General features: G+C 32.5%; 3 protein-coding genes and 2 pseudogenes across 3 annotated transcripts; 1 reads left to right on the top strand and 4 right to left on the bottom strand.

Annotated features, from left to right (window-relative positions):
- The first annotated feature begins 28,139 nt into the window (after positions 1-28,139).
- LOC107906745 (linoleate 13S-lipoxygenase 2-1, chloroplastic) lies at positions 28,140-38,633 on the top strand. Its single transcript, XM_016833843.2, has 9 exons — positions 28,140-28,624; positions 29,970-30,235; positions 32,315-32,555; positions 35,869-36,186; positions 36,295-36,380; positions 36,817-36,927; positions 37,007-37,308; positions 37,403-37,669; positions 37,748-38,633. The coding sequence occupies exons 1-9, from the start codon at positions 28,261-28,263 to the stop codon at positions 38,505-38,507; spliced, it is 2,715 nt and encodes a 904-aa protein (XP_016689332.1). The 5' UTR covers positions 28,140-28,260; the 3' UTR covers positions 38,508-38,633.
- Positions 38,631-40,528, bottom strand: LOC107906747 (pentatricopeptide repeat-containing protein At5g59600). The gene has a single exon (XM_016833844.2). It carries the CDS (start codon positions 40,526-40,528, stop codon positions 38,909-38,911), a length of 1,620 nt encoding a protein of 539 aa, XP_016689333.1. The 3' UTR covers positions 38,631-38,908.
- Positions 38,631-43,934, bottom strand: LOC107906746 (G-type lectin S-receptor-like serine/threonine-protein kinase LECRK3; annotated as a pseudogene).
- Positions 43,935-54,115: 10,181 nt separating this feature from the next.
- On the bottom strand, positions 54,116-57,632 carry LOC107902794 (G-type lectin S-receptor-like serine/threonine-protein kinase RLK1; annotated as a pseudogene).
- Positions 57,633-59,162: 1,530 nt separating this feature from the next.
- LOC121217616 (uncharacterized) lies at positions 59,163-62,177 on the bottom strand. The gene is made up of 4 exons (XM_041093310.1): positions 61,672-62,177; positions 61,370-61,434; positions 61,146-61,216; positions 59,163-59,783 (listed from the first exon to the last, which is right to left on the bottom strand). Exons 1-4 carry the CDS (start codon positions 62,017-62,019, stop codon positions 59,518-59,520), a joined length of 750 nt encoding a protein of 249 aa, XP_040949244.1. The 5' UTR covers positions 62,020-62,177; the 3' UTR covers positions 59,163-59,517.
- Between the last annotated feature and the right edge of the window lie 1,550 nt (positions 62,178-63,727).

The following is a 63,727-nucleotide window of genomic DNA, read 5'->3' as shown; positions in this document are numbered from 1 at the left end:
AAGATCGAGGTCAAGAGAATTCCACCCGTGCAAGAAACAAAAAGCCTGTGAATGAGGAAGAAGCTCAAGAATTCTTGAAATTTATAAGCACAGTGAATATAGGTGGTGGAACAATGAGCAAGCAGCCAGCACGATCTCAGTTCTATCTCTACTGTTAAATTCAGAGCCACACCGGGAACGCTTTATTGAAGGTGTTAAATCAAGCTTACGTGGCCAACAACATATCTGTCGAAAAGCTTGATAGGTGGGTAAACAATCTGAATGCGGACAACTTCATCTCTTTTAGTGATGATGAGATACCGCTAAATGGTAGAGGTTCGGTGAAAGCGCTGCATATCACGACCCGCTGCAAGGGCTACATAATACCGAACGTACTCATCGATAATGGGTCAGCATTAAATGTTATGCCATTGGCTACACTTTCCAGAATACCGATAGATTTGTCCTACTTAAAGCCCTGTCATTCCATGGTAAGGGCCTTCGACGGGACGAGGCGTGAAGTCATGGGAAAGATCGAAATCCCTTTGGAAGTGGCCCCTACATATATGAGGTCGAATTCCAAGTCATGGACATTACACCCTCTTATAACTGCCTTTTGGGAAGACCTTGGATCATTCTGCTGGAGCAGTCCCGTCATCCCTCCATCAAAAAGTGAAATTCATCATGGATGGTTGTTTGGTCACAGTCGAGGGCGAAGAAGACATCATCGCATCTATCTCTGCTGATGCGCCATATCTGGAAGTAAGCAAGGATGCAGTGGAATGTTCTTTCGATCCCTTGAATTCATCAATGCCACTTTCGTCGCTGAGGGAAATAGAATTCCAATGCCAAAACTGTCGAGAAATACCAGAATGGGTGTCAAGTTGACCGTAGGAAGGGGAGCTCGTGCGAAAAGAGGTTTAGGGAGATATATGCAAGGAATAGTGAGGGCTTTAAAGCCAGTGCACCACAAGGCCCGATACGGTTTGGGGTTCCAGCCTGACATGCGCCAAAGAAGAAGACAGTGGAAGAAGGATCAAGAAAGAAGAATTGCAAGAACTTTGGGCCGAGAACCAGAATGGGAACCAATAGAGTACCCTCATTTGTCAAAAACATTTACATCTGCGGGAATGATGTACCTTGGACAAGAGGATCCACGAAACATGTTGGGATTAATTGAAAAGGATTTTCAGAATGTTAGTATAAATGTCATTGACAAAGAAGCTGGTGCAAGTAAAGATGTCTCGAGGATACGCCCTTGCCCTCCTGATTTCATGTTGAACAATTGGATTGCTGAGGAGCTTCTTGTAGTTTATAAGCCTTCAGAGTAATGCTAAACATCAACCTTCTATTGTGTCCTTAGATATAATAGATTTCTTTTGTAAGAGTTTGCATTCGCTCTTTATCATTTAAATGAATATCAACGAAGATGCATTTTGTCACGATTTTTTCGCATTATCACTAATTTCATAATCATTTTCTCATTTCATAGCCTATCCTTACATTTGCCTCATTGCCATGACATAACATTTTGTTCGTTGTTTCCAATACTTGGATGTCCCCCGATAGCTTCTTTTTCCATTCAACTTTCAGGTGCTCAGATATTGAAGACATGAATAAGCCCGTTACGAATCTTGAAATTGATTTTGAGAAGGCTGTTTGCTTAGGAGAATTTGAAGCCGAAGAAAATGCTGAAGATTATGTCTCGTCTCCTGAATTGTTAAGAATGGTGGAACAAGAGGATAAACAGGTTCTGCCTCATGAAGAATCTATAGAAACAATAAATTTAGGCACTGAAGAGAGGAAACAGGAAGTGAAGATTGGGACTTCTATTTCAGAAAGTACCAGGCGTAGTTTGATCACTTTACTCCGCGAATACAAAGATGTTTTCGCGTGGTCATACCAGGACATGCCAGGCTAGATGAAGATTTAGTGGTCCATAAGCTCCCATTAAAGCCAGAATACAAGCCCATCCAGCAAAAATTAAGACGGATGAGGCCCGAAATGCTGTTGAAAATAAAAGAGGAAGTCAAGAAGCAATTTGACGCTGGCTTCCTACAAGCCTCCAAATATCCAGAATGGGTGGCTAACATAGTCCCGGTACCAAGAAAGATGGAAAAGTACGAATGTGCGTGGATTACCGTGACTTAAATCGAGCAAGCCCAAAAGATAATTTTCCCTTGCCACATATTGACACGTTGGTGGACAACACAGCAAAACATTCATTGTTTTCTTTCATGGATGGATTCTCGGGGTATAATCAGATCAAGATGGCTTCTGAGGATATGGAGAAAACTACCTTCATAACAATATGGGGAACGTTCTGCTACAAGGTGATGCCATTCGGGTTGAAGAATGCTGGGGCAACATATCAGAGGGCTATGGTGACGTTATTCCATGACATGATGCATAAAGAAATAGAGGTCTACGTCGACGATATGATTGCTAAATCTCGAGGAGAAGAAGAGCATGTAATGAACCTCAAGAAGTTGTTCGAAAGGCTGAGAAAGTTTCAGCTAAAGCTTAATCCAGCCAAATGTACATTCGGGCTACCTCGGGAAAGTTGCTAGGCTTCATTGTCAGTGAAAGAGGTATCGAAGTTGATCCAGATAAAATAAAAGCCATCCAAGAATTACCACCTCCGCGCACGCAAAAGGAAGTTAGAGGATTTTTAGGGAGATTAAATTACATCGCCCGATTTATCGCTCAACTTACCAACCAATGCGACCCAATCTTTCGGCTTCTTCGAAAACATAACCCGGGAGAATGGAACGAGGAATGCCAAGTGACCTTTGATAAGATAAAACAATATTTGTCCAGTCCTCCAGTGCTAGTACCGCCAACTCCGGGAAGACCATTAATTTTGTATCTGACAGTGTTCGAAAGTTCAATGGGTTGCGTACTGGGACAACATGACGAGTCAGGAAAGAAAGAAAAGGCGATCTACTACCTCAGCAAAAAGTTCACTGAATATGAGGTAAAATATTCGTCCGTTGAGAAATATTGTTGCGCTCTGGTTTGGGTAGCTCGGAGACTCAGACAATATATGTTGTATCACACGACATGGCTAATTTCAAAGCTGGACCCAATAAAATACATGATGGAATCGTCGGCACTATCAGGAAGAATGGCACGATGGCAGCTCCTCCTTTCGGAATATGACATTGCCTATGTAAGTCAGAAGTCAATAAAAGGGAGCGCAATAGCTGACTTCTTAGCAACTCGAACGAAAGAGGAATATGAGCCTTTAAGATTCGATTTCCCAGACGAAGACTTAATGTGCATCACAGAAATAGAATCCGAGTCATCAAAAGAGAAGTCATGGAAGATGTGCTTTGATGGTGCGTCAAATGCTTTAGGGCATGGAATTGGAGCAATCCTGGTATCACCAGACGGGAATCATTATCCGTTCACTGCAAGACTGAACTTCTTCTGTACCAATAATATCGCAGAATATGAGGCCTGTATCATGGGGCTTCGTGCAGCTATCGAACGAAACATCGAGATCTTGGAGGTGTACGGGGACTCAGCCCTAGTGATTTACCAAATCCGTGGAGAATGGGAAGTGAGGGACTCAAAATTGATTAAGTACAGTGATTTAGTGGCTGGATTGACCAAGGAATTCAAAGAAATAACTTTTCATTACTTCCCACGAGAAGAGAACCAACTGGCTGATGCCCTAGCCACTTTGGCTTCAATGTTCAAAGCAAGTAGAGAAGCAGAAATAATGCCCCTCAAAATGAGCATATACGAGGTCCCTGCACACTGTTGTAGCATTGAGAAAGAAGTAGACGGACGGCCTTGGTTCCGTGATATCTTAGAATATATCAAGAATCAAAGGTATCCCGAACAAGCGAATGAGAACGATAAAAGAACAATTAGAAGAATGGCAGCGGGATTTGTTCTTGATGGGGATATCCTGTATAAAAGAGGAAAGGATCAGATGCTTTTGAGATGTGTGGATGATGTTGAAACCAGAAAAATACTTGAAGAGGTCCATGAGGGAATTTGCGGAACGCATGCCAATGGTTTCAATATGGCCAGAAAGATCATGAGACTCGGTTATTATTGGCTGACAATGGAAAGTGACTGCATCAATGTTGCCAGAAAATGCCACAAATGTCAAATCTACGGCGATAAAATTCATGTAGCCCCTTCACCCCTTCATGTCATGACTTCTCCGTGGCCTTTTTCTATGTGGGGCATGGATGTCATAGGGCCAATTTCTCCAAAAGCTTCAAATGGACATCGATTCATTTTTGTGGTTATCGATTACTTCACAAAATGGATTGAAGCCGCTTCGTTTGCCAATGTGACGAAGACTGCAGTGTGCAAGTTTTTGAAAAAGGAAATCATTTGCCGTTATGGTTTGCCTGAAAGAATCATCTCAGATAATGCCACGAATCTGAACAATAAGATGATGAAAGAAGTGTGCGAGCAGTTCCAAATAAAGCATCATAATTCCTCGCCCTATTGCCCAAAGATGAACGGGGCTGTTGAAGCAGCTAACAAGAACATTAAGAGGATCATTGGGAAAATGACTGAGACATATAAAGATTGGCACGAGAAACTTCTATTTGCTTTGTTTGCATATCGCACATCTGTGCGAACATCTACGGGAGCAACTCCTTTCTCTCTAGTCTATGGAATGGAAGCTGTGCTACCTATCGAGGTTGAGATCCCCTCTCTGCGAGTATTGATGGAATCAAAGTTAGAAGAAGCAGAATGGGTTCGAGCTCGATATGATCAGTTGAACCTCATTGAAGAGAAACGTCTAAGGGCAATTTGTCATGGGCAAATGTACCAAAAGAGAATGATCGCAGCCCATGACAAGAAGGTACGACCAAGAGAGTTCCATGAAGGAGAACTCGTTCTAAGAAAGATTCTCCCAATACAAAAAGACCTACGAGGAAAATGGGCACCAAATTGGGAAGGACCATACGTTGTAAAAAAGGCATTCTCAGGAGGAGCTTTAATCCTTACCGAGATGGATGGGAAGGAGTTACCGAATCCGGTGAATTCAGATGTGGTGAAGAAATATTATGCTTAAGATGAAAACCCGAAAAGGGCATCTTAAAAAAAAAAAAGAGGATCAGGGCGAAAACCCGAAAAGGGCGTCTTGATTAATACAAAAAGATTAGGATGAAAACCCGAGAGGGTGTCCTAATGAAACAAACCTGGCGGTCGAACGGTAGGTCAAGTAGTGAGACTACAGTATTTGAAGCACTTCTGAAAGCTCAAAATTTTCTACGCAAGAAGCCATGCTCGAAAAGATTATTGATTGAGGAACGTGGAAGAGTTCATGTGTTGAATATCTAGAGCATTTGTATCCGTTGTATACGACCTTTTCTTTCTTTTTGACATTTTTACTCTCATTGGTTAACTTTCTTTGTTTGCCACATTTGAAATAAAGGAATATGAGATATCCTTTTTGTTCCTACCTGACCATTCTCATGTATCTCATTATGTGTTTATTTAATGATAAATAGTGAAATGACATGCTCTAAACAAAAGAAATGTCAAGCATTACCCGGATAAGAATTTGATAAGTGCAAGATCTTCAAAGCAAGAACAAAGTTTAACCAAGGGCAAAAGGGTGATATCTGAGAAACGTCGATTACTCGTAAAGCTCGAAGACAGGTATGAGGCCTGAAGAGAAGGTCGAGAATCAAAGCAATGAACGCAGATCCTCAACAATCGTGGCTAAATGGACATACGACAAACATGCTTAAGGAGCACCGCATAATCATGTAGGCATAAAAGCATTTAAGACAAACATGTGCATATAATGATACATGGCATATACAGGTACTCCAACAGAGCAAGAAATCTTGAATGAGAGTCGCACTGAATCAAAGGAAAAGATACCTGAGTTCTACCAAAAGACTGGTTTTGGGTATTTTAATGTTTAATGTTCATGCTTTCCAAAGAAAATCAACTCATATCACGAGAGGTGAGTTGAGCCTTTTAATTTCTGTTTTTCAAAAATCAACTCATATTGCGAGAAGTGAGTTGAGCCTAGGGGCACGCCAAGGTATTTTTAGTTTATGTTTTAAATTGACTCATATTGCGAGAGGTGAGTTAAGCCTTTTAATTTATGTTTTTCAAAATCAATTCATATTGCTAGAGGTGAGTTGAGCCTCAGGACACGCTGAGGTAATTTTAATTTCTGTTGTTAAAAAAATCAACTCATATTGCGAGAAATGAGTTGAGCCTCAGGACACGCTGAGGTAATTTCAATTTCTGTTTTCAAAATTCAACTTATATTGCGATAAATGAGTTGAGCCTCAAGACACGTTGAGGTAATTTCAATTTCTGTTTTCAAAATTCAACTCATATTGCGAGAAATGAGTTGAGCCTCAAGACACGTTGAGGTATTTTCAATTTCTGCTTCTCAAAATTCAACTCATATTGCGAGAAATGAGTTGAGCCTCAAGACACGTTGAGGTAATTTCAATTTCTGTTTTCAAAATTCAACTCATATTGCGAGAAATGAGTTGAGCCTCAAGACACGTTGAGGTAATTTCAATTTCTGTTTTCAAAATTCAACTCATATTGCGAGAAATGAGTTGAGCCTCAAGACACGTTGAGGTATTTTCAATTTCTGCTTCTCAAAATTCAACTCATATTGCGAGAAATGAGTTGAGCCTCAAGACACGTTGAGGTAATTTCAATTTCTGTTTTCAAAATTCAACTCATATTGCGAGAAATGAGTTGAGCCTCAAGACACGTTGAGGTATTTTCAATTTCTGCTTTTCAAATTCAACTCATATTGCGAGAAATGAGTTGAGCCTCAAGACACGTTGAGGTAATTTCAATTTCTGTTTTCAAAATTCAACTCATATTGCGAGAAATGAGTTGAGCCTCAAGACACGTTGAGGTAATTTCAATTTCTGTTTTCAAAATTCAACTCATATTGCGAGAAATGAGTTGAGCCTCAAGACACGTTGAGGTATTTTCAATTTCTGCTTCTCAAAATTCAACTCATATTGCGAGAAATGAGTTGAGCCTCAAGACACGTTGAGGTAATTTCAATTTCTGTTTTCAAAATTCAACTCATATTGCGAGAAATGAGTTGAGCCTCAAGACACGTTGAGGTAATTTCAATTTCTGTTTTCAAAATTCAACTCATATTGCGAGAAATGAGTTGAGCCTCAAGACACGTTGAGGTATTTTCAATTTCTGCTTCTCAAAATTCAACTCATATTGCGAGAAATGAGTTGAGCCTCAAGACACGTTGAGGTAATTTCAATTTCTGTTTTCAAAATTCAACTCATATTGCGAGAAATGAGTTGAGCCTCAAGACACGTTGAGGTAATTTCAATTTCTGTTTTCAAAATTCAACTCATATTGCGAGAAATGAGTTGAGCCTCAAGACACGTTGAGGTATTTTCAATTTCTGTTTTCAAAATTCAACTCATATTGCGAGAAATGAGTTGAGCCTCAAGACACGTTGAGGTATTTTCAATTTCTGCTTCTCAAAATTCAACTCATATTGCGAGAAATGAGTTGAGCCTCAAGACACGTTGAGGTAATTTCAATTTCTGTTTTCAAAATTCAACTCATATTGCGAGAAATGAGTTGAGCCTCAAGACACGTTGAGGTAATTTCAATTTCTGTTTTCAAAATTCAACTCATATTGCGAGAAATGAGTTGAGCCTCAAGACACGTTGAGGTATTTTCAATTTCTGCTTCTCAAAATTCAACTCATATTGCGAGAAATGAGTTGAGCCTCAAGACACGTTGAGGTAATTTCAATTTCTGTTTTCAAAATTCAACTCATATTGCGAGAAATGAGTTGAGTCTCAAGACACGTTGAGGTATTTTCAATTTCTGCTTTTCAAAATTCAACTCATATTGCGAGAAATGAGTTGAGCCTCAAGACACGTTGAGGTAATTTCAATTTCTGTTTTCAAAATTCAACTCATATTGCGAGAAATGAGTTGAGCCTCAAGACACGTTGAGCTAATTTCAATTTCTGTTTTCAAAATTCAACTCATATTGCGAGAAATGAGTTGAGCCTCAAGACACGTTGAGGTATTTTCAATTTCTGCTTGTTAAAAAAATCAACTCATATTGCGAGAAATGAGTTGAGCCTCAAGACACGTTGAGGTAATTTCAATTTCTGTTTTCAAAATTCAACTCATATTGCGAGAAATGAGTTGAGCCTCAAGACACGTTGAGGTAATTTCAATTTCTGTTTTCAAAATTCAACTCATATTGCGAGAAATGAGTTGAGCCTCAAGACACGTTGAGGTATTTTCAATTTCTGCTTCTCAAAATTCAACTCATATTGCGAGAAATGAGTTGAGCCTCAAGACACGTTGAGGTAATTTCAATTTCTGTTTTCAAAATTCAACTCATATTGCGAGAAATGAGTTGAGCCTCAAGACACGTTGAGGTAATTTCAATTTCTGTTTTCAAATTCAACTCATATTGCGAGAAATGAGTTGAGCCTCAAGACACGTTGAGGTAATTTCAATTTCTGTTTTCAAAATTCAACTCATATTGCGAGAAATGAGTTGAGCCTCAAGACACGTTGAGGTAATTTCAATTTCTGTTTTCAAAATTCAACTCATATTGCGAGAAATGAGTTGAGCCTCAAGACACGTTGAGGTATTTTCAATTTCTGCTTCTCAAAATTCAACTCATATTGCGAGAAATGAGTTGAGCCTCAAGACACGTTGAGGTAATTTCAATTTCTGTTTTCAAAATTCAACTCATATTGCGAGAAATGAGTTGAGCTTCAAGACACGTTGAGGTAATTTCAATTTCTGTTTTCAAAATTCAACTCATATTGCGAGAAATGAGTTGAGCCTCAAGACACGTTGAGGTATTTTCAATTTCTGCTTCTCAAAATTCAACTCATATTGCGAGAAATGAGTTGAGCCTCAAGACACGTTGAGGTAATTTCAATTTCTGTTTTCAAAATTCAACTCATATTGCGAGAAATGAGTTGAGCCTCAAGACACGTTGAGGTATTTTCAATTTCTGCTTCTCAAAATTCAACTCATATTGCGAGAAATGAGTTGAGCCTCAAGACACGTTGAGGTAATTTCAATTTCTGTTTTCAAAATTCAACTCATATTGCGAGAAATGAGTTGAGCCTCAAGACACATTGAGGTATTTTCAATTTCTGCTTTTCAAAACTTAACTCATATTGCGAGAGATGAGTTGAGCCTCAAGGCACGCTGAGGTATTTTCAATTTCTGCTTTACTAATTCTACTTTTTCAAATCAACTCATATTGCAAGAGGTGAGTTGAGTCTCAGGCCACACGCTGAGGTCTTTTCAAATTCTGTTTTTAATTTCTGTTTTTTAATTTCTGTGTTTCAAAAAAAAAAAATCAACTCATATTGCAAGAGGTGAGTTGAGCCTTTTAATTTCTGTTTTTCAAAAATCAATCATATTGCGAGAGGTGAGTTGAGCCTTTTAATTTCTATTTTTCAAAAACCAACTCATATTGCGAGAGGTGAGTTGAGCCTTTTTCTATTTTTCAAAAATCAACTCATATTGCGAGAGGTGAGTTGAGCCTTTTGCAAATTCTGTTTTCAAAAATCAACTCATATTGCGAGAAGTGAGTTGAGCCTTGGCTCACGTGCTGAGCTATTTTCAATTTCTATTTTTAATGTCTAGTTTTAAATAGTCAATTCATATTGCGAGAAATGAGTTGAGCTCAGGATCACATGCCGAGTAAAGAATAAAGATTGGACAATTGAACAAAATTTAGTGCTTTTAAGTCTTTGCACTATCCTTGTTTCACAATGATAAGCAAAGAGGGGCAGTTGTAAGCACTAAATTTTTGTCCGACTAGAGTTTGTGTTTAATTTTCAAAATTTCAAAAAAAAAAAAATTTAAAAATAAAAATTGCATTTTGACACCTAAACTTTTCCTAAATTTCATTTTGACCCTTAAACTTTCTTTAAATTTCACTTAGACCCCTAAACTTTCATTAAATTTCATTTTAATCCTAAATTTTCTAAAAATTACATTTAGCCCCAGAAGTTTTGCTGCATTTGCGATTTGGTCCTTCAGACAAGTTACATGATTTGGGGCACCCACTTCCAGATTTTCAGGCCATAAACATGGGTGGCTGCTCCTTCCCCACTTGCTACCTGCAAAAAAGAAGCAAAACCAACTATAAAAAGGAGTTTAAACTCCAAAAATGAGGACACCCACGAAAAAAATAAAAAAAAAACTTGCAAAAAGAGAGATTTTTTCGAAGGAAAAAAGAAGAAAAGAGAAGAAAAGAGAAAGAGGAGAAGAAAAGAAAGAGTACCGGCGTCGGAGGAGGTAGCGGCGGCGCAAGCGGTGGTGGAGGCTAGACTTTGAAGAAGAAGAAGGAAGAAGAAGGAAGAAGAAAAGAGGAAGAAGAAAGAAAGAAAAAAAAAGAAATAATAAAAAATATTATAACAGTCGGGTCAACCCGACCCGACCCACCTACGACCCGATCCGACCCAGCAGCCCAAGAAAAAAAAAAAAGAAACAAGCCCAAAAAAAAATCAAAGCAAAAAAAAAGCAAAAAAAAAGAAGGGAAAGAAGCAGCACAAAAAAAAAAAGGGCAGGCCAACAATAGGCCCAATTCCAGCAGCCCAACAAGCAGCCAACAGGCCACCAGCCAGCAGGCCCGCGCAGGCCAGCCCAACAAGGCAGCCCAGCAGAAAAAAAAGGAAGAAAAAGAAGAAAAAAGAAAAAAGAAAAAAGGAAAAAAGAAAAAAGAAAAAAAGAAGAAAAAGGGGGTTCAATTTTAGCAACCCGTTCGGCGAAGCTCGTGTTTTAGATTTTTCGGTAATTTTATTTATTTCTCTTTTAATTTAATGCTCGTATTTTTATGTTATTTCATTTTAATATTATTAGCATTTTATGCATTTTATATATTTTTATATTTTTGTATTTATATTTACAATTTAATTAAATTTTAATTTTACTTTATTTTAAATAATTTTAATAAATAAGGCAACGAATCGGTTTAGCATCGAGTCACCGAATTCATCGCTATGTTGGGTGAATATCGATGGCTTATGTTAAATTCGGGACCCGTTTTAAAAATAAAAAATGTTCAAAAATCCTCGTGTTTCAAAAAAATTTTCTCGTGTTTTAATACAACCCGATTAAATATTAAATTGAATTGGTTTGACACTAATTCGTCGATTTCATTGCCATGTTGGGGTGAATATCATCGATTCGTGTTAAATATGGTACGTTTTTCTAAAAAAAAAATTCTTGTTTCAAATTTTCGAATCTTTAAAAATTACTCGTATTTTAGAAATTTTCGAATTTTCGCGTTTTCAAAAGTTTTCGTGTTTGAAAAAAATTTTCGCGTTTAAAAAATTTCTCGTATTTCAAAAATTGTCGTTTTTTATAAATCTTCGTGCTTTCAATAATCCTCGTGCTTTTAAAAATTCTCATGTTTCAAAAATCTTCGTGTTTTCAAAATTCTAGTGTTTCAAAAATTTTCTTGTTTTCAAAAAAAAATTTCGTGTTTTAAAAAAAAATATTTCCGTGTTTTAAAAATTTTCGTGTTTTAAAAATTCTCGTATTTAAAAATTTTTTTTTAAGAAAAAATTTTGTTTCAAAAAAATGTCTTGTTTTAAAAATTCCCGTGTTTCAAAAAAAAAGTGTCGTGTTTTAAGAAAATTTCGTTTTTTTCCAAAAATTTTCGTGTTTCTAAAATATTCGTGTTTACAAATTCTCGTGTTTTCAAAATTCTCGTATTTTAAAAAAAAAACTTTCGTTTTAAAAAAGAAATACTGCGCTTCAAAATTCTCGTGTTTTTTTTAAAAAAAAGGGGTTCTCGTATTTCAATCGGATCACGACTAAATATTAAATGGAACTCGTATTTTTGAAAATTAAGACAACATGCGTTTAACGAGATACCAATTTTGGGCGTCGCGAGGGTGCTAATACCTTCCTCGCGCGTAACCGACTCCCGGACCCTAATTTTCTCTGGATTTTGACGTGGACCTAAAATTGTCTCTCTTTTTTTAGAAAAGTTTAAAAAAATTCTTCTAAAAAAGGATTTTATTTGGTGTCCGATCACACCTAAAAAAGATCGGTGGCGACTCCTCTTTTGTAAATAAAATTTGAAACTTTAATTTTTCAATAATCATTTCAAATAGCGCCTATTGCCAAATTTTTAGGTCGCTACAAAAATATTTTTTTTACCGCGGTGGCCGGCGCCGGCGCCGGCGAGCCTCCGGTGGCCGTCCGGTGACCGGCCCCTGGCCGGATTCCCCTCCCTTCTCTCTCCCTTCTCTCTTCCCTCTCTCTTTTTTTTTTCTTTCCCTCTCCCCAAATGATTTTTTTTGGTTAGTTTAGGCCTTATATAGCCCTCCAAAACGACGTCGTTTTGGGGGCTACACTTAAGCCCCAAAACGACGTCGTTTTGGCCATGCCCGACCCATCCGACCCGACCCGCTAGAGGATCCGCGTGTTTTCATTTGAATGGGATATTTATGCGCGCAGTCCTTCCGCTTTTCTGATGCTTCACAATTAAGTTTTTTATGGTTTTCAATTTGGCCCTATAATTTCTCGCGCTTTTCGATTTAGTCCCCGCCAATGTGCTGCGTTTTAAAGGAAAGGAATAATTGTTGTTTCGGTCCCCCAACGTTTCACGCGCGTACAATTAAGTCCCTTTTCTTTGTTTTCATTTCAAATTGGCCCCACAACTTTGTTTTTAATTCAATTTTAGTCCTTTTTTGTTGATTTTTATATCCTTATTAAATATCCTTGTTATTTTTATATACCATTATTATTATTATGTATTAGTATATATTTTTATTATGTACGTGTATACCTATATATATTCTCATATTTAATATTTTTATTTCACTTTATTTTAATATTTTATTAATGTTATGTTTGTTTCTTTTATATTCCAATGTTATCATTATTATTATTCTTATTATTTTTACTAGTTTATGCTTTGTTATATATCTATATATTTATAATACGTATATATACTTGATATATTTGTATATACCTCGGTAATATTATTACTAGTTTTCAATATACGCATATATTACCTAAATATTTTAGTATTATGTAAATATTTTAACATTATATTATATATGTATTTATATATTACGTATGTACATATACCTTTTAATATTATATTTTGTATTACGTAAATATTATTTTAAATACTGTATTGTATATATATATATGTCCTTAGTACCACGTTACATATATATTGTGTATATACTTGTTTTCTTACCCTTATTATATTCATTGTTAATACATTTATTTATTTTTTATACATGTATACGTACCCCTTTTTTATAATATTATTTTCTACACATATATGTATATATTTATCTATGTTTTCATATTCTATAATTTATATGCATTTTTTATTTTATGGCTTAAAATTATATATGCATATACATTTTTACATAAGTGTATTTATTGTCATCATTGTTATTTGGTGTTTGTTTATTTATTCGTGTACACTTGTGCCTTTTTTAAATGTTAGTTCTATTTATTTATTTGTATGCTTTGTTTATGTAATCGCCTCGTCATTTCATTTTGCCTATTGCATTGTTGTTACTCACTTTACTTTGCTCACCTTGTCGTATTCGTTATTGTTTTGTCAAGCATTGACACTAAACACCAAAAGGAAAATTTCTCTAAATAAGGCAATATTTCGCGTTCGGAAACTCGAGAAAACGTGCCCTAACGTGCTGGGTTTCGATTTCTCGTTTGACTAAATAGCCAAATATCCTTTTAAATCTTCAAAGTATGGTTTCATTAAACTATAAGATGTCTTGGTTTCGATGGTTTAGAGTATCGTGTCCTAACGTGCTGGATGTGATATTCCTTCGGAACAAGAGAATCTTATATTTCAATTCACGTTATCAAAGTTTCTTTTAAGGATCGTATTTTTTTTAAACTCTTCAAATTTTCAATTTTCGACACTAAGACACTAATTAATCAACTAGGTACCAATTTTGGGCGCATCGAGGGTGCTAATCCTTCCTCGTGCGTAACCGACTCCCGAACCCATTTTTCTGAATTTCGTAGACAAAAATCGTTGTTTTAATAAAATCTAAATCGTTTATTAAAAACAACCGTTTTACGAGGTGACCCGATCACACCTCATCAAAAAAGATTGGTGGCGACTCCCATTTTTCGTTTTAGTTTCAAAATCTAAGTCGACCCCGTTTCCATCAAAAAAATGGTGTCAACAAGTCACATAGTCATTTCCTATTAAATCAAGGAATAAATCAATTAACAAAGCATTATTGTTATCAATCACCACTTTGCGAAAGCCTTTCTGCTAAGCTAGGAAGAGTTCTTCATAAATCGCCCGTGCTTCTATTTGAAAAATGTCAAATACACCGACTCTCATGGCAAAACCAAACATCAAGCCTCCGCTTGAGTCCTAAACCGCTCCTCCAACCACAGTGGTGTGGTGTTTTACTGATAGTGTGTCATTTGTATTAAGTTTTATCCATTCATTCTCAGGCGGATACCATTTCCCTCGAAGAAAAGTGTTATACATCAGACGATCCTTTCATTTATAATTGTTGAGGCTTCGTGTACAGGCTCTGCATGTCAAAATCATATTAGTACTATTACTACTTGTCTGCTGAAAAATAAAGTAATTTCGACTCTTCCAAAGTAGCCAACATAAATTAGAGAAAAACATTGGTCATTCTCCATAAGATATAGTGATACATCCTCTATTTATGATATTCCATTTCAGCCAAAGTTCTAACAGGTAGCTAAAGAAAAGGGTCCAAGCATAACTTGGTACCACAACCCTCCAAACCATAGCAGCAAACTTATAGTCTCTCACAACATGAATTGTTGTTTCGACGTTCTCCCCACATATAACATAATGAGCATCATTAGTCATATACCACACTTCACTCTCTCCCAATTCGTAAATAGTCGATTCTTTTGAAGCGGTCACAACCCACAAGAACAGTCTTACTCTTTGTGGTGCACTGACTTTCCAAACCATCGAGCCATCAGCAGGCGTAGACATATTTCTTCTTCCAACAAATTGCTTGTACGTTCTAGAGGAAGGGAATCGACCAGCAAATGACCATTGCCATATAATCTTGTCAAAGCTTGCATCTTGCGAAGGCAGTAACACCACTGCAATACAATCAAGAACAGGTCGAGGAAGAAGCGTCTCTAATTGCTGCCAATTCCAACTCCCATCAAATGTGATCAAATCGCAAACTCTTGAGTGTTTCATCAATGCATCCTGTCGATGTGGTGCATATGAAGTGGCCCAACATCTTTCATCCAATAGACCACATGGTACCGTCATCCGTGAGAGATCGCCAAACATATGAGCAATTGTTACGAGCAATCGCCATTGGAATAACTCCCTGCACATCATATTTATTCCGCAAAATCCGAACTCAAAGAACATTTGTATTAATAACAATATTAAAATCCAATTTAAGGAGGAAAATTAATAAAAGTAAAATTTTAAAATTACATAAACGAAATTAGATGATTCATGTATATATTTAATAATTGATCAATAGCAATAACCTTTTTTATATTAAATTCATCATTCAACTACAGGTGACCCATGGATATTCTTTTTATCACTTAACTATATATATATATATTAAATTCATCATTCAATTATAGATTCTTTTATCACTCAATTATAATTTTTCTTTAAAATTTATCATCCCAATTAATAGAGATTGTTTTTTGGTCTATTTGTATTAATTGCAGTTAAAAATTAATACAATAATAAATTTGGCCCTCAAAATTTATATATTATATCGATTTAATCATAATTTTAAAAAAATCAACCCTCAAATTTTATAAATGATCTCAATTTGATTCTAACTCTAAAAAAATTCATAAATATATAAATACATAAATATTTTCAAAAATATAATAAAATATTAATCTTAATATTAAATTTATATTAATATTAATATTAATATTAAATAAAAATAATTATTTACAGGGTGCACAAAAGCAAACCAGTAAGTAAAACAGATAAACCATTTTGAGATCCTATGATGTTGCTTTATTTACAGCAGCAGCAACAACAGAGAGGGACAGAGTGGGGGAGAGAAGAGAGGAGGGTTTTTTTTATTTAATATAAAGTTTAAATTTTTAAAAATATTTATGTATTTTTACATATTTCTTTGAATTTTTTATATTAAGATCAAATTGAGATTATTAGTAAATTTTAAGGGTTAATTTTTTAAAAAATATGACTAAATTTATATAATATATAAAAGTTGAAGACTAAAATTGATATTATATCGAATTTTTATATATTACATTACTCTCCCGCTAGTGCAATTAACAGAAATGAAAAAAAATAATTTCAATTAGTTGGGTGATTAAATTAAAAAAATTATAATTAATTGTCTAAAAATGAATTAAATTCATAATTGGATGACTAATTTAAAAAATTTATAGTTTAATGAAAAAAAAGAAAATGAACAATAATTGTGTCAACTATCGTGTAGTTTTTTTTTTTTTTTAATATCAAGATGTTTTTTACTTTTCAAAAATATGCTTTGGTAATTCACGACGTAAGCATTTTGAAACATTAATGTCATTGACAATTCAATTAAAGTTGAAATAACAATAGAATAATATTTTCTGAGAATTCCAGGACGTAATTAAATTGTAGAAATATGATAATAACTTGGTCAAATTTTACTATTAATCTTAGTACTTTTCGAAATTTATTAAATTTAGTCCTTAGTTTTTTAAATTTTAAAATTTTAATCATGATCCAAATGATAATAGTTAAATTCTTTTGGTTAAATTTTATTATTAATCTTGTACTAAGTGTAAATTTATAAATTTAGTTCATGTTATCTAATTTGATAATTCATAGTTCTTAAACTTTTCAAATTTCAAAATTTTAATATTGATGCAAACAAAAGCGATAAAACTCATTAGGTGGCTTTTTTGTGTGACTAATATGCGAAAATATTAAAATGATACATGTAATAATATATTTACACACATAATTTTAAGAATAACATAACTTAACTTCATGAATTTAGCAAATATCATTTTAGTGCATACCAAAATTTTAAATTTTGAAAAAGTATGGATTAAGTTATTCACTTAGTCTACTGCATATCAAGTGAGACTTTTAAGAGGAACAGACGGCTAATCAATAGTCACCACCAACCAAGAGTAAAGTCAGAATATTTTGATTGTTGGGTCAATTTTTGAAAAATTAAAACGTCTAAAAAATTCATATGAATCAATGCATAACATGATTAATTGTAAGAGCATTACAAAACTATTTAAATAATAACTAAATAAAAGTAATTCCTAAATATGAAAATTTTTATAAATACAATATTAGACTAATAGCAATTTTTACAAACTAAAAAATAAAATTATTTTTTATGCATACCATTTTTATCACTTGAATTAAAAAAAAATCTCTTTTCACCATTATCACTAGTAGTTATAGGGATAAAATATAATTTCCTTCGCAACAATAAAAGCTACTTAAGTGCTCTTTTATACTATGAGAATGTAATATATAAATTACAAGATGCACAAAATTACACTAGCAACAATGATATTTAAACAAAAATGTTAATTTTTAATCTGTGTTCAAAGAATACAGTATTATACAAACAATCAATCTTAATTTCTTCAAAGATTTGTATTATCATTCTCTAAAAAATATAAATCAATCAAGATCTCAGTAATCTCATAAAATTAATATCCCAAAATCATTCCATCAATAAAAACTTAATCTTACATAAAAATCCTAATTTATCACAAATAAAGTCATAATTTTAATTTTTAGAGATTAATCAATAAAGCTTAAAAACAAAAGATTTGTTACCAAATTAAGGAAATCTACTAAAAAGTATTGAAAGGTTGATGTAAAAATTATGGAGCGAGTGTGAGAGAATAAGAAATTTTTCAAAGAAAATGATGAATGTTGAAAGAAAGAAAAAATTAAAGATCTTTTAATTTTAGTGTATATTTTTCAAATATTTTTGTGGGGTTAACAACTCAAATTACTAATTTTTTTTATAAAGTATTTTTTTCCTTCAATTTTTTTTTGCGGGGGTCAATTGACCTAACAACCTAAAATGGGACTTCGATACTAGTCACTATGTGTTCTACTAAGTCTCACTTTAACTTGAAAAGGATTCGACATAACCAGTTCTCTCATCTCTCCGTACTCCTATTCCTTCATCTTCACTCCATAACAAACGATTCACCATCTTAAAAGATGAATCGAAATTCAACTTCCATCGTCATTTATTATGTTCCAATTTTTTATAACAGCAATAACTTATTAATAATCTCTTATTTAGAATACAAAAAGTATAATTTAGACAACTTATATAATTGATTTAGGTTAAAATGAATTGGATATGACTAATTTATTTTGGTTAGTGAATTAGTTTAATCAATATTTTAGAGCTAAATTGTTATTTTAATTTGGGTTAGGATCCAATGAAAATTATTTTACAATCACTTAATCTTTGGGGGGTTATTAATATAAATTTAATAGAAATCTATTACATAATTACTTTTTGTAGATGAAATTTAGTGTCTACACTAAGAATGAAGTTCATAATATTGTAAAATCGAAATATTACAAATATTTGAATAAAAAAGAAGTTATTAGGTTAGATTATTTGTTTAGTTTGATGGTTTTGTCCAAATAGGTTTTTCTAAAATATGGATCAACTTTGATTTATCATTTAATTTTAATTTTAATTTAAAACATCTTTAAATATCATAAGGACTAGATTGGTTAAGTGCTATCTAAATATGCTCTTGTTAGATTTATGTTGAATTTTATTATGACAAAAATTACATTTAAACATTATACAATATTTAAATTACATAATAGTTTAAAATATATTAATAAATTTATTGACTATTATAAAGTAAATATCTAAGATTTCATGCATTTCTAGTAAAACTAAATAATAAAAAGATTCTAGGATGAGAATGGAATGAAAATTTTAAGAAAAGGTTTATAGAAAGAAACTTGGGTTGGCCAAACTGTACCTAAAAACCCATGTTTCAATTTGGGTCTAATTTGATCCAAAAATTGCACTCGAGGTAGGGCATAATTAATGTTATAATCTAAAGTCTAAGCTGCTCTTTTAGGTTTTCAATCCATGCATCCTTTCTTTTTCCTTTGATTCTTTTAATAAAACTTTCTTCCATGATGGTCATGTTAGCTCGAAACAGTCTTAATCGGTTGTCAACCTTTCTAATAATGTGCTTGCATCAGTCAGAAATTAACACATTTCTACCTTTTTAACTGTTGACTTCCATATCCAAAAATATTTTAGGTAGGTTCAAATAAAAAATCTTACATTTTTTAAATCTCATATTTTTATTCAAACATTGTAGTCCCTTGAGCTTGTACAAATGACTTGATTTATAAAGAACTTTTAGTTTCAAGGGGATGTTTATTTCACCGAATCTTAGATTATATTTTATAATAGGTTTACGAGGTGAAATGTAATATTCATGTATTTGGTTGACGGAATGTAAGATTACCTAGAAGCACATTTTATCCAATTCTCTTTGTTATAGAATTTATTTTTTCTAAACAAGTTTAGTTTCTTTAATATTTTTTAATCTCAATTTCTATAAAATTATGATGAATTATTACAATTCTTACTTTTTATTACAATCTATATATTAATAAGTACATATATTATGTTTAAATAATTTTATAATTCATGAAAAGTTACTGTAACACCAACCATAATTAATATATTAATAAATAGCTTATTACATAAAATATAATGATTATGATGGTAACGTATGACATCTACCAGTTCATTGTTAAGAAAAAGAATTATAAATTTTAATTAGTCTTAAGAAAATACTCTAAATTAATTACTTACGGAATGAGCCATAATGAGATTACACTCTAGACACGAGATGATTGGAATGTTGAAATCTAAAAACTATAATATCATTCTAAAATGTAACATTATGGACCATAGTGTTCCATTCGACGGACCAAACGCCCCTAAACATTAAGAACTCAATTTAATGTTTTAGGGCTGTAAATTGAAATTATTTTATTTTTTCACCAAAACAGTTACAAAATAAAATAAAATTAGGTGATCTATTATTTTATATATATTTTTTATCCTAACCAGACAGTATTCAAAATTATTTGAATAATTTCTAAAATAGAGGAGGAAAAGAACGCAAAAATAAGGAAAGTTGAGAGGAAAAAGATTACTTTAGATTATAAACCTTCAATCCATCTTTCATATAAGGATGGTGTATAGTACACACATAATTATATATTATGAAAATTGTGGTAAATAAATATACTATTTACAACAAAAACAAATAGATATTTTCCATGTATATCCAAAATATCTAATCCGTGATTATTTTGAACTGAAATTGGTTGTCTAGACTTCCTGTAAAGAAAAATTAAAAAAGAATCTGATTGTGTGGACATTTATTTTATTATAGAAGCTCATCCAGGTTCAATGGACATTGTTGACCTGCTATTTAGACACGTCAAATCAGAAGCATGAACGCTGCGTTTCGAAACATAATTTGTTATTGTTACTCATAGGTACTTCTTGGGGTTTAGGGTTAGGTTGAAAGTGAGAAACAAATATTTTAAAATATATTCTTGTACTCCTTTAGAACATTAAATTAAAATTTTAAATTCTAGATTTTGATTTTATTTTTATGTAAGTAATAAAATTTAAAATACATATATTAATTGAAATACCCCTTAACCTCGTACCGAGATATTACAAACCATATTGGATAATTTATGATTAAATTCACAAATAAATAACATACATATTATAATTTAATGATTTAGTCCCTTTTAATGGACCTTCGAGGCCCAGAATACGAATTAGAAATAAACCGGGACTTGTTCAAGTGCTCCGAATTTTTTTTTAAACTCAATATAACTCCTTTATAATTATCTAATCTTCCCTACAATTTCAAACCACAACCAATTTGCAACCAATATAACAACCTATCCATCTCCGTACTCAAACATGCCTAATTATGCCTACAACATTAATTTAACAATTTATCTACTTGATCATTCATAAATAATTTTTAATTGAACTAATTATAATTTCATTTATTTCCATTTTAGTTTCATGCCACATTTACCAAATATGTCATATTTTTTCATTTCATACTTATAATCCATATTAGACATCATCTTACAACTAATGCTACAAGACTTAAGTACATAATTTATATAATGCCTAAGTACATGCCATTTTTACCAAAAGAAAGATTGCATCACCAAATTATCTCTGAAATCGGGATTGATCTGGATTTTGAACCGAAACTTTTGATTTCTACTGACCTGCGCACGAAAATAACCGTACGCTGAGTATTTCATACTCAGTGGTATTGCCATAATTCAAACTATATAACTTTAATGAATTATAAATATTAATCATATAACACTAAACATGTAAAATTTATAACTCATAAGAACTAATTTATATTCAGTTTCATATTTCATATATAATAAATCATCAACAATATCATATATTAATAACTTGAATTTAATCAATTCATGAACTTTATGTTCATGCTTTCAAATCTCACAATTCGACTAACAATTTCTTTCTTATACTTTCAGTCATACGATCAATCAAATTTATTCAATTCTCACATTTCGATTATTCACCCTATTAACAAACCAAACACACCAATACGGCACATTGCGCCTAAAATGATACTCAGTACCTAATCAACATATCAAAAGCAGTATACAATACATAAAGTACCTGAAACAACACACGTGGTGCCTAATACGACACATATAGTGCCTGATTGGCAAAGCCGATAAATTCTCATACTCTTCCAATCCTATGACATGCCAATTATATCCGACTAAGCCCGATTAGTTAATAGGGTATTCAAATCACTTTCTCAATTTCAATTTCACTTTCAATGTACAATTCAGTTCAATACAATTTTCCACTTTCCAACAATATACTATCAAATATACGTACATGATCATACTTCATCTCAATTTCATTCATTTCAATATTGATACCTACCTTAAAATTTTACTTACCATACACATAAATTTAAACATAACATTTAATAAATAGTAGTTTGAACTATAGTAATACAAACCCGGATTTGTTCTATTACTCCTCAACAACTTTTTCCTTTCCTTTCGATACCGATGCCCCGGGTTCTTTTCTAGCTACGGAAATTAAAATAATCATACTATTAATTACAACACTAATTAATAATAATTGAATTTTTATCCAATTTATACCCTAATTTCAATTTAATCCTAATTAACTCATTTACTTTTCTAACTCAATTCATACTTTATTTCTATTCAATTTCCTTCCATATTCTACTTAACTATTTAATGTTCATAACAAAACCCCAATTTAAAACTTCTTTCAATTTAATCCCTACAACACAAAACTTATAGCCTAGTTTATAATTTAATCCTTTAATCAATTCTAACTTAAAATTCATTCAATTAAACCCCTAATTCATTATTTTGTTCAACATGAGCTATGTTCAAAAACCTAAAAACTTCCAAAACCTCAACTTCATTTCAACAAAACTTTGTTCTAAAGCTTCTAAAACATCAAATTTAAGTAAAAAGGACTTAATTAACTTACCAATTAAAGCTTAAAGCTTCCATACCCTAGTTTTTCCTTTTTCTTTCTTTTCTTATTTTTCCCCTGGTACTTTCGAATAGCCTGTTCTGCTTTGGTTTCCTTCTTTGTTTTTATTTCCTTTTATTTTTATGCTTTATTTGTTTAATAATAATATAATAACTTAGTAAATATTTATTTAATAATCAATATATTTATTACAAGTGTAATATTACTTATATTTGCACATGTACTATATCATTATATATTTGTCATGTTTTAATTTATTTATCACATAAAAAATCTTATAATATAATTATTTAATTAATAAATATATTTTACTTAATAATAAATAATAAATAACTATTTACTTAAATAATAAATAATTTAAATCCATGAATTACAATTGTATGCTTATTTTTATTACACACGTATATTTTATTACCATACATTTGGCTTTAATTTATATATATTTCATTAATTTAATAAGATAATATCAACTAAATAATAATTTATACTATTATATTCTAATATTAATTAATAATAACTTAAATCATTAAAAATCTTTAGATTTTTTTTCTTCCTATTTTCTCTTAATTAAGCTAAATTCACTTAATTAAAACCTAATTAAACACACTACTAGACTCATAAATATTTCTAATAATTATTTATAAACCCATTTCGTTAAGACGGAGCCCCGATAATGCACTTTTTCGATGCCCATAAGTTTTGGGTCATTACATTAATTATGTTAGGGTTTGGGAACCGCCAGCCCAAGTGACCAATAAGATCTGGATTTTTGACCCGAAAGAAGAATGTTTGCCTACAGGCGTAGTCAGCTGAGGACCTCGCAGGAATGTTAGATGTTCGCAAAGATATCTCGCGCGAAAAGCCCGCAAGGGAAGCTTGCGTAAGCCTCGTAGGAATGAGGTTGCGAGAGGAGAGCTCGCACAAGCCTCACCGGGAAAAGGTCACAAAATATGTCTGTGGGGGGGATCGCGAGCCCTGCAAGGGATCCCCGCTCGTGACTGGCAGGTGCGAGGTTCGCTAGAGGAGTCAATCCCAATATCAGAAAGGACTGCGTGCTCAGCAGGCAAGCGCCTAATAAGCCAAGGGACGCCCAGAGAATGTCAGTGTAACACCCCTTACTCGAGACCGTTGCCGGAATCGAGCACGAGGCATTACCTAACTTAACTTACTTGTTCGGAGCATATAAAAAATTTGCTTTTAAAATTAATTCACTCACGTTCATTCAATATGTCCCTAAAAAGGAATATCAAGACCCTAAATCATGCAATAAAAATGGTTCGGGTCCAAACCAGGAACATTAAAAAATTTCCGAATACTTAATCAAATTAAAACAATTTATTTTACTATTTACAATAAAACTGTCCACCTGCACAATAGTTACTAATTTAATTATAACTCGAGTTACTAAACTCAAAATTTAGATCCGTAAATTTTTCCTGAAACTAGACTCATATATATTCTTACCATAAAATTTTCAGAATTTTTGGTTTATCCAATTAGTACAATTTATTCTTTAAAGTTTCCCTTGCTTCACTGTTCGACAGCTTTGACTCCTCTTCACTAAAAATTAATTATCTCAATGTACAGAATTTGGATAATATTCTCATTTGTTTCTATTGAAAATAGACTCACTAAGTAATCTATACATATAAATTATAACTCCAAATTATTTTTTTATAACTTTTAATGATTTTATAAATTCAGAACAGAGGATTTCAAAAGCTATTCTGATTCTGTCTCACTAAAATTCAAATATATAAAAATATACAACTCTTTTGCTTACTCTATTTCTTTCATATAAAAATAGACTCATTCAGATTTAATTCTATATCTTATTCACTCTCTAATTCAATTTCTACTATTTTTAGTGATTTTTCAAAGTCACATCAATGTTGCTGCTCAAAAACTGTTCCATTGCAAATTTTTACTCTTTTATAATTTCTTTGTATTAACTATCATTTAAACTCACACAACACCAAAACACATTCCTACATAGCCATTTCAATAACTAATCATTATCGAATATTTACTTGCTACTCCTTAGACATATCATAAGGATACACACAAAATGACCAAGTCTCTATACATGCGATATAAATCAAAAACTTGTTTAACAAAATCTACCGGAGTAAATCCGGATAGTGTGATGTAGATCCGATCCTCCGAACATATATATATACGTCAATCTACAAGAAACAATAAACACACACACAAGTAAGCTTACAGAAAGCTTGGTAAGTTCATAGGCTCATAATAAAATCTTACCAAAATTTCACTAACAACATTAATAAACAATTAAAATTTTAACATTTCCTGCCAACCACAATCTCAAACAGTGAATCTATCCAATCGAGCTCACTATCAGATGTCAACTTCTATTCCGACATTTAGCTTCAATTGCACTTACAAATACCTGTCAATTTAAGGATCGTCTTACGGAATTGAGTACATTGTTTGCCCGGTGTCACAATTTGCTTGAATATTTCACAAGGCTATAACTCAGTATGGTTTTCTTCATGAAAATATCATACCTACTTTTCACAACTCATTGTGGTTTTCTTCACTGGAATATCATACCTACGTTTCACACTTTGCCATGGATCCACCATGGACTTATTCGTCAATTCATCACTGGTTACCAGATGTATGTACTCAATCCTGCATATCATTTAATTCGAACTAACAATCTTATTTTATTCTCATTTTTACCATAATCATAATTCAACAACAATATACGGATTGATACATTATATCATTCCCACATTAACAAATAATCATAAAATTTCAGCCGTATGAACTTACCTGGGCCAATTCGTAGAAGTTGTAAAAGTTCAGAAACTAGTTCGATACTTTCTCTGTTCCGCTTTTATCTTCGGATTCCTGATCTATAATATAATTTTTTCCATTCATTAGCATATAATTCAAGACTAATTTACTTCACAATTTATGCCTTTCAATTTTTGAAATTACACTTTTACCCCCAAAATTTACAATTTTTACAATTTGGTCCCTACTTAATTAACCCTTCAGTTGATCTAATTTTTCTCAATTAACATCTTTTCCAACAATTTTAGACTACTATACAGCCTTTGATATTCATAATTTCAGTACAAAACCCCAATTCCTAACTCTTTCATAAGTAGGTCCTAAAAATCATTTTATGCTAAAATCACTTAATAAAATCATAATATAATGAAATTAAAACTTCAAATATATATTAATTCATCATAAAATTCCAGAGCCTATTCATGGTAACTTACAAAATCACCCATGGAATCAAAAACTAATGAATTCAATAATTGGACCTAGTTGTAAAAGTCACAAAACATAAAAATTTCAAAGAAAAAGCAAGAATTGAACTCACATGGTACAAAAATATGAGAAACCAGCTTACTTCAGACCTCCTATGACGTTTTTGCTGATAAATTATAAAGAAATCTCTAGATTTTTCACTTTTATCTTTGTATTATATATTTAATTTATAAAATTTCCAATTTTGCCCTTGTTTCTCCTTACTTTCTTGCTGATTTTTCTTGTCTAGCCGTCCAACCCATATAATTTGGGTCTAATTGCCTTTTAAATCCCTCCTTATTAGTCACTTAAGCTATTTAATCACAATTTAACAAATTTTGTACTATTTTCAATTTAGTTCTTTTTAATTAATTGACTATCCAAACGTTAAAATTTTCTAACGAAACTTTTATACTAAATCAATGACACTCCATAAATATTTATAAAAATATTTATGGCTTGGTTTATAAACTCGAGGTCTCGATACCTCATTTTAGACCCAATTTACCTATTAAATTCTTTTTAAATCACAAAATTTAATAATTTAAAAATTCTTCTAAATTCACACTTGACCCATAATTATTAGTTTATTAAATTTTAAGACTCATTGGTCAGATTTAGTGATCTCGAATAACTGTTTTAGACACTACTGAAAATTAGGCTGTTACAGTCAGCACCAGGGAATGTCAATACCATTGGCCCAAAGGCCGAGACAAAACAATGGGCAGCTGTAATAATAGCGTTAGAAACATATATAAATACCTCTTGTGTTTCTCTTAATATGATACGAGAAAATATTGCTCAATATATTATTATACAATATAATATACATTTGAAAGGTATAAAAATATAAATTTATAAAATTAAAAAATATTTTAAATTTTAATATTAAATATCTTTTCTTTTGTTATTTGTACATTATAATTGTTAGTGTAATATATAGAAATTTAAATTGTTTACTTGTTAACATTTCCATCTTTATATTTTTAAAAAATATTTATGCTTTATTATAATAAATGTATTTATATAATTAATAAGTTAAAAAAGCAAACAAATATATAAAATACTATGAACTACAAATTTAAAATGATTTTTAATGTCAAATTCAGCACTAGTTATGTTTTTATATTATTGGGATGAATCTCAATACCCTATTCAATGTTTAAAATCTCAAGCAAGCTAGCTTCAATTTGATTGAATGTTGAACCATGCCTAGTTCCTAAATTATTGAAAATTCAAACATTTTTAACATTTTTTTTTCTTTTTGTATTTCACACTGGAGCTATATTTTGGCGTCCTTAATGAGAAGGACCCCTCACCTCATTTTTCACGTGTCGCCACGTGTACTCTGTTCATTCATCACTTGTTTCACTAAAAATGAACAATTTTCACGTGTCGCGATTAGTAAATAAGGGAAAATTATTAGCCGTTCACTTAATTGTCTCACTAACAATAAAATCAGAAAAATTGGACTGGTCAACTTATTGGTTTAATCAGTTGGATTAAAAAAATTAATAAATATTTAAAAAATTCAAAAATCCGAATCATCCGGTTTCTTTTTGCTAATTCGATCATAGGTTCAATCGATTTTTTAATCAATTCAATTGGTTCGTATTGGTTTTTTATCTAGTCAATTCAAAGCCACATTTCAAGTCGATCTCTGAATTGATTCAAGTCCAACTACCCATCTAGTCCCGTTCAAATAATACTGTTTTTAAAACCTTACAAGTGAGTTGAGGTTATGACAAGTATTACATTTATTTATTTAATTAAATTTATTTATTTATTACTATATCTTATAATATATTTGTCAAACTCTTAAATTCGCTCGTGGAGTCTAAAACACTTCACTAATAGTATATAGAATAATTTTTCATTCAAATAAATCAACATCCTTACATGGAAGTAATTGTAATAAATAAGTTAAAATATGCCATGAGCTTATAGACTTTTTAAAAATTGGAATTTAGTTTCTATATTTTCATTTTTTAGAATTTAACTACTTTGCTTTTCACATTTCAAAATTGAAGATTAATTATGAACCTTGTTAATATTTTTTTGTTAAATTTATTGGTGTGATGTCATAATTATGTGATTAAAAAAATAATATTATAATAAACTTGAATTTAAAAAACAGATTTTAACAGTATTAATAGTTAAATTTAAATTTTAAATCTAAAAAATATAGTGGCTAAATAACTAAAAATAAAGAGTAAATTTTAAATTTTAAAAAAATCTAATAAATAAATAGATCGAAAAGTCATTTGCGTTTTAACTCGTCCTCCACCTATAAAACTAGCGTGGTTTTCTTCTCCCACTACCACAACCTCAAATATACCTATCCACCGATCTTATTCACAATTTACCCCCAAATAATGTTGAAGCCACATGTTTACCATCCTCACACCACCACCAAAACCCTAGCCTCGCCATTGCATAAGCCATTTTCCCACGGCACTGCCCTCGCATTTCTTCCTTTCAACGCCTGTTCTTCATTGGGCAAGACAGCGAAACCTTTTAAAGCCAGGGTTGTTCCGAACAAAATCAAAGCTGCGGTAGACGTTAACTTGACCGATGATGGTATCCTAACTGACTACACTGTGAAAGGTGTGATCACAGTTAAACAAACTGTAGGTGGTTTCCTCTCCAACTTAGGGTTAAGTAGAGGGATAGATGATATCCAAGACTTGCTCGGCAAATCAATCCTCTTGGAGCTTGTCAGTCTCGAGCTGGACCCCAGTAAGTGATCATCAAACTAATTTCGCTGTTTCCTTCCCCCCCCCCCCAAAAAAAAGGAGAAAATTTTAGAGCTTCTTTCTTCCCAGCTCCAACTATATATATACATATCCAAAGGCAGATTCAAAAAAAAAAAATGGAACCAGTGGCAATGGGCAGAGATTGTTTTATGCAACATCGTTGCATTCTATATCAATTTTCATGGACGTTGTCTACATCCATACATAACAACTCCCATGTTTGAATTCAAAGCACTCTATGTCACTTTTTATTAAATGATTTTTTTAATATATTATAACTTATGCTACGGTATACCTGATATATATATATATATATGAATAAAGCATATGTAAAATGTTTACAAAATACATATAATATTCATGGAAGTCATAAAAGTATAATATATAATATAATATGCTTGTATATATTATTTTAGTATTATATGTAGATTATAATGATAAATTTAATCTTTGTTTATATTTTTTTATTAATTTGATTCTTATTTTACTTTTTCTTTTAAAAATTGACTTTAACGATAAATCTTTTTAAAAGTGTTGAATTATTTTTTAATGAAAGATTAATTAAAATGTTAAATTTTTATACATGAGTATTTTATTTTATTTTTTTAATATCTTATAATTTTATTTTATTTTTGTTAAAAGTAAAACAGAGGAAATAAAGGTCAATCACGTGGGTTTGAGATTTGAGATCTATCAATAGATTTGAGATGTCTCATAAATCACGTCTAGTCATTGAAAGAACATTTGGGGACTATTTATTTAATTACCTAACTATTAATATAATTTTAACAAAATGTTCAAATATTACTGTTGTTTTATAAAAGCTTAAAACTGATTAAACAATTAAAAATTTATAACTTCTTAAAAGTTATTTTAACCTTGTAAAGATTTTTAAAAATTTAAAATACTATATTTTCAAAAAATAATTTATAGGTTATTACCAAAAAGAGAAGGGATTGTTAATTTTATTCTAAAACTGCTTCAAACTATAAAAAGATGTATACCAAATTATTTAAAACATATTGAAGTAAATATATTTTGTATTAAATCTAAGCACTTTTTGTATTTTATTTAAATGAAAAATGAAAAATGTTTAAAGAATAAAACTTAATTTAAAATTTTAAAAATAATTAAATATATTTTAATTTATAAACATACAATCAACCCAAATAAGTATTGACATCTAATTTTTCAAAATTTTAGACTAATTGTAAATACCTTTTGGCATTTTAAGAACTAGGGTTAAAATCTTAATACAATCATATTGGCAATGTAGAAAAATATATGTATTTACAAAAAACAAATAAAATGTAATGTTGAAAATGCAGAAACGGGGCAAGAGAAGGAGACGATCAAAGCGTATGCACATCGAGTAAAACAGAAGGGTGACGACGTGACGTATGAGGCGGAATTCAAAGTAGGCCAAGATTTTGGGGAAATAGGTGCTGTGGTCGTTGAAAATGAACATCACAAAGAGATGTTTTTGGTGGAGATCGTGCTTGATGGTCTCACTGATCCTATTACCATCAGCTGTAACTCTTGGGTTAACTCCAAGTTCGACAATCCTCAAAAGAGAGTCTTCTTCCCTCCCAAGGTTACGTTTCCCATCCTTAATTCCTTTTTCTTTTTATATTTTGGTTGAAAAAAAAGTAATATATCTAGTAGGGTACCTTTGCTCCAGATTAAAATATATCTCACTGCGCAGTGAGATGAAGCCAAAAAAATTGTCGTAATTAATTAACAATTTACTAAGAAGCCTAAAAACTTGGCCAAAACTTTACTCATGCGTGGTTTGCATGGCCAAAATGGCACTTCCAATCAATGAAAAAGACACAATTAGCCAAATATCTACCTAATTCAATGTATGGAGAGCAAGAGTAGACTGGGAAATTTTATAAACTTTTATAAATCAAAACAACTTTTTACAATTATTTTGAATATTCTCCAAAACAATGCTAAGGTGGGAAGACTTCATTAGTCATTGTTCATATAAGGCTAAGGTAGTGATGTGGTCATTCATTCTTTCATTCAACATAACCACATATTAATACAACTGAGATGTTGATTCTTTCAAGTTGGTATATATACTAAATTTTCTTCCCCCCATATTTTTTGATATCTTCTGGATTAATAACATGATTGTTATGGGATGTAATTCACACTAAGTTTCATAATAATTTAAAAATATAAATTTTATTTTTTAAAATAAGTAATTTGAAATTTAGATATTTTTAATGTAATAAAGCGATTAAATTTATATAAAAATAATATATTTTTAAATAAAACATTGATAGGGTATTTGATGTCGTAATTAAATAGCAGTTGGATATGATGTTCCAGCAAATTGAGACCATTAGGATTTAGATTAGACACTGGATGCAATTGGCAGAGACAAAAAAAAACGTCCTATCGGTGGTTGAATAATTAGTGTTCGTTCAAAAAAAAAATTAGTGTTCACAATTTTTGTGGTCCTTTTTATTTAATAGGTTTTGTTATTTTTAGAAAAGTAAAATGATTGTAATTAAACTGCGACTCTATATATCTCGATTTTTAGATGCTTTTTTAAAAACATCTATATCTTTCTTGTTTAAACACTTAAAAGCTCTTAATAATATATATATTCCATAATTTTATTAAAACATTTTAAAATATGGATGCACAATAAACTAGGATTGAAAGCGACTTATGAGTACGACCATGAGAGGAAAGATGAGACTTCGTTGTCGTGAAAAACTCCCATTTTGTTTTTGCTAGGAGATTCTGTTAATGCGAAACGTAGTTAGTCAATTACACAAATGGAGAATTTGAACTAATGAAAGGAAAACAACAACAAATAATTGGGACCTTTGAATATAAAAATAAAGGAAAATAAAGAAAAAAACATAGAACTACGGACCACTTTTACGAATTTAGACATTACTCCTTATGGACCGCTTTATGGGATTAGGACAACACTTGTTATGGACCGCACTAACACTGACAAAACCATTCAATGATACCGACGAAAGATTAACCTTATCTTCTTCAAATTTAGTCTGAGTTTTGGTTTTAATCACTTAATTAAAAAATTATAATTTGATTATTAAATTATTTAAATTTTTTATTTAAGTTGTTAAACTGTTAAAATTGATGTTATATAAATTTTTTTGTCCTTATTGTCTGCACTAAATAAAAACTCTCTTTCCTTATTCTTTTTTACTGTCCTATATTTTTTCATAAAATAATTTTAAAAGTAAAAAATCTATAAATAAATATTCAAATAATTTTTTTCTCCAATATTCTGACATATTTTTTGTAAAAGATGACCTCAAATAATTAAAAGAAAAAACAAAATATATGAATGCATCTGTTTGTAATTTTTTTCTAAAACATGTGGGTTCTTTAAACTCTTTTTTTTTTTATTCTAGCTCATATAGTTGCATTGTTGGAGAATAAGGGGCCCATTTTGGGATCACGGTTCCACTTCCCCATACAAAAATAGCTTCTTTTTTTTCCATATAACTAATATGCCACCAAAATTGCTCACTGATGCTGAAAGTACTCATTTAATGTCACCAAAAAAAAATTCCTTTAATGTATTCACTTCCCCGCCACACAATCACCTTACACAGCACAGATTATTATTATCAAAGAGGATTGCCGTGCATTTAATTAATTTGAAATGATAACACAGTCATACTTGCCGTCACAAACACCAAGCGGATTAAAGAGAATGAGAAAGGAAGAGTTGCAGGCATTGAGAGGGAACGGCGTGGGAGAGCGCAAGTCTTTTGAGAGGATATACGACTATGATGTTTATAATGATCTGGGCGACCCTGATTCTGATCTCAAGAAGAAAAGACCAGTGCTCGGCGGCAATAAACAGTTCCCTTACCCTAGACGTTGCCGGACTGGTCGCCCTCGCTGTGAATCAGGTACTTCCTAAACATATCCAATCAGCAGCTGTTACGTCAAACTGTTCAATCACTTGAAAATTGTCTCTTGTCGGAACCTTTTGGGGACCAAATCAATCCATCAATGGGGTGGCTACCACTTGGCGGTTTAATGACCATTAAAAACGTGCATCTTATCACTGTACAATTGATCTATTTGTCATAATCTTAAATAAATCTAAAATGGATATCGTTCAAACAAGAAGAGCTAAATTGAATATCACGATATTTAAAATTAATATCTATTTTTATGTAAAATCATGATATTTTAATAACTTTATAATTAATTTAAAATTTGTGATATCAATTCAATCAAAATATTAAATACACTATAAATAATTTTCGTGTGATACCAACAAAAAACTAATTTTCTAGTAAAAATTGTAAAGAGTTCTCAAAAGAATTATTTTTTAGACACTAGATAACAAAATATTATATCATTATTACTATTTAAACAAACTCGCAAACTCAAATCTATCAAACGATGTGAAATTTAAACTTTAATTAATTTATTTCTTTATAAGATTCTAAAACCCTAATCTTTACAATTTAAAATTTTAATCCCTATGTTCTAAACTCCTTAAATTTTAAATTTTACTTACCTTTAAACTTTAACCCTTACCCTAAACCCTTTAAATCACAAACCTTAAACTTCTAAAGGTTAAAATAAGTTATAAGTCCCAACACTCTTTGTAAAATTGAAATTTAGTCCATATATTTTTTATTTCTAAGAATTTAGTCCTATTTTTCAAATTTCAAAATTTAGGCTCAAAGGTTAATATTGTTAAAATTGTTTTGTTAAATTCAGGTTCATTACCATATCATTTTTTAATTACATTACTATAAATTGAGTATTTTTTAATGTCAAAATATTACACCAATAAATCTAACAAAAAAACTAACAATGCTAATAATTGTACTTATATTTTGAAATCTAGAAAGTAGAGTGGACTTTTATAAAAACAATATTTAAAAAAATTAATTTTCAAAAATGGTATTAGATCTATATTATTTATGAAAACATGTTGTTTTCTACAGTGACATTGGGTGTTGCCTAACACATTAGCAGAACTACCCTAACTTTTTCCTAATTATCATGTAATCATTAGGTTTTAAAAAATAATTTTTTATTAGTGCTGTTTGACTAGAGGCGTTCATGTATCGGGTCGGGCCTAAACATGATATTAACATATTTTTATGCTTGCTCAAGCTCGACTTGGCTTAAAATACGAGTTTAAATTACAAAGATTAACTCAAACCATTACAGATCCACCCATATTATTTTTTAAAAAATATTTATATCATTTTAATTTAATATTTAATAATTCTATATATTTTCTATTGAATTTTTTAGTCTTCTTAACATTATTTTAATGTTTATATTAGTGTAGTATTATATATTTAGTGTAGGTTTATTTTTTAATGTATTATAAATTACATAATATGAAGTATTATAAATTTAAAAATGGGTCGAGTCGGGCTAGACCCGAACCTTGAATGTTCAAGTGCAAGAATAGCCTAAACGGGTCTAATTTTTTTTACCTCAAGCCTATTTTTTGGGCCTAATATTTTTGCCCAAACTCTCTCAAATTTTGGGGGCCCTTCGGGCTTGGATAAGTAGCTCGACCCATGAATAAGTCTACACCTGATACATTGACAGCACCATACTGAAGTGTGATAAACTAAAACATTTAGGAACTTGATATGAAACTTGCCCATTTTAGATTGGTTGTTGTAAAAAAAAAAAAACTTAAAAGGTGTGGTCTAATAGTGTGGCAGCACCAAATATGTTATAAGGGATAATTAAACCTTCATTGCTTATTATTTTTTTAAGGTACTTCCAGTTTTTAAATAACCATTTTAATCCCTCTCATTACATGAAACCTGTTCTTTTTCTTTCTTTTTTTCTTTTTTTTTACACGAAAAGATGGTGGCTAAAATTTAGTTTTAATCCTTCTCTTATCTTGAGATTATATAATAATGGTTAATTTTTAGCTTTGATCATTATATTTGGCTCAAATTTGAAATTCAATCTCTATATTTTATTTTTGAAATTAAAATTTAATTTTGACACAATTTGATATATCAACTCTTATAATGCCATTAGTTAAATTAAATACTTTATTTTTTAAAATATTGAAGTAAATTTTTAAGAAATATTAAACACCATTAAAATTCATTATTAAATTCAAGTTCATTATAATGTCACTTTTTGTTATATGGATAACAAGAGAATTTTTTTAATTTCAATATGTTACATTGATAAATTTAATAGAAGAGTTATAATGGTGTAAACAAATAAACTTAAATTTTTTAATTCAAAAACAAAGTAACTAAACTCTTGAAAATAAAAAGTATAAAAACTAAATTTCAAATATATAAAGAATATAAAAACATTGAGCGTATTTTAACCTTTAAAATTTTGCCCTATATTTAACAAAAAAAATAAAATAATCCAGTGTAAGGGTGAGCATATATACATTAAAAGCTCATCTATAAGTTTAAATTCCATATATTCTATATTTGAAGTCCCACAAAATGGAAGGACCTTAAAAAGAAAAAATAACCAAGGAAGGGTTTATGAAGCAATTATTCCCTAAAACATATTTGATGCCCCCACATTGTCGTGGCACCATTAAGTTAATTTTTTTACAATAGCCAAGCTAAAAGGGGAAATTTTCATATTAAGTCCTTAAACGTTTTAGTTTATCAAACTTCAGTCTGATGCTGTTAATGTATCTAGCTGCACCAATAATTTTTTTTTTTAAAACCTGATGATTGGATGATGATTAAGAAAAAGTTAGGGTGAAGCCGCGTGATTTTACTGTAGAAAACAATATCTTTTTCGTAAATAATCTAGATGTAATATCATTTTCGTAATTAATATTTTTTAATATTATTTTTATAAAAGAATCCATAAAAAGGTTAAATTATTAAAAATAAAAAAAATAATAAAAGGATTAGGTTTAAAATTTATGAAAAATATTAAAAACTTATGACGATTCTAAATTCTGAACTCATTATATCATCAACTAAACCTAGTGGAACAAAAAAACCCATAAACCGTGTCTACTATCATTATTTATTAATTTTATTTAACTAATCAACATTAATTAGGATTAAAATATTATTAAGAAGAATTAACCTGACCTTTGAAAGTGTAAAATATTAATTAAAAATCCTTTTAAAAATATGAAATAGCATATTTCAATTGGATTCTTGAAGATAAGATGATTCTAATATAATCAGTGAACTTAGATAAAGATTCATTAACTGATTAAATAAATAAATACAGATCCAGAATCGGAGACAAAGAGTAATATGTTCTACGTGCCAAGGGATGAGTGTTTCTCGGAGGTGAAGCAACTGACATTCTCGGCAAAGACGGTGTACTCGGTGTTTCATGCGGTGGTCCCAGCGCTTCAGACGGCGATTGTAGATAAGGATCTTGGGTTCCCATACTTCACAGCCATCGACCAACTGTTCAATGAGGGGGTTGACTTGCCTCCCCAGGAGGGAAACAATATGTGGAGAGAAATTCTTCCTAGACTACTCAAGGCCATTTCTGACAGTGACAATGCCTTGCGCTTCGAAATTCCTGAAACCATGGAACGTTAGTTCTCTCTCTCAGATAGTCACTTTAACTTGTTAGATTACTTTAATTTTATTTTGCATGATTATTTAATCGATTGCTAATTTGTTCTGTTTTTTTTTTCTGAAGGAGACAAATTCTTTTGGTTTAGGGATGAGGAATTCGCTCGACAAACTCTTTCTGGGATCAACCCATATGCTCTTCAATTGGTCACGGTATGATAGTTATCTTAAAAATAATAGAAAAAAAAGAACTTTCAAATTATACCTACCTAATTGTCGATGTTAGTCTCAAGGTATCTGAAAATGTGTAAAATTAAAAGACTCAACCTGAGTACTAAAATATCTAATACTTAATGCTAGCTGCTTCTACGAAAGCATCGGTTCATATCATTTGTGTAAGTTTTAAGCTTGTTGGTACCATATCCACGGTTCCAACTTTGCGCGCAAAAACCCATCCCATATCCGATATAAAATTTATATAATTATGCTTGCTCAAATATATATATAGTTATGCAAGTATTGGTTAAATGATAATTTCATAGCTCGGTTAAAATTGCATTTGTGCATACTTTATGGGGCATGCAAAAAGAAATAGAATGGAACTGTTTTAAGGCCCAAAGGTTTGATAGTTTCCAAAAAAACCCTATAGGAATGGCCACTGAAGAGCAAACTTGATCCTGCAATCTACGGCCCCCCGGAATCGGTAATCACCAAAGAGATGGTCGAGCAACAAATCCGAGGTTTCTGCTCATTGGAGGAGGTACCCAAGTTGTCCGTGTACTCATTCAAATGTTGACGCTAAACAAACTTTTTTAATTAATTATGTTCTTCATGTGTAGGCATTGGAGCAAAAAAAGTTGTTTGTCCTAGATTACCATGACCTGTTACTACCATACGTGAAGAAAGTTAGACAGCTTCCAGGGACAACATTATATGGATCACGCACGCTATTTTTCTTAAACCCGGACGAGACTCTGAGGCCTTTGGCCATCGAGCTAACTCGCCCCCCTATGGATGGGAAGCCACAGTGGAAGGAAGCATATAGGCCTTCTTGGCATTCTTCAGGTGTCTGGCTTTGGAGGCTTGCTAAAGCTCATGTGCTTGCTCACGATTCCGGCTATCACCAGCTTATTAGTCACTGGTATATATTTCTACCAAGTTTCTTCATAAGTATGTGATAATCAATATTGCCTTATAAATCAGAGTTACACGTAACTGTTGAATTTCTGTTGCAGGCTAAGAACCCATTGTTGTACTGAACCTTATATAATTGCTACAAATCGACAACTCAGTGAAATGCATCCAATCTATAGACTGCTCCATCCCCATTTCCGTTACACAATGGAAATCAATGCACTAGCTCGAGCCTATCTAATAAATGCTGATGGGATCATTGAGACCTCCTTCAGCCCTGGCAAGTATTCTATGGAGATTTGTTCTGTTGCTTATGACCTTCTATGGCGATTTGATCATGAAGCACTCCCCGCAGACCTAATTAGCAGGTATTTAGAATCTGCCTTTCCAGATATATTTGAAAATTTCACAGCAATTAATTTATTAACAAATTTCTTCATTACTAGGGGGATGGCTGTTGAAGATCCAGATGCTCCTCATGGCCTAAGGTTAACGATCAAGGATTACCCTTTTGCCAATGATGGACTGGTTCTCTGGGATATTCTCAAAGAATGGGTCTCTGATTATGTGAACCATTACTATCCAGAGGCAAGCCTAGTGGAGTCAGACGAAGAGCTTCAAGCATGGTGGACCGAAATCCGTACGGTTGGGCATGGTGACAAGAAAGATGAACCCTGGTGGCCTGTCCTCAAAACACCACAAGACTTGATCCAAATTGTTACAACCATCACTTGGGTAACCTCAGGTCATCATGCATCTGTCAACTTTGGACAATATACCTATGCCGGTTACTTTCCCAGCAGGCCAACGATTGCTAGAAAGAATATGCCAACCGAAGAGGCAACTGAAAGAGATTGGGAGTTTTTCATGAATAAACCTGAAGTTTTACTCCTACTGTGCTTCCCTTCACAAATTCAAGCTACCACGGTGATGGCTATTTTGGATGTGTTATCGAACCATTCTCCGGACGAGGAGTACTTGGGAGAAAAATCGGAGTTGGCATGGGCCAAAGATCCTGTGATACAAGCAGCGTTTGAAAAATTTAATGGGAGGTTAATGGAGCTTGAAGGGATTATTGATGAGAGGAATGCAAACAAGGATTTGAGGAACAGAAATGGTGCTGGGATTGTGCCATATGAGTTTTTGAAGCCGTTCTCTGAGCCTGGGGTCACTGGGAAGGGAGTTCCATATAGCATCTCCATCTGAGCTTAATATCTCAAATTGTTCTGTTATGGGATGCTCGAATGCCTTCGGGGTATGGTATGGACATGTGTCTACTTGAAATAAAATTGACCTCTTTAAAATAAAAATAAAATTGAGAGCTTGAAATAACTCAAAAACGATCTGAATTGAAACAAGTAAAAGCGATCACATAAACGTAATACAACACTTAAAGGTCAAATTTCCTCTGAAAGACAATTACTCATCCATGTATTTGAATATAAATGATTCTATCCAAACAAAATTAAAGATGGGGATAGGCTTGTCTTGATTCTTGAACAACTGAGTCAAGCTCATGGCCCACTTAGCCCGCTTTAAAAGGAAAAAAAGAAGAAGTTCACAGTTTTGCACATACACCATGGCATGCCTCCACATTGCTAAAATTCTTATTCTCCAAGAAAGCCACCGAATTGCAAAGGCTCACAACTAAAGCCAGGCTTCTTATGGATTCTCTTTTCTTTCATCACCTTTCTTACATTCTCCACAGCTCCCCATTCTTCATCAGCAGCATAAATATTTGATAGTGTAACCAACCCACCCGGCCTTCTCAATTCCATTTTAAGAATTTCCTCGCCCATCAACTTTGCCAAATCTTTTCTCCCATGAACTTTACAACCATTGAAGAAAGCACCAACGATCGAGTTTGTAACTCCGAATGGCATTTCCTTCAACAACTCATAAGCTTCTACCATCTTCCCGGAACGGCATAACATATCAACAACACAAGCATAATGTTCTTTGGCACCTTCAATCCCGTAGCTTTGTTTCATTGACCCAAATATCCTCAAACCTTCCTCGACATAACCACCGTGGCTGCAGGCTGAAAGAACACAAGTTAGAGTCGCATCGTTTACCTGCACCCCTTCTTCCTGCATCCTTTCGAACATCGTTATTGCGGATTCAACCATGCCATGCTTCCCATAGCATCCGATTAAAGCATTCCAAGATGCTGCATTTTTACTAGGAACGTTATCAAAGACATTCCTAGCATCTTTCACGCTGCCACATTTGGAATACATGTCAATAAGAGCACTAGCAATAAACACATTGGCATCCAGTCCCAATCTATAAATCAAGCAATGAATTTCTCTACCTTTTTCAATAGAACCTGTCAATCCACATGCTGGGAGAAATCCAGTTACAGTCACATGATTTGGTTTAATCCCAGAAACTAACATATGTCGAAACAAGTTGAATGCTTCAAAAGGACAATGGCCTTGAGCAAAACCGGAAATAATAGTGTTCCAAGTAACCAAATCAGGAAGCAAACCTTCTTTAGTCATTCTACCAAAAAGAGCCAATGCAGCACGGATATCTCCCCTTCTAGCAAACGCAGTTATCATCACATTCCAAGTGAACTCATTAGGCTGCAAATCTTCCAATTTCATCCTCTCAAACAAACCCAGAGCTTCTTCGTTCTTTCCCACATTGCAATAACCAGAAATCATGGATGTCCAAGAAGCAACATCTCTCTCAGCCATTCTATCGAACATTTTCCTTGCATAACTCACATTTCCGCATTTACAATACATATCTATCAAACCGTTACCAACATTTACATCGGTTTCCAAACACAACTTGTTAACAACAGCATGGACCTCCTTTCCTTTATTCAAATTCATGAGCCCGACACAAGCTTTCAAAACAACAGAAAATGTGAACTTATTGCAAAGGTTTATTGATTCAGACATCAAAGAAAAGTATCCAATTGCCTCTTTAAAGTAGCCATTAAAAGCAGAGGCTAAAACCATCCAGTTCAAGGCAAAAACATTTGGGGTTTTGATTTTTCCAAACATGGAACCTGAAGATTTCAAATCTCCACAACCAGCGTACATCCCAACAAGCTTTGAACTCAAAGATAAAACTTCCATATCAGTCCCAGTAAGTAACAACCGAGCATGAAGTTGCTTGCCTGGCTTCAAGGCTTTGGCTTTTATACACTTCTGCAACAACAAGGCAATGTAATCTAAAGAGAAGGTTTGTCTGAAAAACTTCGTATTTTTCATTGTTGTACAAGGCTTTCAGTGAATACCCATACATTAGTAACAGCCATTAATCTGTGACTGATTTCTAATTGGAAGAGATCCGAAAATAGAGGGTAACGAGGCCTTCTTTTTTAAACTAAATCTGAAGTTATTAAAGTATTGATAAGTTTATTTTTTAAATTTTAAAAATTATAAAATAATAATTAATAACTCAATTATCTAAAGTTTTTATTGGGTAAATGATTTTTTATTATTTAAAATAAAACACTTATATAATTTTATTAATAATTTAATATATACATTAGGTTATAATTTTATATCTTTTTGTTGTTATAGTATAGATATAATGCTAAATAGATAAATGATAAGACATGTTGCATTTTTTAGGAGAAGATCCAAGTTCAAATTTTGAAGATGATTTTGTTGAAAGGAACAATCACAAAACTTGAACATGAATTATGAAATGATCATAAAAATATTTAAAAAATTGATTTAATGAAAATAATCCCAGCATAGAGTAAGGCAGTAAAAACGCCTGAAGTCTATAAAATGAGCACAACAAAATATGAATGAGATTGGGCTTGCTTTACCAAAAGCTTTGAAAAGTAAAACTTAACCATATTTATTAATATTGGCTGCACATAAAATCAACTTCGTCTGGTAGGGATGGGCTGCTCCCTGGTGCCATCATCCATGAAAGCATCCCTGCTACACGATTGTTGCAGGAAACTCAGATCTATTGCTTCATAAATCTCCTTTAGATAGGGCAACAAAAAAGCCTAAACTAAAACTTATCCCTAGAATAGCGTTCAGACATATTGAAACTAACAACTTATTCCTTTTGCAGCATTAATTAGACATATTTAAACAAAAGATTGACAGAAATTCATGCACTGAAAGCATATGGACATGGGCATGGTGGAATGGGGACTTCCACAACTCCTTCAAGCATCTGTGAGACTACTCTCATGGTGGGTCTGAGCGATGGATCTTCTTGAATACACCAGATGGCAACTTGCACAAACCTTTCGACTTTTGCTATGTCATTCAAGGCATCAATGTCGTTTTCAACTAGTGCATCTAATGTGCCTTCGCAGTAGCAGTCATAAGCCCAATCAGTTAAAATTGCTCTCTCTTCCATGTTGCTCTCCATGTCTACACTTCTTCGACAACATGTGAGTTCCAGCAGCAGCACTCCAAAGCTATAAACATCCACCTTCACGGTTATCGGCAGGTTCCTAAACCACTCCGCTGCCACGTATCCTTTGGTTCCTCGAATAACGGTATTGGTATGGCTCTGGTTCATTACCAAAAGCTTTGCCAATCCAAAGTCTGAAATCTTTGCATTGTAATGCTCATCTAGCAGAATGTTCTGAGGCTTTATATCACAGTGAATAATCTGCGTGCTGCATTCTTCATGCAAGTAGAGGAGCCCTCTTGCAATCCCCAAAGCAATCTGAATTCTTTGGCTCCAACTAGGCCTTGAGCCACCGAAAAGGAAGCTTGCTAGACTGCCATTGCTCAAGTACTCATAAACCAGTAACCTATTATCTCCATCATCACAGAATCCGAGCAATCGGACGAGGTTCCTGTGATGCGTTTGACCGATTACATTCACTTCAGTCTTGAATTCTTTGTCATGATAACCCTGTACCAAAGTATTGATCAATCTTTTCACAGCAACCTGAGTGACATAACTCATTTGTAATGTCCCTTTGTAAACAATGCCGAAAGCTCCCCTTCCTAATTCTTCTTTGAACTCATTTGTAGCATCCACAAGCTCTTTGTAAGTAAAAGACCGCAAATTTGTTTCCACGATAACTTCATTCACTGGCAAGGGTTTGTGTTTCTTTTGGTAGATCAAGAATACAGAGCCACCAAGTGCTGATAATGCAAGGATCAGAGTTTCCTTGTTCTTGTTCTTCTGCGTTTCTTGATTGGGAAAATAAGGACAGAAGGGAGGTCGACCCCCTTTCCTAACTTTGAGAAGAGCTTTTCCCCCATCAAGACCGGGATCGAGTCTTCCATTCGACAGTGGTAGCTTCTTCTTCCAACACTTATCACCTAGTCTAAAAATGGCAACGGCACACATACAGTCATGCAAGCAAGATTCTCTGCATTGGTCTTCAATAAAAGGCTCCAAGAGTGCATAATCAGCTAGTGGCCAATCCACATTTGTAAGCTCTTCAAACTCATACAGGTCTTCCGCAGGAGCTGCTTCTTGTTCACAATTCTGAGTGAAGTTAGGCTTTCAATTGCCATACTGGTTACTTGGATCAATTAAAGTATAACCCCTGGGACATCCACAACTCGGCCTCTTCTCCGCGTTGAGACTGCATATACTGTTGAAACCACAGACGCCGCTACTTGCACCAACAGTAGCTGCTGTGCAAATATTATCAGGCTCAGACCAAAGAGCAGTCCAGCTTGCAATCTTTCCGGTGGAAGCCTTGGGGTGAGAGTATAGTGTGAAAACTCCGTCGAAATCGAGAGTTGCTCTGTAGTAAAAGTCTTTAGCTGAGCCTGTTATTGTAGGTGTTAGAACGGATCTTTCTTCATTTTCTCTCGAAACAAACAAGTAGCCTGATTCATTGAAGACTAATTGGAAACCAGGACTGGATGAATTGGGATCTCCAGCAGTCCCACTTTTATAATAAGGGTCATTAACATGTTTACTAGGCAAGTTTACGGTAGCAAGAACAAGATCACCATCTGATTGCAAAACCATTTGAAACCTCCCCTTGGAAAAGTTGGTCTCTGATTGCCGGGACGAAAGCGCTACCCCCTTATCAAGTATCTGTGATGGCAACACAGTATCCGCGGGATCTTTGAAGCTCTCCCAAAGTATAGATCTACCTCCTAGAAGCTTAAAATTACCACTGTCATCCATAATACCGCTATCAACAACCCCACTCCTGGTCTCACTATTCCATAGCAGTTCCCCTTGGGGACTATTAAGAACAAACCCTCTATCAGCAAGCTGTAACTTTGATCCCCTTGGTGCAGGGCTGTCGCCATTTGCATACCAAACAAGAGTGTTTTCTGGTATTTTATTATACCAAATAGCGAGCAAGAAGAGATTCTTGTTATTGCTGAGTTGGTGAAAACCAAAGGCAAAATCACCTGAGGGAGAAACCCATGGATGGGAATTTTCATGAGCAGAGAGAGAAGCACCCACCGTTACATTACCAACAGTTTGAGCATCAGCCCAAATAGGCAGCAAAAGTAGAAAGGAAATGAGAGGAAAGATTCCCAAAGCCATCAGAAGAAACTAGTGTTTGGATAGATGGATTCGTAAAATTAGTGAAGCTAAAGAATGATAGATATTTTAAGCTTATAACTTGACAAAAGTTGTGGAATTTGCTTACATCAAGTGAAACTCCTCTGTCCTGTCATAGGCTTGCTGAAATAGAGATGGATGGTAGAAATTTCAACATTTTCGTTTGTTTTACACGTATCTTGCCAACATCATAAAGGTTGTACTATGAAAAATATAATTTAGTCAATATTAATTATTATTGCATATAAATTATAAATAATTTTATTAAGAGTTTATAAATTTTTATTATTTTATTTAAAAATTATTTCTAATTTGTAAATCGAATTAATGTTGTAGCCAGAAGGGGGGCAACACCTGTCAAAAATTAAGTCTATGACCATGCAGTAATAATAATAATTAATAAATAGATAATACTTTTTCTCCTTTGTAAGAATTTAGAGTCTTCAGTGAGCGTCTAAGTAGGGGAAATAATTATTTCAGACTAATAACAGTAACATAAGAAACTCTTGAGGAGTCAACTTGTCAATCGGAGTAAATAGTGCTTCCAGAAACATTGAATGAAACGGAGAAAATAAAAACCGAACACAACCAGTCAAAATGCAAACACTACCAGACTAAAGCGTAAGATTTGGTTTTAGAACATACTGGAACATCTACCAAAAAAAAAATTTATTGGAACTTTTTTAAATTAAAATTTCATGAGCAAAAAAGTTGTGTCCTTTAATAGTAGAGTTAATATCATGACAAACCATAAAGCTACGTAGAAATTGCATACAAATCGGGATAAGCTCAGTGATTAAAGCTGAACTATGGGCGACGCTTGTTGCTTGGGATGCTGGCTTTCGCATGATCGAGCTGGAGTGTGACAATATTTCGGAGATAAATTTAATCGAAGGAAACAACTCAGGGGACAACTACTGAGAGGCATCATTGAGCTTTGCAACAGAGGTTCACTCATATATTCAGAGAATTAGAAAACCGAGTTGCCTATAATTATATGGCAGGAGCCACAGCTGCCAATGCATTCCTGCTGCAGCGTTTTGAGCATCCACCCGAAGGAGTTTGCAGTCTGTTGCGTTGAAATCATTTTTTTGAATCGACTTTTTATAGAAAACGAAATGAAAATAAAAATGAAAACAAAAAAGGGGAATCGTCACAAATCTTTTTTTATAAAGTATGATCGGGCTACCTTATAAACTGATTGTTTTAATAAACAGTTTGATTTATTAAAATAAAAATTTTTGGTCTACTAGGAAACGGGTTCGGGAGTTGGTTACGCACGAGGAAGGGTTAGCACCCTCGTAACGCTCGAAATTGGTTCCTAGTTGATTAATTAATGTCTTGGTGTCGGAAATTAAAAATTTGGAAAGGGTTTAAAAATAAGATCTCTTCTTGTATCAATGTACTTTTTAGTCAAATCTTTTGAATAAACATATAAAAGGACATCTTATCTCGAAGTAACAAAATGTCATATTCTGTAAGTTAGGATACGACATCTTGAATCCTCGAAAATAAGCTTACCATTTATTTTATTATCAAATCTCATGCATTTTAATTTTGAAAGGATATTCGGTCATTTAGATTTAACGAGAAAATTGAAACCCCATAAATTAGGTAATGACTTTTCAAGTCTCCAAATACGAAATATTGTCTATCTTCAAATTTTCGTTTTTTGAGTAATAACAAACGCAATATTTAAAATGATGGGCACTTATCTTCTATTTAAATATAGTGTATGGGGTAGTGATGATGAATAATAAGTTAATACAGAAATGTCATGATAGCAATAACGTAATTATAATAATAACATTGATATTGTTAATCACATCATGGTAATAATGAACGAATAATGTAATTTTTAGATAAACATAAAAGATGAAATATGCACAAAAATAAATAAACATAACATGAGGTTATCAAAAATAAATGATAAGTTAACACGAAATAAATTAATAATGACGGTAATAAAAAAATTTGCGCACATAAAAGAATATAACAGTTTAATTTTTAAATGTAAAAGATAATAAACAAAATAGTGAATAGATAGATAAATAAGTAAATAAATAAAATAAATATATATAATATTAAATTTGGATATTTTAAAAGGTAAAAGAATAATGGACAAATAAATAGATATATTAAATTAAGGTTCCCTTTTAAAAAAATAATAATAAATAAATAAAACAAATATAAAAAGATGGAATTAATTGAGTAAAGGACTGAATTGAGATTTAGACAGAATTTAAAGTATAAATCCTAATAAAATAAATAGTAAAACCAAAGTAAAGACCTAAATGGAACGCGCGCAAAAAGGAGGGGGACCAACTGGACGTAAATGAAATCAAATTAAAATTTTACGGTAAAAATTAAAAGAGAGAAAAATAAATAGGACTGCATTGTAAAACATCGAAAAAGCGGAAGGAACAAAACCATAAACACCCCCTACCAGCGAAAACACGCGGATCCTAAGGGATGGGTCGGGTCAGACATGGGTCGAATCAAAACGACGCCGTTTTAGTACTCACCTTTTAAAATGGTCCAAGGACCAAATTGAAACAAAAATAAAGATAGGTGGAAAAATTAAAAAATAAAAAACAAGGATAGGACCACATTAAAACCTGCCTCAAAAACTGAAGGACTACGGGCACAAATAGCCCCTTCGTCTAAAAACACGCGGATCCTAGGCGGTTCGTGTAACACCCTTAACCCTTATCCGTTACCGGAACAGGGTTACGGAGCATTACTGAACTTTACGAATTAAATACAGACATTTCTCAACATTTGTTACACATATTAAGAATCAATCATATAACACTCATATTGTCCATTAGATGGACCTTAGAGGCCCAATATTCACATTAGAAGTGAATCGGGACTAAACCGGGTATATAGGGAATTTTTTCTAAAATTAAAAAAAAATTTCTTAGAAGCAGGGGACACATGCCCCGTGTCTCTACCCATGTGGACGAAAATAGGTCATTTTAAGGCCACTTTTCTCACCCATTTTGACATTAACCTGCACTCAACATTTACATACACCAATATATCTCAATCAAGCAATCAATACAAGCTAAAACATGTTCTCAATATGACATAACATCACAAATATTTCTTTTACTTATACCTACCTATTTAACTCATTTAATTGATTTATCAAATTCTACTACTAATTACATGCATACAAACATTTATATTCACAACCATAATTCAAACTATTTCATTGCCAAACCAACCCTATACATGCCATATATGTAACACCCCTTACCCGAGACCGTTTCCGGAGTCGAGCACGAGGCATTACTTAGCTTATCTTACCAATTCGGAGCATAAAAACTAGGTTTGAAAATTTATTTCACTATTTACAGCAAATCTGTCCAATCGCGCAGCAGTTACTAAATTAATTATAACTTGGGCTACAGAACTCGAAATTTAATTACGTAAATTTTCCCTGAAACTAGACTCATATATCTACTCACCATAAAATTTTTAGAATTTTTGGTTCAGCCAATTAGTACAGTTTATTAGTTAAAGTCTCCCCTACTTCACCATTCGACTATTCTGACCTCTTGTTACTAAAAATAAGTTTTCTCACTGTAGGATTTTCATATGAAGTTCTTACTTGTTTCTACAGAAAATAGACTCATTAAGGAATCTAAGCATGTAAATTTCAACTCATAACCATTTTTGTACAATTTGTAATTATTTTCTAAACTCATAACAGGGGACTCCAAAAACAGTTCTGACCCTATCTTACTAAAATTCACATATCTTAAAATATAAATTTCCTTTTTCTACACCGTTATTTTTCCATGAAAATAGACTCAACAAGCTTTAATTCCATATATCATTCACCCTCTAATTCATTTTATACTATCTTGGGTGATTTTTCAAATTCACGTCACTGTGCTGCCTGAATTCTGTTTCTTTGCAAAATTTTATCCTTTCATGATTTCCATGCATAATTTATCACCTAATCTTTCATAACAACAAACACCTTCATCCTTAACCATTTTAATGACCATACATCATCAAATACTTACACATCACTCATTAGCAAAATCATCATTACAAACATACAAAATAATTAAATCCCTATACATGCCATAACTCAAACGTGTTTCGATATAAAATACCGAGCAGTTGTAGTTGATAGTGTGGACGATCTCCGACTTCTTTAGGATCCTTGAAGTAGCTTTGCAATACTATAAGAGAAAGAGAAATAAAAGAAGTAAGCATAAAGCTTAGTAAGTTTACTAGCAAATAAATAACAATATTTAACTTAAATAATTAAACTCAATGTCTATATCTCTAGTTTACTCTTTAGTTAATCTCATACTAGTTCTCTTACTTGTTTACTTAGAATACTTGTGTGCATAACTTACTCAATCCTTGCTGCATCGTTGAACATCAATTGATAGTATAATAAGTTCTTAAGTCTTACAACTTACCTGAGCTTGCCATTTATGCTTTAAACTGAACTTTCATGAACATGATTCGTTTACAAGCCCGTTGAGCTACATTGGAATAATAAGGATACTCGGGTCTCTTCTGATAATAACATGCCAAAGCCATGTCCCAGACATGGTCTTACATGGGATGTTCTCATCTCGGTGCCCATGCCATGTCCCAGACATGGTCTTATAGGGACCTCTCATCTCGGTGCCAACGCCATGTCCCAGACATGGTCTTACATGGGACCTCTCGTCTCGGTGCCCATGCCATGTCCCAGACATGGTCTTACAGGGGACCTCTCATGATCTTAAGGATGCCAATGCCATGTCCCAGACATGGTCTTACATGGGATCTCTTTACCCAAATGTCATGGCATTCGTATCCAGTACCATCCTTATGTATCAACGGGACTTTTAAATTCTAATTCTCTATCATTTCATGCTTAGATCATCATCAAATAAATTCATAAAATAAATTCATAGTTGCTGGAAATTAACAGCATTAATAATAAATATTGAAATATTGCATTTATTTACCGTAAACTTACCTCGGTACCAATTATAGCCAAATTCACCAACTTAGTCTTCAACTTTATTCTTCCCTTTGTCTAACCTCGAGTTTCGTACTTCTTGATCTAAAATAGTAAATTTAACTTATTTAATAATCACATTCATCAAAACAGCCCTCGACTCTAACTTTTTCAAAATTACAATTTTGCCCCTAAACTTTTACATAATTGCATTTTTGCCTCAAGGCTCGGAAATTAAACTTCATCTCTTATTCTTATGTTTTATAACATTCTGAACATTTTTCACTTCTATGGCCACATCAAATTCCCACTCTAACATGTACTTATGAACATTAGGTATTTTTACCGATTATGTCGTTTTACTCGTTTTCACTTAAAATCGCTTAGCAAAAGTTGTTTAACATAATTTCTAGCTTCATATTCTATCATAAAACATCAAAATAAACACTTTTCACCTATGGGTATTTTTCCAAATATAAACCCTAGGTTAAATTATTGCTAGAATAAGCTAAATTAAGCTACCGGGACTCCAAAAACGTAAAAAAACATTAAAAACGGGACTTGGGATCACTTACTATGGAGCTTGGAAGCTTGAAAACCCTAACTATGGCTTCCCCCCTTGCTGATTTCGTCCTAATGAAGAAGATGATGATTTTTGCCATCTTTTTCCCTTTTAATTCATTTTAATTACTAGATTACCAAATTGCCCCTAACTTAAAAATTTTCTATTTCACTTATCTCATGTCCATTTTTGTCTACCAAGTTACCAATGGTATAATTACCATATAAGGACCTCCAATTTAAAGTTTCATAACAATTGGGCACCTCTAACATGTAGAACTCAACTTTTGCACTTTTTACAATTTAGTCCTTTTGACTAAATTGAGTGCCCAAACGTCGAAATTTTCGAACGAAATTTTCAAAAAATCATTTTGTGAAATTGTAGACCATAAAAATATAAGAAAAATAAAATTTTTCTCATCGGATTTGTGGTCCCGAAACCACTGTTCCGATAACCTCAAATTTGGGCCATTACAATATAAACCAAAATTTACATTGCAAAAACTACGGAATAAACTGGATAATGTAGCTTGATGTGTTGATCCGATCTTCCAACTACACGTTAATCTACAATAACATTAACCAACACGAGTAAGCTTAATGAAGCTTAGTAAGTTCAATAGGTTAAACATTGATCTTACCGAACTTAATAAAATATAATAAATTAAATTGTAAATAAATCATACATTTTTCCCTGTCAAATACAATATAATCAATAAACACACTTCCTTCAGATCAATGTCATAATAATCTATAAATCTTTCAATTCAATCACATAAGTCTCTTACCATTTCTTACTGAATCGAAGAACGGCTTACGAATATGAGTATGTCGTTCTTTTTGTGCCATTGTCCAACTATGGTCTTACATATGCATTGCCATGGCCTTGCCATGGTCTTACATTTGTAGTGCCATATCAGAATGTTATAGCCCAACTAAGGTCTTACACATGTATCTATACTGTCATTGTCCAATCATGGTCTTACGTTCAAGGTGCCATAACCCAGTTATGGTCTTTTCATTAAAATGTCATAGCCCAACTATGGTCTTACATTTAAACATTGTCATGGTCCAACCATGGTCTTATCCGTCAATTCATTCTTTGCCACGGAACGATCGTGCTCAATCATGCGTTTTGCTCGTTTTAAACATTCAATTTAATTTTCATACTTTTATAATAATCTTAATTTCAACAACAAAATATGAATAAATATATTATATCATTCCTAAATTAACAAATAATTATGAAAGTTTAACTATATGAACTTACCTGGGTTGGATTGTAAAATTGGTAATAGTTCAGAGACTACTCGACTAATTTTCCTTTTTCTCGTTGATCTATGAGCTCTTGATATGATGCAAAAATATGAAAAACCAGCTTAGAGGACCTTCAATGGCATTTTTGGACTGAAAATTAGAAGAAGAATAGCCTAGAAAAGTTTAGAATTCAATTTATTTAAGTTAATTTCACAAAAATTACAATTTTGCCCTTTAATCACATGATTTTTGTTTTCTTTTCTGCTTATGCTGCCTCAAGCCTTTATTTAAGGCATACTTTCTCCTTAAGTCCTCCTTTGTTTACCATTTATGCTATTTAATCACTTTAGCAAGTTTTGCACCTTTTTCAATTTAGTCATTTTTAATTAATTAACTATCGAAACGATAAAATTTTCTAATGAAAGTTTAATACTACCTTAATGACACTCCGTAAATATTTATAAAAATATTTATAGCTTAGTTTATAAAATCGAGGTCTCGATACCCTGTTTTTAAAACCAATTAACCTAATAATTCCTTTTAAGCTCAAATCACTATTTCACAAATCTTTTTAAAATCACATTTAACTCGTAAATACTAAATAATAAAATCTACGAGCTTACTCATCGAAATTGGTGACTTAAATCACTATTTCCGTTACTACTAAAAATTTAGGCTGTTACAGTTCGGGTCGGATCGGATCGGGTTATATTAAAACGACGCCATTTTGGCACGTAAAGCTTAGTCCCAAGACGACATCGTATGGGTCATATTATAAATATAAAAAATCAAAACCAAATATCATTTCAGCCATTGTTTAAAAAAAAACCAAAAAATCCTCCTTTTCTCCACTCTCTCTCTCTGGGCTAAACCTAGATTCCGGCCATTGGCCACCGTGGTGGCCGCCGATCAGCGGCGATGGTGCCGCCTTCCATAGTGGTCGGAGAATACAAAAAGAGGCCTTTTTGATTGTTTTGCTACCCCGACCCCAATCTAAGATCAAAACTCCCAAAAGTCTTTCAAAAATTGGAAGAAAAAAGTCAAAGGAACTCTTCGGTTTCGTCTTCTCCGATAGCAAGAAAGGTAAAAATTTTTGTATTTTTGAATATATATGTATGTATGTATGTATGCTATATTCGTCTTTCTCTTTTGATTTTTTTCGTCTCTATTTCTCTGTAGAAAATTACATTAATATTCTGGCTTTTATAGCCGAATGTGCTACAATATATATATTTTTTGCTTCTATATTCTCTACTGTTGTTCTCTCCTTTTTTGTAGGTTCGATGCTTGGTCAACGGAGGGAAGAGAATAGGCTCCTTTGCTGTTTTGGTGCAAGGCAGCAGACCTCAGGCGGCGTGCTCGCTGCGGAGGCACATGGAGCGGCACAGGGGTGCAGCGTTGGAGGCTGGTTAGGGTTTCAGTTTTTACTGAAACTAAGTTTAGTTTTGGGCCAACAGGCTGCCTAGGGTTTTCTTTGTATTTTGGGCTTGTACTTTTGTTATTTGAGCCTGTAATTTTGTTAATGGATGGTTATTTATTCAGGCTCGATCAAATTTGGGCATTTACATGTTGCTTAATGACTGTTACATACGACGGTGCTATTAGAAGGTCCGGAGTTGACCAGTGTTCTGTAGTTATGAGCTTGCTCTCCTTTTCTTACCCCCCAAAAAAAATATGCAAAACAAAAGAATCATCTAGAAATTTTACCATATAACTTTACCTGTAATACACGAAATTAACATAGAATTATACCAAAAAAGATATTACATTATGTAAAACTCAAATAAAATTTACACACTTTCATAATTATTAATATTTTTACTATTTCACTCTCATATTTTAAGTTCCTACTATGAGTAAAATAAAATTCTTAAATGATTTGTTTTAAGTAAATTAAACAAATTTAATTGCTAAATATATATTAATGAAACAACTTTTTGTACTAATATAATTAAGATATTGAATCGATTCAAAAATTTACATTTATATATTAATATTTTCATCAATAGATTTGTTAAAGAATTATGAGCTGATATTTGGTACACTAGAAGAAGTAGCCTTAAAAAATGACGTGTCTTTATTTCTTAAACAATATATTTGCCAACCCCTAACCTTATGAAGTCTAAAAACTAAGTGTGAGCATTCAATTGAATCGAGTGAAAAATTTTGACTTAATCGAGTTGGTGAGTCTCATTTTATCATCCTAACTCGATTTGATTTTTTTCAAATTGAGTTGAGTGAAATATAATTTAACTCGAGTTGAATTGAGTTAAAATATTCGAGTTAAATTAAAAAATTAAACATGGAAAATTAAAATATTGTTACAATATAATTAATTCCATATTCAAGCGCATAAATTTAAAACCATAAATATTTGAAACTCTTTCAAAGCAAAATAAGAGAAAAAAAAATACTTTAGTATAGTAAACTACTATTGTTAATTTATTAATTATTTAGGTTCCAAAATTATTATTTTAGATTTTTTAAATTTTTTATAACTTTATTTATATACTCTTTAGAATTTTTTTATAGTTCTTAATTTTTTTAATTTTTATTAAAAATATAAATTCTGGAATTATTATAAATATTTTGAATTTTAAAAAATACATATATGTATATTTAATTTTAGTTAAGAGAGATGTGAATTAACTCATTTTCAAAATTGATATAGGACCAAAGAAGTATTTAGATCAATATGTTATTTAAGTTACTCGAATTATAAAATTTAATTTGATTCGAACTCGATTAACTCAATATTGAATTCACTCAAAAAAACCGAGTAAATCAATTCAATTAACTCAAAATTCAATTTTTTTTTAATTTTTTAACCCCTACTAAAAACTATAAGAATATATATTAATCCCCACCTCGGCCCCTTTATACCTTATTTACGTTTGCATGCAGATTACGAAACTTCAAGCAGTAATTCCGTGCATGCATGAATCCACTCCTAAACGAATCTAAAACAAACCTTGTTCGGTAAAAAAGTTTTAATATTGGACCCTAAAAGTTCAATTTTAATAAAACAAAGGTTAAATTACTCGTAAATATAGGAACTAATTTGACTTTTATTCACAAAAGCAACATGAAAATGAATAAATAAATAATAAAATTATTATTTGGTATATTGTTAAACAAAATTAATGATTTATATGTATCTTATAAAAATATAATAAAATATTTAAAAAATACATAACAAATTTATAAGAATCTTGTGAAATAAAAACACACACTATCAATCAAACAAATATTAAACCTTAATAATATATCTAAATTATGTATATATGTGTGTAAAATTTTCAGGGTTGTTGTAAATCTTTTAGCTTTTCTGAAGCAAGCAATCATTTTTAAAAGTCTTGTAAATATTAGCAGTAACCTTGACTCGCAATTATTGCGGGAAACTGAAATCAATAGTTTCAAGTGAAATTAAGCCTACAGATAAGAGGAAAAAAGAAAGACTCAACTAAAAACTTATTCCTTGTGTAGCATTTAGACATACTGAAACAAAAGACGACAGAATTTCATGAAGTTAAAGCATATGGTATGGATATGGGCATGGGCATGGTGGAAAAGGGATTTCCAAAACTCCTTCAAGCATCTGTGAGACTGCTCTCATGGTGGGTCTCAGCGACGGATCTTCTTGAATACACCAGATGGCAACTTGCACAAACTTCTCTACTTTTCCTATGTCATTCAAGGCATCAATGTCGTTTTCAACTAGTGCATCTAATGCGCCTTCGCAGTAGCAGTCATAAGCCCAGTCAGTTAAAATTGCTCTCTCTTCCATGTCGCTCTCCATGTCTACACTTCTTCGGCAACAAGTGAGTTTCAGCAGCAGCACTCCAAAGCTATAAACATCCACCTTTACGGTTATCGGCAGGTTCCTAAACCACTCCGCTGCCACGTATCCTTTGGTTCCTCGAATAGCAGTATTGGTATGGCTCTGGTTCACTAACAAAAGCTTTGCCAATCCAAAGTCTGAAATCTTTGCATTGTAATGCTCATCTAGCAGAATGTTCTGAGGCTTTATATCACAGTGAATAATCTTGTTGGAAATTGGCCAACCATGCTGCTGTTACATGTTTTGGTTGAAGTGCATGCAGCTTGATGACATGCTGCAGCACGTATACTTGCTGTAACAGCAAGGTTTTCTCTTTAGTTTCTTTGTTGATTAAACTAGTTGAAAATGAACAAGTTGATGGCAACTTGATGCATTAGGTGTTGAATGACTAGTTTAGGTGGCTTGTTTATGTATACAAGCAATGTTTATCAAGTTACTAGGCTACTTAGTGGTAGTAGGTAGTATTTGGTGATGTATTTGACTATAAATATGTTGTTTTTCTAGTTGAATGAATGAGCCGAATGAGCTATCAGCCATAAGCTCCCTTGCTGCACATTTGTGAGCAAATAAAAATATTTTTTGCATCTTGCTTCATTGTTCTGTGCTCTCTGTTTTCTTCCTTTGCTCCTCCTCATCCCCAACACATGGCATCATGAGCCCAAGTCTTTGAAGGCTTGTTTTTCCACTGCCTGTTAAAAAGAAAGAAGCTGTCAAAGCACAAGCAAGTCATTAAGGACTGCTTGTAGAGAAGACAGCATCGGCTCAAACTTATGAGACCCACACCTGTTGAAGACCATATGCAAAGATGTGAGTCTGTCAAAGGTGTAAGCTCAGCAACATATGGAAGCTCAATGCGTGTTGTATAGTTGCAAGCCTGTTAAAGACAATAAGCAAAGTGTGAGCTTGTCAAATTGCAAGCCAAAATGGCAGAATGAAGGCAAGCAAACTATATTCATGTACTGTTTGTGCAAGAAGTAACAGGATTGTAGTGAACAAAGGAACAAGGCAAGATGTGTTTGAAGGCAAGTTGTCAACCAAGGCTGTGAAGGAGGAGAAGACTCCATTTAATGAACAAATCTTTGGCACAAAAAACTGGGATAGTCAAGCGTGTAAATCAGATTTGGTTGAGAATGAAGCCAAGGTTGAAAATGAATTGCTTGAGCAGAGTCAGCTTGAAACAAAGCATCTAAGGACTGCCAAGTTCAAAAACTTGATGAATGACTCGTATTTGCAGCATGGAGTCTAAGGAGGAGTGTTGGAAATTGATCAATCATGCTGCTGTTACATGTTTTGGTTGAAGTGCATACTGCTTGATGACATGCTGCAGCACGTATACTTGCTGTAACAGCAATGTTTTCTATTTAGTTTCTTTGTTGATTAAGCTAGTTGAAAATGAACAAGTTGATGGCAACTTGATGCATTAGGTGTTGAATGACTAATTTAGGTGGCTTGTTTATGTATACAAGTAATGTTTATCAAGTTACTAGGCTACTTAGTGGTAGTAGGTAGTATTTGGTGATGTATTTGACTATAAATATGTTGTTTTTCTAGTTGAATGAATGAGCTGAATGAGCTATCAGCCATAGCTCCCTTGCTGCACATTTGTGAGTAAGTAAAAATTTTTCTTGCATCTAGTTTCATTGTTCTGTTCTCTCTGTTCTCTTCTTTTGCTGCTGCCCTTGTTTTAACAAATCTGCGTGCTGCATTCTTCATGCAAGTAGAGGAGCCCTCTTGCAATCCCCAAAGCAATCTGAGTTCTTTGGCTCCAACTAGGCCTTGAGCCACAAAAAGGAAGCTTGCTAGACTGCCATTGCTCAAGTACTCATAAACCAGTAACCTATTATCTCCATCATCACAGAATCCGAGCAAACGGACGAGGTTCCTGTGATGCGTTTGACCAATTACATGCACTTCAGTCTTGAATTCTTTATCAGGTATTCAATCTTTTCACAGCTACCTGACTGACCTAACTCGTAGGTAACGTCCCTTTATAAACAATGCCGAAAGATCCCCTTCCTAATTCTTCTTTGAACTCATTTGTAGCATTCTCAAGCTCTTTGTAAGTAAAAGTACGCAAATTTGTTTCCACGGCAACTTCATTCTTTGGCAATAGTTTGAGTCTCTTTTGGTAGATGAAGTAAAATCCTAGACAAGTTGCGGTAACCAGAATGAAAATAAAGAACACAGACATGCCTAGAAGTACTGATAATGCAAGGATCAAAGTTTCCTGATTCTTAATTTCTTGATTGGGAAAATAAGGACAGAAAAGAGGTCGATCTCCTTTCCTAACTTTGAGAAAAGCTTTTGCCCCAAAGTGACTGGGAACGGGTCTTCCATTCGTCAGTGGTTGCCTCTTCTTCCAACACTTATCACCTTCTCTGTAAATGGCGACGGCACACATACAGTCATGCAAGCAAGATTGTCTGCATTGGTCTTCAGTAAATGGCTCCAAGAGTGCATAATCACCTAGTGGCCAAACCACATTTGTTAGCACTTCAAACTCATACAGGTCTTCCACGGGACCAGGCTCTTCTTCGCAACTTAGAGTGAAGTTAGGCTTGCAATTGCCATACTGGTTACTTGGATCAACTAAAGCATAACCCCTGGGACATCCACAACTCGGGCCTCTTGTCCGCGTTGAGACTGCATATACTGTTGAAACCACACACGCCGCTACTTGCACCAACAGGAGTTGATGTGCAAATTTTCTCAGGCTCAGACCAAAGACTAGTCCACGTATCATTCCCGGTGGAAGCCTTGGGGTGAGAGTAGAGTGTGAAAACTCCGTCGAAATCGAGAGTTGCTCTGTAGTACAAGTCTTTAGCTGAGCCCGTTATTGTAGGTGTTAGAACGGATCTTTCTTCATTTTCTCTCAAAACAAACAAGTAGCCTGATTCATTGAAGACTAACTGGAAACCAGGACTGGATGAATTGGAATCTCCAGCAGTGACAATTTTATAGTAAGGGTCATTAACATGTTTACTGGGCAAGTTTACGGTAGCAAGAACAAGATCACCATCTGATTGCCATCTGAGACAAAAAGGGATAGAAACTAAAATAATACAATTTTTTTGTCAAATTATACTTGTTTATCTCATTACTGAAATTATTTTTTTTAATATTAAAATTTTAATTTTTAAATTTCAAATATTAAAATAAATTAATAAATTGTTAAAAGAAATTGCCCACTGATAATGTCAACCATTTTATTACTATAATATTAAAATTAATTAATTTAATCTCCTTTTAAATTTTAAAAATTTATTTTATATTTCTAGATTATCTTTAACAAAATTAACTCAAATAACTTATATAAAATAATTGTCTACGAAACTTAAATTCTTTTGATTATATAATCTTGAATCTTCCATGCTGAGCTAAAAGTAAAGGAAAAAACACTTGCAATTAATTAAATTATTTGCTTATTTTTCGTTTGTGTAAAGAAGTGATGAAAAATTATGTGTTTTGGTTTGAATGGAAGATAAAATTAATTAATTGTTAGTATTTTTCTTTGTTTTTAGCTTGGCATGGAAGATTCAATATCATATAATCAAAAGGAATTTAAGTTTCGTAAATATAATAATTTTCATTGATGATTTTTGAAAATAATTTCAAAACATCAAAATAAATTAAATAAATTGTTGAAATAAATTGTTGAAAGTTTTTTATCCATTGAGAATATCAACTTATTTGCTACTTTAATTTTGAATCTTGATATTTAAAAATTTATATTTCAAAACCCAAATTTAAAATTTTCCGCAATAGGATAAACAAACACATTTTTGACAAATTTTGTATATTATTTTAGTTTCTATCACGTTTTCACTTTAATCCTTTTTTTTTACCTCAACCAATTCTTAAAAAAGATATTTTTTAGATGACCAAAATGAAAGTGACTCAAAAGTTATTTTTTATAATTAAATTAAAATAATGATTTGTTTATAAATAGTAAATGCTTCTAATCAACTTATTTTTTTTATTAAAAAAATTAAATCAATTCAATTCAATACAAATTCAAACTGAGAAATAATATGACTCATATCTATTTGAGAAATTAAGATAAAGAAAACTGATTAATTAAGAATTAATATTTTTATTATCTATTTTTCTCATATTTTTTAAATCTATAAAATCAATAATATAATAAATTATTTTATTAATAATGTTTCTATTAAATTAAAAATATAATTAACATTCATAACAAATTATTAATATAATATAATTATAATTATAATTATTTTATTAACAATGTTTTTATTATAAATGTAATAGTTATTATTATTTTATATTTATTAGTTTTGCTATTATATGATTTTAATAATTTTACCATTTTGTTACTAAATATTATGTGAAAAGTAAAGAAATATTAAAATATTATTTTTAGGTGAAATTTGAATCATATTTAAATGACAAGTTGTTTTATCTAATTACTTAATATTTTACTATCGATTGTTTTTTAATTTTTTAATTTTTATTAGCTGCTTATTATCTAAATTATTTTTTTCAAAATTAATAAATTTTTATTATAAATTAGGCTAAATATCGTTTAATTAACAAATATAAATTTAATAAATAAACTGGCAAAATAAATGTTTTATAAAAGACAAAAATCTAAAATTTTTTATTTTAAAATAACTCATTTATAAATTGTAAATTTAATTAATGTACATGTAGATTGCGATATTAAATTTAGCAATTATGAACAGCTAAATTATTTACCCTTACTTCTGATGATTTTAATTGATGAAAAAAATATCAAAACCTAAAATTAAGGTCATAATTGGGTGAAGCAAAAAATTAACAAAGAACCCTGTTACCCTCTAATACTCAAAATTAACATAGACAAACATCGAATTATAACAAACCTAGTTCAATATCCTGAAGCTATCAGTCCTCAGGATTCATAATAAACCAGAGAAAGAAATTAATCAAAGCCATTGTTTTGGGTTTAGCATTTATTTTATACCGTCAAATTCCCATAGTTTTTGAAGTTTAATATAACTCAATTATGAAACGACATACATGCACTATGTATATCATTTAAATATCTTTACTGACTGAACTGATCTTCTTCACCTACGGACTTTCCATTAGGAATTTTCTGGATGTGTGTTCAGCTCTGAAGAGCTGGGCATTAGGCTTCGGATGTCCTCATAAATGCTGGTTAAGCTCCTCATTCTAACTTTCTTCTTATTGGAGGAGCCTTCCTCTTCCTCTTCCTCTTCCTCTCCTTCTCGGGACCTACCATCGGCACAACCGCCTCTGGATGAGCCTACCTCCGTCAGTGAACAGCCAATCCTCACCCCAGTTTCAGCTTTTCCATCTTCGCTATTCCCCGCAATCATCCCCTTTTCACCTGAGTAACAAATTTGAAGCAAACAATCCATGAACTCCCTTCCCTTGATTGCATGCATATATCAGTTGAAAAATCAATTTTACAAGTTTTGGGGTACGTAGAAGTAAACATAGAAATGATGAAACATAATGTAGTTTCTTTGAATAGCACACATAATGAAGTAAAACATAAAACAAAGAGGTCATATATTTCATTTTCAGCTCCAGAAATAATCGAGGAATGAAGACGTAAAGATCGAACTTAATTATAAAACTCTGCAGTAATATTAACACTGTCATTTTATATATAATATAACTAATTAAGCTTGAAATATGTCGAAGGCATTTTTCATCTAGAATGGGGTTATATTTTTATTCTTTACACTAATTTTTCTCACCTACATTCCTAGTTCTCGAGAAACAAACAAAGGTTCCACTACGAATTGAGCAGAATATCAAATTTTAGGTCTTTGTAACAATTGATGCCTAAGTCCTAAAGGGCTAAAACACATGCAAAACCTAAGTTTCTGATGCTACAGTTCATATATATATATATGTAAAAGGACTTTCAGGAAAATGAAAATACTTGCATAATAATATATATATATCCATACTTGCATAACAAGGGAACATTGCATGGTACGTAATATTGGAGGATTCTGCTTATCTAGTAGTTTTCAAGTTTTTTCGGACTGCTGTTAATGGAAATATATCACAGCCAAGCATTAGTACCAACCTTCGCTTGTTGGCGTACAAAGGGAAAGCTAACGATTACTAACGTCCTATGATAGAAAAACTTGCTGAGCAAAAAACAAAATTAAGTGAAATCAAACTTGAGGAGTGAATTATTTTTTTTAAAACTTTTAATTTGTTTCTAGGAACAAAAGCATAATAGTGAAAATAGCATGTTTTGATTTGATAAAGAATGTCTCTTGGTACATAATTTATGACACAATATATTTTTTCATAACACAACACCTTCAATTGATAATTATATTTTTGGAATAATATTTGATATACTGTCAATAGATAAAAAAAAAGTACATTACTAGTGTATCAAATACCAACCTTTATATTTCTTCATTTGAAACTTTTCAATAAAGTTGTGTAATTTCAATATATTGATTTAGATGCAACTTTGTATGATAAAAATAAAAATAAAAATTATTATAAACATTTTAAAAAATAAAAATATCATTTATAATATCATTTCACCACCAAACACAAGCGCGAATATCAATCTTCTGACCTTATGTATAAAATATAATAATTGAGTATGTTCTGTATTTTTTTATAATGTTGGATAACTAACTTTGCAAACTTTTAACGGTGCGAAAAAAGCTGAATTTTAAAACCATTTTAAACCTGAGGAAAGAAAGCATACCTTTCCAAGAAGCAGATGAAATCTTTGTCCCCTTGCGATTTGATATACCGATACCAGAGTCATTTTCTTTCCTAGAACATCAAAATTAAGCTTTTTAATCTAAGATATTAAGATGAGATCATGTACTCTTCATACACTTTAAATGCTAAGCAAATGGATAATTTTCTTTAATTTATTAGTTCTAATATGGATACATTATGGTAGGTCGGGAATCAAAATTTTACATTGGAGAATTAGAGAAGAGATCGAGTATCTGTTTTCCGGCAATTCCACCTCCTTGTTCCATGACCTATAAAAAAATCATACCAAAGAAAAAATCAGTAAATGTTATATCAATTACTTAACCTTATCAACAACCTTAGTGGTAGAAGTTGTGTTAAAAGGCGTATATAGGTCTAAGAATAGACTGATGATGGGAATTTATGAAACCTATAAGATCAAAGACCACCATTTCATGAAGATGAACTCCAAGAAATGAAAAATACAAGGGAAATATATGAATGAATAGAAATCAGTAAAGAAAAACCATTGCTTGAGTTGGATTTTTTTGGTCCAACGGACTCTTGTTCCTTTCATTTCTTGACTGAAGTTCAGTGACAGTTTCTCCATTACGGACGGGGATGGTGGGGGAATGCTCCTCTTGCACACGGGGCCAGACGAGGTGATAACTACAGGTAGATGATGAACAACCTAGCAGTTTGTGTGCTCGTGCCACAATAGAGGGCCAATCAGTGAGTACCACCTCTTGTGATGCTTCTCTACCTGTTCCTTCAGCAGATGTTGGAAGAGAGGATGGCTTCATTTCTTCTTCTGTTGTAGAAGCGACGGAAGTTGGCACGATTTGATATGAGGGAAATCTCTTTCTAATCCTCATTTATATATATTTCAGACAGAAAGGGAAAGAAGAAAAGTTTGTGTTTTAAAATAATTACGAGTTTTAGTTTATAAATGTCACCAAGGCAAAAGTAAAAATTAACCAAGGAATGCGACATCTGTTAAATATGTCTGTTACTTACAGCTCCATTAATCATTAAATGCTATAAAGTCCCGGTTCATTTAGCTATCGCTTCTTACAATATGATCATAATTTATTTAATTCGAGTCCTCAAAACATTTCACAATGCAAAGGTTGGTGAGCAGTAAGTCGTTACGAGGAAAACGATGCTGGCATACATACGGAAACGTTTGCATAAAGAGGATACGAATAGTAAGAAAGCCAAAGAGAGCTCATGATTCCAGGTTCATAATTCAATTACGGTAGTATCCAGTTGTAAAAATAAACAATATTCACTCCAAAAAAAAACAAACAATATTCAAGTTCAAAATTTTCACACTATATATCTGTCAAAATGAATTTCTTTTATTGTTTGACCCCCAATCTGTCAATTTTCTAAATATAGAATAAAAATCTGGCCAGATGTAAATCATTAATGCAAAAGATAAAAAATTAGAAAAATATTATTATTATTATCAGTAATCACAATTAATGCTAATAGGAAACTTCATAACTGCAGTTGTGCAGTTACTACCATACTTGGAAGAACAGATTAGTACGCAGTGGCTATTACCAAGTATGAATTACGTGAATCATGTCCATCCTGAAATTAAGATGATATCAAAGGAAGCAAACTACATGTAATATAGCTACAATATTCACCTAGTTTCTGCAGAAAACTGTTATTTATTATATGCATACTCATTTTAAAATTTGGATAATTAAAATTATTTTTCTTTAATTTAATCACTCTAATTAAAATAAATTCTAACTATTTACTAACACCAAACTCCACCACGGGCAAAATTGCAAAAAAGTTTCCTCCATGGTAAAACCTATTCTCAACAACGCAATCACCACCGTCAACCTCCGCCGACAAGCTTCCATCCCCATTTTCTTCACTTGCCACTGCCACAAGTCCCCCGCCGACGGCAGCATGCACAGGGAGTGGTGGGACAACTACCTCATATTGGACGACACCGTTGATTCCGAGCTGTTCCCCGAGATCGGACGCTGTAGAAACCTGATGAGGTGGTCGAGAAGAACACGTACAGCGGGTTTCTAGACATAGGTAGCCACCCTGTTTTGGAACCCTTGATGGACACCGACGATATATACCCTGCACCTCCCACTTTCGTTATTAACACCAGGTTGAAGTAGGATTGTAGTCCATCCATGCTGGACCTAATGCCTCCTTTCTTCACACCTGACAGCCGACAATTTAACATACCTTAAAGATCGTGATGATTTAACAATTTAACATACCTTCTGAAGAGAACAGGAATAATTTTAGCTCGATATTCCGCAATCTGCAAGAATGCCGGTTCGACCAAATCGAAGTGTTCTCGAGGGGACTGCACCACCCGCCATTGTCACTAGATAAAGCATAGTTAGGGGGACAAAAGTTGGTGGTCGTCACGGTTATGGTTCAAATAATGCACCATTGAGGATCATCGTTGCACCGGAGCTTGTAGTAGGCACCGCAGTTTTTTCCTAATAAAGGTTATACCGATCACATCCAAACGGTACCAAAATTATCCATAATCATTCTAAACACTATCCATAACTCCTATATCAAATAATACCT

Source organism: Gossypium hirsutum, chromosome D05 (assembly GCF_007990345.1).
Source record: "Gossypium hirsutum isolate 1008001.06 chromosome D05, Gossypium_hirsutum_v2.1, whole genome shotgun sequence".
In the NCBI taxonomy this organism is placed as follows: Eukaryota; Viridiplantae; Streptophyta; class Magnoliopsida; order Malvales; family Malvaceae; genus Gossypium; species Gossypium hirsutum.
This window is presented reverse-complemented; position numbering and strand designations above follow the sequence as displayed.

Bases quoted from the DNA above. Each gene is read 5' to 3' on its own strand.
- LOC107906745 (XM_016833843.2), top strand. From the start codon at position 28,261: ATGTTGAAGCCACATGTTTACCATCCTCACACCACCACCAAAACCCTA. The intron at 32,556-35,868 runs GTACTTCCTAAA...AAATAAATACAG, and splicing joins TCGCCCTCGCTGTGAATCAG to ATCCAGAATCGGAGACAAAG. The intron at 36,928-37,006 runs GTACCCAAGTTG...CTTCATGTGTAG, and splicing joins GTTTCTGCTCATTGGAGGAG to GCATTGGAGCAAAAAAAGTT.
- LOC107906747 (XM_016833844.2), bottom strand. From the start codon at position 40,528: ATGAAAAATACGAAGTTTTTCAGACAAACCTTCTCTTTAGATTACATT.
- LOC121217616 (XM_041093310.1), bottom strand. From the start codon at position 62,019: ATGAGGATTAGAAAGAGATTTCCCTCATATCAAATCGTGCCAACTTCC. The intron at 61,435-61,671 runs GTTTTTCTTTAC...ATTTTTTTATAG, and splicing joins AAAATCCAACTCAAGCAATG to GTCATGGAACAAGGAGGTGG. The intron at 59,784-61,145 runs GTATGCTTTCTT...TTTGTTACTCAG, and splicing joins TTCATCTGCTTCTTGGAAAG to GTGAAAAGGGGATGATTGCG.